This window comes from Lathyrus oleraceus, chromosome 5 (genome assembly GCF_024323335.1).
Source record: "Lathyrus oleraceus cultivar Zhongwan6 chromosome 5, CAAS_Psat_ZW6_1.0, whole genome shotgun sequence".
NCBI lineage: Eukaryota > Viridiplantae > Streptophyta > Magnoliopsida > Fabales > Fabaceae > Lathyrus > Lathyrus oleraceus.
In genome coordinates, this window is record NC_066583.1 from 67,459,131 (window position 1) to 67,531,219 (window position 72,089).

A 72,089-nucleotide genomic window follows, 5' to 3' on the forward strand; every position below is an offset into this window, starting at 1 on the left:
CGAGGACGCCAAGAGAGAAATCAAGATAGGGGCCGCTTTGGAAGACAATGTGAAGAAGGGGTTGATTGAATTGCTGCAAGAGTATGTTGACATCTTCGCTTGGTCTTATCAGGACATGCCAGGGCTTGACACAGACATCGTGGTACATCGCTTGCCGCTCAAAGAAGGTTGTCCTCCGATCAAGCAGAAACTCAGAAGAACAAGACCAGAGATGGCTGTCAAGATAAAGGAAGAAGTGCAAAAACAGTTGGATGCAGGGTTTCTAGCAGTCACAAATTATCCGCCATGGGTTGCAAATATCGTTCCGGTACCTAAGAAGGATGGAAAGGTACGGATGTGTGTTGACTATCGGGATCTGAACAGAGCTAGTCCTAAAGATGATTTCCCCTTACCTCACATTGACGTTTTGGTGGATAACACGACTCTGTTCTCGGTATTCTCCTTCATGGATGGCTTTTCTGGCTATAATCAAATTAAGATGGCACCAGAAGACATGGAGAAGACAACATTCATAACCCCATGGGGCACCTTCTGCTACAAGGTGATGCCGTTTGGTCTGAAAAATGCCGGAGCAACATATCAACGAGCTATGGTGACTCTTTTCCATGATATGATTCATCATGAAATCGAGGTTTATGTTGACGATATGATTGCCAAATCTCAGACAGAAGAAGAACATTTGTTGAATTTGCATAAACTGTTTGAGCGTTTGAGGAAATTCAAGCTGAGGCTTAATCTGAACAAGTGTACTTTCGGGGTGAGATCTGGAAAACTACTGGGTTTTGTTGTTAGCGGAAAAGGGATTGAGTTGGATTCGGCCAAAGTGAAAGCGATACAGGAAATGCCTGAGCCAAGAACAGAGAAACAAATCCGTGGTTTCTTAGGGAGGTTGAACTACATTGCAAGGTTCATCTCCCACCTAACAGCCACGTGTGAGCCGATATTCAAATTGTTGAGAAAAGATCAGGCTATCAGGTGGAATGATGATTGTCAAAGGGCGTTTGAGAAGATAAAAGAGTATTTGCAGAGTCCTCCTATCCTTGTGCCTCCGGTCCCAGGGAGACCGCTGATTATGTATTTGACAGTACTAGACAATTCCATGGGTTGTGTTCTCGATCAACACGACGAGATAAGTAGGAAAGAGCATGCCATCTACTACCTGAGTAAGAAATTCACAGATTGTGAGTCGAGATACTCAATGCTTGAAAAAACATGTTGTGCACTTGCATGGGCTGCTAAGCGATTGAGACAATACATGTTGTCTCACACAACCTTACTGATCTCCAAAATGGATCCAGTCAAGTATATATTTGAGAAGCCAGCTCTCACCGGAAGAGTTGCTCGTTGGCAAATGGTACTGACAGAGTACGACATCCAGTATACTTCCCAGAAAGCCATCAAGGGGAGTATTCTGTCAGACTATCTTGCTCAACAGCCGATTGAAGATTATGAGTCGATGAAGTTTGATTTTATAGATGAAGACATCATGTTCCTCAAGATGAAAGACTGTGAAGAGCCAGTTGTTGAGGAGGGACCTGATCCAGACGAAAAGTGGACTTTAATGTTTGATGGGGCCGTCAACGCCAGAGGAAGTGGAATTGGTGTTGTCATTACAACTCCGAAAGGTGCCCACATGCCTTTCACCGCTCGTCTGACTTTCGAGTGCACCAATAATGAAGCTGAGTATAAAGCCTGTATCTTGGGTATTGAGCAAGCCATTGATTTGAGAATAAAGACTTTGGACATCTTCGGAGATTTAGCTCTAGTGATCAATCAAGTGAAGGGTGATTGGAACACTCTCCAGCCTACTCTGGTCCCTTACAGAGATTACACGAGAAGACTATTGACTTTCTTCACAACAGTAAAGCTGTATCATATACCTCGGGATGAGAATCAGATGGCAGATGCTCTTACTACTCTATCCTCCATGATCAAGGTGATTCGGTGGAACCATGCTCCCAAGATCGACGTGATGCGCCTTGATAGGGCCGCGTATGTGTTTGCTGCTGAACTGGTAGTTGATGACAAGCCCTGGTATCACGACATCAAGTGCTTTCTGAAGAATCAAGAGTACCCTGCAGGGGCATCCAACAATGATAGAAAGACTTTGAGAAGATTGGCAGGCAGTTTCTTCTTGAACAAAGACGATGTTCTGTATAAGAGGAACTTCGACATGGTTTTGCTCAGATGCGTGGACAGACACGAAGCAGACATGTTAATGCAGGAAGTTCATGAAGGCTCCTTCGGTACTCATGCCGGCGGACATGCAATGGCTAAGAAATTGTTGAGAGCGGGTTATTACTGGATGACCATGGAATCTGATTGTTTCAAATATGCCTGGAAGTGTCATAAATGCCAGATTTATGCTGATAAGGTACATGTGCCGCCAAATCCTTTGAATGTGATGTCTTCACCGTGGCCTTTCGCTACGTGGTTATGCAATGGGAAGGTGTTAGGCACCCAAAACATCCTAGGTACTCCTAGGGAGCCCTTTTCACACTTGTTGCAAAGGTTGTTTGTTTTGTGATTTTTTTTTGTGCAAACATGATTGAAGAGATGAGAAGAGAATATACAAGTTATTTACATTTTGTGTTTGGATGGATGAACCCATTGCCTACGTACCATCTTATAAAGAAGATTAGGATCAAAACCTCGTAGTTCGGGGTAAAAATCTCAAAAACAAGTTGGTGAATTGATTGGTCCAAAAGCCTTAAGGTCTTTTGTTATCAAAGGGAGAAAACTCAACCAAACCACAAATCCACCATGTGAGAATAACTTCAACATGCTACTGAGGGGTTAACCCTATAATAAGCATGGAAGACTCATTGTTCATCACTAAGGATATAGGTGAGTATTACTTCTACCACAAGGATGACTCAAACCTAATAGCTAAAGGTTATGAAAGATTTTGATTAAGAAGTGGCCATTGGAACCACAAAAAGAAATTTGAATGGGTTATATTTACCAATTAGGAGTATGTACAAAATAGTCAAAGTTGACTTAAAGATTCAATTCAAAATAAGTATTGTGAAAAGAAAGTTTGAAAATCAAAAGCATAAGGCTTAGGTTTCTAATGTTTGAAAGCAAAGGTTAAATGTTTGCACAAAAGGTTTTGGCTTGGGTTCACTACAACAAACAAGACCTTAGACATCGCTTTTTTTAGCCTTAGACAGCGCTTTAAAGCGCTGTCTAAACCTCCGCTGCTAAAGGTTTAGACAGCGCTTTTTTAAATCTTAAAAGCGTTGTCTAAGCCCCCCCCCTTAGACAGCGCTTTGGCCAAAAGCGCTTTATAAGACCCTCTTATTTTAAATTTTTTAGGTATACCTTAGACAGCGCTTTTGAAAAGCGCTGTCTAAGCCCCACCCCCTTAGACAGCGCTTTGGCCAAAAGCGCTTTCTAAGACCCTCCTATTTTAATTTTTTTAGGTATACCTTAGACAGCGCTTTTTACAAAAGCGCTGTCTAAGGTATACGAAAATTTTTGAAGTTTTTGTTTTAAACCACATTTTTTCCAGGTTTATAAACCAGAATTTCTACCTGTTTTCAACCAGATTTTGACAGACAATTATCACATTTTATATATGCCATTTTGGCCTTTTTTTCTACCAATTTTTGGCTAACAAATATATATATATACCAATTCAAACCAATTTTGCCTTAAATGTATCAAAATATATACAAATTTATGTACACATTTACAAGTCATTACATATACTACAAATGTACACATTAATTACACAAATTTATGAACAAACATTGAGTTCTATCATGAATTGACACCACTCCTCTTTGATTTCGTCCACTTGATCCTTTGTATAAAATGCACACTTGAATTCCTCAAAGTACTACATAATAATATAACATATTTTGAATTAATTCCAACTATTTAATTATATGAGATATGTGTAAATATAAAAATAACTCATAAGTTAGAAATACATACATCGGTGGGAATCTTTAATCGGCCCAAAGCAAGAGTATCTCGCATAAACCTCAACATGAAATACCCGCAATCTATTTGATTACGTTGTTGAGGACACTACATATGAACAAAAAAATATGGATTATAAATCCTAAGTTTTATCAAGTGTCATCACTAATATAATAAAAAATGTGGTAATTAAAAATATACCGCCACTTTAATCCATGTAATGGAGTTGGCGCCCCTCCTTGAGGTTTGGATATCTCGTTGGGCCCGAAAAGCTTGTAGGACGCTAATAAAATAAAAATGAAGCAATTAGAACAATTCACATAAACTAAGAAAAATTTTGAACATTCTCACTTACGTGTCAATTAGGACCTTCATATCCGGGTATGTTGTCCAATCATTTCCTAACGAGTCAAGATAATACACAATTTCTTGGATAGGATTGATTACGAGCAACAACCAATGTCCACTGTAATGATTAGGCAAATGTTAGATGGTAACTTGGAAAATAATTATAATAGATGAATTTAGAATGAAATGCTAACCCGGTATTAAACGGTATAAAAAACAACTTCTCCGCATCTTTATTGTCCATGAGGATCCGAAGAACGTACTCCGTCACGGTATCCGGTCTACTTAAGATTAAACCTAAGTTGACGGTCGCGGGTGCTAAGAATCCGAATGACACGTCCAAACCATTGGGGCGCATCAATTTGTCATACAAAAACCTAATATAAAAACATCATTAACACCTCTTTTGAAACATAAAGTAAACCGGATTAACATAAAGTAAACATCATTAACATAAGTTGTTTAATTAATAAAACAAAGTAGACCGGATTTACCTAATATATGTATTGACAACGGTGACGCCGATTTCTTCATGACTAAAAACTTGCATGAAGTCTTCATTACCAATCATTTGGTCGTAATCAAAGCCGAAAATCCCTACCTCCATATGTACAGTCCGAACACCTCCGGTCGGTATATCGATCATCTCTAGAAATGTCCTGAGGCACGACCTATACTATATTTAGTAATGTACCGATAACACTTCCGGTATACCGAACACCTCTGGTCGGTTTTTTCCTAGCTACGGTCTTCATTACCAATCATTTGCCTTTTATATTGAGTAATGTACCGATAACACTTTCAAATACGTTTTTTTCAATATGCATAACATCGAGAAAATGTCTCACGTACAAAGACTTCCAATATGGCAATTCAAAAAATATCGACCTTTTCTTCCACCCACCTTTCACAATCTTATGTGCAAAAGGCTTGCCAAACTCAGTACGCACATCTTTCACCTTTTCAAAAACTTGTTCACCTGACAATGCGGGTGGAGCTCTACGATGTTCGGTGTCTCCATTGAATGCTTTTCTCCACCCACGGTAGTGATGTTTATAATGTAAGAATCTACGATGACCGAGAAACACATTCTTCTGGCAAAGTTCCAATCGAATTGTATCAGTTCCGTCTTCACAAACAGGACACGCACGTTGACCTTTAATGCTATACCCAGATAGATTCCCGTATGCTGGAAAATCATTAATTGTGCCAAACAACATCGCCCTCAAATTGAAACTTTCTTTCCTATATCCATGTGGATCATTTACATCTTTTGAAATACCAGTCCACCAACCAACCTGTAAGAGCCAATTAATACGTGAGTTTTAATGATTTTTATGGAACAGACATAACAATATTACAAATTATAAATATACATCAAAAAGAGATGTTACAAATGGTGCAAATCATTGGCTTAGCATAAAACACTAAAATGTCACACCACAACATTAATATATTTAATAGAAAATTAGGGATGCAATTAACCAACACATTTACAAGAATTAGAACCATATTTGAAATCAAAGTGAAAAAACAAATGCACCTTAAAATTTGAAATCATGATAATAAGCAAACTAAATGTTTTCAAAAATGGATTATTATTCGTTATCTGGCTCTCATAATATAACTGTCATTAGGTTCCACGGCTTATTAGCAAGATACAAAAATAAATTTAGTCTACAAAAACACCTTACAATTTAGTTATTGGTTTCATAAGTGAAGTGGTGAGGAAAGTGTTGTCTTGATGTCAAAAACAAATTATCAACCCGGGTAATAGCAATTTCAGCACCAATATGTATTACTGGGGCCGCCCTATGACATTGCATCTGACATTCTAATTCCACCACAATTCAAAGACATTCATGCAAGTTGCCATTAAATAAATTCCATAAGAACTCACAAGTCCAGCACCAGCTTTATCTCTTAAAAAAGCTGCATCATGGTACCGCTCTTCTTTTATGGCTCTCTGCAAGATTAGAAAATATACAGACATAATTAAATTATATACAATATAGTGAAAAAGTAACTCACAAAAATCAGTTAACAGCATAACACCCATTTGTCAAAATCCCTACTTTGAGAAGAGATATCACTTTTCCAACACTGTCATTGTTAGATGCAGCTGCAATCGCCACCTGAAGCCTAGAAGCTTCTTCATAATCCTCCATGTATACAGCATGCCGTAACTGAGACTGTTGAGCACAAAAAAGGCCAAGCAACTATTTAAATTATAAACAGGTTTGAAGAAATCCTACTGAAGTATTGCATGAGAATCCACATTGACATAAAACATCAAGAACTCAGCTCACCATTAAAAACTTGACAAAAACCCATTTCAAGGCTATGTCATTTACTAGTCACTTACTGTTTGTTCGTGTTAACTGAAAGCAAATTGTTTCTGATTTTGAATACTTTTAAGTCATTACAAAACCAAAGCGAACTGCTAACAAGTTATTTACAAAGCAATTAACTACTTGATTGATTTTAAGAACACATCTAACTTGGCAAACCGAAGACTTTGATATTGAAGAACGTGAAGTCAATTGATCAACAGAATTATCAAAACTTTGGATAAAGAACGAATGAGTATTTTAAAGAGTAGTACAGTGTCATAAACAAATGAATAAAAGAGGCTATAGTTGTGAGATACAACAACAGTAAGTTTGGGGTTTTGCTCAGGAGTTTCTACACATGATACTTCCTCATAAGTGAGAAAGAAATCAAATCTTCCAAGATAAACATTATTTCGCACCAAAATCAATAAATTCAAAATTCAACATTAATTAACATCTATTGATTCACGATAAGCACAAAAAACAGAACGAAATCGAGGGAAAACCTTGAGGATGATGACAATACGTTCCTGGTCATCAACCTCATCGAAATGCTGACGCCACTGATTCCAATCCCAATCTTCATCGTTAACATCACCGCGGTCTTCATCGGCAGTGCGGGCTTTCATGAGCGCGTTGAAGTAGGATTCGAATTGCTTCATAGCGCCGGTGACGAATTCGTGGAGCATCGAATCCCATCGGCGGTCGTTATTGTTTGTGTTGTTGTGGTTGCCGTCGGAGACGGAGTTGAGACAGAGGCATAAAGTTTGGGAAGGGAAGTGGAGAAGTGAGGGTCGTTTGAGAGGGAAGGTAACAAGGAGGTTTTGCTTCGGGAAAGTGAGGTTCGGAGAAGAGATACTCGAAATGGAAGCCATGTGGTTCGGGGTGTGAGAAGGAGAGAGAAAATAAAATTTGAGAAAATGTTAAGAAATGTGTTTATTAGTGATGTAGCTGAATGCAATGGTGCAACGAGACAGCGCTTTCCAAAAGCGCTTTCTAAACCCCCCCTTAGACAGCGCTTTTGGTTTTAATTTTTTTTTTAATTTCAAGACTTTAGACAGCGCTTTATCAAAAGCGCTGACTAAGGTCTATATTTAAAAGCGCTTTCTAAAAGCGTTGTCTAAGACCCCCCCTTAGACAGCGCTTTCATTATTTTTTTGGAACATTTTCCGTGTTTTATTTTAATTTTAACCTTAGACAGCGCTTTCTTTTAAAAGCGCTGTCTAAGATACGCTGTTAAAAGTCATTTTCAGCGTAGTGGTTAGAGTGGAGAGATGAAGAAGAAGGGCTAAGTCCTAAGTAAAACAAAAAGATGAGGGATGAAGAATCAAAACCACAATGGAGTCCCTCTCTTGAGATCATATTGATGATCCAAGTAGCTCCCATCCTTTGGAATAAGCAATCACATAAGCATAAGCAATCAAACAAGTCTCTTAAGAGATCCTCTATGTATCTTGTATCTTCCTACTTTGGATGGACATGGCAAAATTAAAGTGCATTAAATGAAATACAATGTACCAATCCTCATATGTTGACCAATAACATTGAAAGTCAAGGTCAAACAATCAAAAACAGAAGTGAGATGAAGATTGGGAGTCAAGAAATGAATAAAATATTTTTGGCATTTTTTTAATATTTAATTAAACTTGAATTAAAAATAAAATGGAAAGGTCAAACTTCAAAATCACTTCAAATCAACCTTGAAAGGTCCAAGTAATTTATCCCAAGTTCAACAAGGTCAAACAAAGTTTGACAAAAAATTTCAGCATTTTTAAAATTCAGAAACTATTTTTAATCAATTAAAAATGAATAAAAATAACCTAATTGAACTAAAATCTCAAATAAATCTCAAATCAATTCAAAAATTGATGAGAATATTTTTCATAGATCCATCAACATTCAAATAGGTTAGGAAAATATTTTTGCATTTTTTGAATATCAAAAACTATTTAAAATGAATTAAAAATAACCAGAAAAGAGAAAATTCACAAAAAAATATCAAATGACAAAATAAAAAATATTAAAAATCAGAAATAGAAACTATAAATTATTTGGGAAATAATGCAATTGGTCCCATAATTTTTAGATTAAAAATGAAAGAGATGTTGATTTTTGAAATAAAATGGATTTTAAGAAAATAAAAACAGAAATTAGAAAAATGCAAAAAACGAGAGCCCTTGGATCTGAGCTCATTAATTGAGCTGGCAGATCCAAGGATCCAGAGGCGCGCGCTCATGGAACACCAAAGTCAATGCAATCACATGGGAAAGAAATAAAGGTCATAACAAGCAATGGTCAGGATTCGATCTGGGAAAAAGATCACACGGCCAGGATTCAAACTGGAGAGAGGCAGCCACCGGAGCCACCTTCTTCTCCGGTGAGCTTGCAGATTCCGGCCAATTTTGCAGGTCTTCAAACCTTAATGAAAATGCACGATCCTTATACCAAAATGAAGCTGGGGTGATGTACATCACCCCTGTAACCTTGAATCACACTCAAGATTCCTATAAATGGAGAAATCTGAGGTGGAAGATTCAGGTATGCAAATTGCAGATCAAGGAAAAGCAAAATTGAAGCTACCACTAGCTTGCCTCTCAAGTGAGGACTTCAGAAAACATTAGATCCAAGCAAAAAGGTCCATGGATGATGAGAATCGAAGAAAATACCAATTGGAATGTAAGCTTGAATTCTGGTAGCTGGAGCTCGATTCCTTGCTTACTTTGCTAAAACAGAAGTTCAATGAGATGAATGATGAAGGTTTAGAAGCATTAGATCTAAGAATTCAACAAGATGAAGTTGAATTTTAGATCTGAAAAATTTGAGACAAATGCAATTGCTTCTTTAGTGATGACTATGGAAAGAATTCTGCAGCATTTCAGGTTGAATCAGGCGTGTGAAATGAATGGAATGAGGTCTCTATTTATAGAGAAAGTGGCAAGGAGAATGTGATCAATCCGTGTGCATGGCATGTGGAGCTTCATTGCATGGGCTTGCATGATCATGCACAAGGCCCAAAAACAATGCCAAATGAATTCTGAGCATCAGCCAAATGGAATTGGATGTGTGACTTGCAAGGCAATTGCTTATGTACCAAGATTTCAAGTGAATTTCTCATTTGTACCTAAACATTCATCTCTTCGAAAGTCCCAATGAAAAAATCCAAACATGATCATGTGAGTAATGGTTGGAAAGGTCTTGATGTAAGGAACAATTTTTATGTTGGGAAAAAATCCATTTGAAGTGTGGAAATTTATGAAATTTGAATTTAAAGTGCAAGGTGCATGACATGTCAAGGCAAGGTTTCTAAAATTGGCCACTTTTCAAGCCGCTCTGTTTGGATGATGCAAGCCTCAAATGGAAAAAACTCCAACATCAAAGTTGTATATCTTTTCAAGACAATAAAAATGGACTTAAATTTTGCATCATTTGGATTTTTGATGAAAGAGTTATGGGCACTTGAAGTTGGACTTTTTTGACTTTCAATGCATTTCGTCAAAAGGGACCTATAATGTCTTGCATTATCACATGTATTTCCTTTGAGATTTTGAAATTTTGTTCAACATAACATTTGAATTAGACATCTTAAGCTTTCCAATGCATTTGATCCCACCTCAAAATCATAAAAAATGAATGCGTTATGTCCTTGGGAAGTTGACCCACAATTAGGGTTTCAGTCAAAATGACCTATAATGTATTGGAATGGAAGATGACCTTCCAAGCTTCAAATCAATTTTTGATGAACATGAAAGTTGTTCATATTGTCCTTAAGAACATTTTTGCTTTTGTAACCATCTCCATATGACCAACACATAAAACGTTAGGTCTTAGTGCATTTCAAAATAGTTAGATGAATTGACTGATCAACTTCTCAAGTCCATGCCTCATATCTTGATGTATTGATGATTGAGGACACTCAAACAAGTTCAAATATGCATGAAATTATGAATTAAAGAACTTCCCTTGATTGTATTTGACCACGGGCTGAGGTTGCTTCAGGAGCAAGGCATTGTGGTGCACAAATGAATTAGGGTTTCTCTGAAGAACAAGACCTCAAACCCGTTGACTTGCTTTGATAAAAATGATGCATTGAGGTACTAGGGAGGCATATTTGATGGATGAGAGATTTGGGAACCATTGCCATGCTTGCTTTCATCTCCTCTTGACCATGTCTTTGTACCAATGATCTCCTAGAAGCTTTGGACCTTGTGATTGCTCAAGCTACAAACAAAAATGTTAGTGACATATTTTTGTGCTTTTGGTTAGTAAATAAAATGAGAAAAGCAATGATATACAATTCAAGCATGCTTGGTGATCTCAAACCAACTCACAGAAGGTCCCACCCAAAGGCAAAGGGAACCAAGATGCTAATGATCCTTGAGGCTATGCAAATGAAAAGTTATGATGCCATGAGGGATCTTAGGGACAAAATTGGGGTCTTACAGATGCCCCTATTTAAGGTCATTCTAGCCAGAGAAGTGAAGGTTAAAATCTTCGTTTCGACGAGGTAGAATGGGCTTAAATAATAACAAAGAGATGAATTTTGGTCCCTAAGAGACCTCATGATGCAAATGTATGCAGAATGGTAACACTCTGTGGGGATATCTGTCCACAAAGGTAAAGATCAGGAGGAAATTGAAATTCCATAGTAATATGCTCATAAAATGGGACAGAGACTCTGGGGACTCTAATGGGGATAAGAAGGAAATGCGTGAGCAGGGCACGACTCAAAGCTTGGGGAACAGAATTCCAAAGGGAGTAAATCCAATGGAAAGACATCGAACTGACTCGAAGGTGCATGTGTTGGGGAATATGCCAACACAGCACATTATCCGCAATGGATACTTCGGATAAAAATCTGGACTCAAGTGAGGACAGTCCACTGAGGGACCTCACTAGGGATATCCAAAAAGGAATCTCCTGGGGAAGCAACGGGATGAGGTATTACCGGTTACTGGGTAATAAGCTCAAAGAGACGTGTGATCTGAACACCGGTATAAGGGTGGGAGAACAACATGCTCGGGAAGAATGAATATCTAAGACTGGTATAAGGGTAAGAGATATCAATCAACCAAATCATCTGAGAAAGACCTAGAAAGGTATATTTCGACTCAGGAAAATCTGACTCCACAGGGGACAAAAAGTCATAATAGGGAGCAGAAGGAAGGAACACCTGGGATACCGGTTACTGGGCATATAATAGGTGACCGGCCAAAACGTGAATTGGGGAATATTCCCAAAACACTCATCATCCAAAAAGAGGGCAAAAAGAAAACTCGATTAAGGGATGGACATTCGATTCCAAAACAGGGATACGAATCTTACTCAACTGGGGAAGAACAAAAGCTTCAACCAAAGAGTGCATGAGATATATTATCTATTACCGTCAAAACGTAGATAATACACTCGCATGGAAGATTATCCACAACCGGTTACTGGGTTAATAAAGGATAAATCGACCGACAAAGAGAAAGGCATCGGGATACCAAAACTAGGTATATAATGATGACCAATCAAGGGGAGCAACAAACATTACCGACAACTGGTATGAAAGATGACTTGCTGGGGATAAATTGTCTAATCAGAGCAATTATCCAAAAGAAGGAGGGAATATCAATATCGAATATTGGATAATGATAACCATCAAGGAGGGGATTACATCTACCGGATACTAGGTAGAAAACCGCGGAAAAGTAACCGTCATCAACTTAGGATGAACGAAAAGGTTAACTCTGCAAAGGGGAGAAAATAGGGTTTGCAACTACCGGTATGAGGGTAGATAAACCACAGACTCCGCCGGGGATAAGATGAATGATTACCGATTACTGAGCAATTATTCATTTATACCACGGGGAAGTATAGGAAACAGTCACAAGAGGCCAATTTAGGATCAAACCAAAGATGCAAACTGAATCAAGACCCGTCCTAGTGAGGATATAACTCACTAGGGGAACCCATCCCAATATATGTGTTGGGAGGAAGCGAAAACAACCGTTGTCCACGAGGATATAACTCAGTGGGGAATGCGAAAGGAAAGATAAACACTTTCTGCTTAATGGGCTGACTCTCTATGTTGAGGGATCAGCCACCGACATCTGCTTGGAGAATGTATTATCAATTAGCAGAGGATAACAAACAAAAGATATATGGCAAGAAAATGCAATATGAATATCCAAATGTTCGAAAATTATATGCACACATGTGTGATGGTTAATGTATGTTAGATGCTGACAAACAGACATTTCCAACACAAACAGGCTTCACAGGAATACAAACATCCGGTACTACACCTCAAGAGAGAGCCAAATCACCGGAGAGTATCCAATCTGCCGTGAATCAGAGATACCAGGGAGCAAAGACCTCCGCAGGGGATGAATCCTCAGTCACAGCTGGGGAAAAGAGTTTATTACACAGGTAGAACCTGCCACATAAGCAACTCTACTGGGGAATCTATCCGAGGGATAAAGGGATTCTGGGGATCAACCACCAACTACCGTACCCACCAAGGGGATCACGTCTGCTGAGGAGAAAAGGTTGCTACTCCGCTGAAGGGGAGAGTGGTGAATATCTCAACAAGCATACCACTTAGGGTTTCGGAGGAAGAAAATACAATCATGTCAGGAATATGAACAAATGTCTTACCCTGTTGGAGATCATACCGTCCTTGGGAGAGCATTGAGGATCTCCTAAGTATCTTTTTGTCATGGTGAAAATTCACTTTGTTTAAAAACAAGTTATGAAAAATTCGTTTATTCAAAACAATGATATTTTCTCAATTAAAACATGCAAAACATTTGTTGAATAGAAACAAATAAGAGTGCAAATAATTGGATAAAAGGCTCAAATTTATTTGATGGAATGGTAATCTGCAAATGGCAAGACTCCATAGATCTTTACAAATTTGAAATTGGTGATATATATTGGAAAAGGGCTACATTGAACATAATGACCATTTCTCCACCAATTCTGAATCCAATGTATTCGAAGCTTCAGTTGATGACGAATGAGCAAGAATCTCTGACGGATGACAGTTGTAGAACAAAGTCTTGTCAGGATGCAGTTACTTGCCAAATCCCTAATTTTTGCCTAGATTGCCTCAGGATGAGGTACTCAATCTAGAGGGATACAAATATTCTTTTTTTTTATGTCTCTAACTTTTTCCTGGATCGCCCTTTCGGGTTTTCAATCCACCGAGACGCTCATTTTTGCCTAAGCCGCCCTTTCGGGTTTTCAACTTAGCGAGCTATTCTATTATTTTTAGGCGAAGTATTTCTTGACTGCATATGAGTTCATAGAACGAGTGAAATCCTCCCCATCCATAGTTGTAAGTATCAAAGCACCGCCTGAAAAGGCTCTCTTAACAACATATGGACCTTCATAGTTTGGAGTCCACTTGCCCCTGGAATCGGGCGCGAAAGACAAGACTTTCTTGGGCACAAGGTCACCTTCTCGGAACACACGAGGCTTGACCTTCTTATCAAAAGCTTTCTTCATTCTCTGCTGATATAACTGTCCATGGCACATGGCAGTCAATCTCTTTGCTTCTATCAAATTCAGTTGGTCATAACGACTCTGAACCCATTCAGCATCAGTCAACTTGGCTTCCATCAAGACTCTCATTGATGGGATCTCCACCTCTACTGGGAGTACGGCTTCCATGCCATAAACAAGAGAGAAAGGGGTTTCCCCTGTTGAAGTGCGGACAGATGTACGATATCCATGTAAAGCAAATGGCAACATCTCATGCCAATCCTTATACGTGACAACCATCTTCTGGATAATCTTCTTGTTATTTTTATTAGCAGCTTAAACAACCCCATTCATCTTGGGTCTATAAGGAGAAGAATTATGGTGTGCAATCTTGAACTCACTACATAGCTCTTTCATCATTTTGTTATTCAAGTTAGATCCATTATCAGTAATGATCTTATCTGGCACACCATAGCGACATATAAGCTGATTCTTGATAAACTTCACGACCACCTGCCTGGTCACGTTTGCGTACGATGCCGCTTCAACCCATTTGGTGAAGTAATCAATTGCTACGAGAATAAATCTGTGTCCGTTGGACGCTTTGGGCTCTATCATGCCAATCATGTCGATTCCCCACATGGACAAAGGCCATGGTGACGAAATCAAATTCAGAAGTGTCGGAGGAATATGAATCTTATCCGCGTAAATCTGACACTTATGGCATTTCTTTACGTATTTGCAGCAGTCAGACTCCATTGTCAGCCAATAGTAGCCTGATCTCAACATCTTTCTAGCCATGGCATGTCCATTGGAATGAGTACCAAATGAACCTTCATGGACCTCAGTCATTAACAAGTCTGATTCGTGTCTATCCACGCATCTGAGCAAAACCATGTCAAAATTTCTCTTATAAAGCACTTCGCCATTAAGGTAGAAACTGCCTGACAATCTCCTCAAAGTCTTCCTATCTTTCACAGATGCCCCAGGCGGGTAAACCTGGTTCTGAAGGAAACACTTGATGTCATAATACCATGGCTTATCATTTTTTGCTTCTTCTACTGCAAATACATGAGCTGGTCTGTCTAAGTGTGTTACTGCAAATATCATTTTTTGCTTATTCTACTTCAAAGTTTGACCACAATCATTGAAGCAAGTGTAGCAAGAGCATCTGCCATCCGATTCTCGTCTCGAGGAATATGATGGAAGTCAACCTCAGTAAAGAACGTTGAAATCCTCCTCGCATAATCTCTATATGGAATGAGACCAGGGTGATTCGTTTCCCATTCACCCTTAATCTGATTAACAACGAGGGTCGAATCACCATATATATCAAGATGCTTGATCCTGAGATCAATACATTCCTCCAATCCCATAATGCAGGCCTCATACTCAGCCATATTATTCGTGCATTTGAAAGTTAGCCTTGTTGTAAAAGGAATATGTGCGCCCTGAGGAGTAATAATCACTTCCCCAATACCATTTCCATACTGATTTATAGCGCCATCAAACACCATACTCCATCTGGAACCAGGCTCTGGCCCTTCATCGAGTGTAGGCTCATCGCAATCTTTCATCTTCAAATACAGAATCTCCTCATCCGGGAAGTCATACTGAACTGACTGATAATCTTCAATAGGCTGATATGCCAAATGGTCAGCCAAGATACTACCTTTAATAGCCTTTTGAGCTCGATACTCAATATCATACTCAGATAACAACATCTGCCAACGGGCAATTCTTCCTGTTAAAGCAGGCTTCTCGAAGATATACTTGATTGGATCCATTCTAGATATCAACCAAGTCGTATGATTTATCATATACTAGCATAAGCGCTTAGCAGCCCAAGCCAAAGCACAGTATGTCTTCTCAAGCATCGAGTATCGAGACTCACAATCAGTGAACTTCTTGCTCAGGTAGTAAATAGCATACTCCTTCTTCCCTAATTCGTCTTGCTGACCGAGGACACAACCCATTGACTCTTCAAGAACAGTTAGATACATGATCAAAGGTCTTCCTTCCACGGGCGGAGACAGGATCGGCGGTTCAGACAGGTACTCTTTAATACTGTCGAAAGCTTTCTGGCAATCCTCGGTCCAATCATGGGACTGATCTTTCCGGAGGAGCTTGAATATCGGCGCACATGTGGCAGTCATGTGGGATATGAATCTAGAAATATAATTCAGGCGGCCAAGAAAACCTCGGACTTGTTTCTTAGTTTTGGGCGCAGGCATCTCTTGTATTGCTTTGACCTTTGCAGGATCAACCTCAATACCTCTTTCACTAACAATGAAGCCCAATAACTTGCCGGAACGTACTCCAAATGTACACTTCAGACGAAGCTTATACTTCCTCAAACATTGGAAAAGCTTCAACAAATGCTCTACATGGTCAACTTCCGTTCTTGACTTAGCAATCATATCGTCAACATATACCTCAATCTCTTTGTGCATCATATCATGAAACAAGGTGGTCATAGCTCGTTGATACGTGGCTCCGGCGTTCTTCAAACCGAAGGGCATCACTCGATAACAGAATGTTCCCCAAGGTGTGATGAATGTTGTCTTCTCCATATCCTCGGGTGCCATCTTGATCTGGTTATATCCGGAAAATCCATCCATAAAAGAGAAGACATTGAATTTAGCTGTATTGTCTACAAACATATCAATATGTGGTAGAGGGAAATCATCTTTCGGACTAGCTTTATTTAAGTCTCTATAGTCCACACACATCCGGACTTTTCCATCTTTCTTAGGCACGGGCACAATATTGGCCACCCATTGAGGATATGTAGAAGTCACCAGAAACCCTGCATCAATTTGCTTCTGAACTTCTTCTTTGATCTTCACTGCCATATCGGGATGAGTTCTTCTAAGCTTCTGCTTCACAGGCACACACTCAAGCTTTAAAGGTAAGAAATGTTGCACAATATCAGTATCTAGACCTGGCATGTCTTCATACGACCAAGCGAAGACATCAACGTATTCTCTTAGCAATTCAATCAACCCTTTCTTAACAGATTCTTCAAGGAGTGCCCCAATCTTCACATCACGAACACAATCCTCAGACCCCAAGTTGACTGTTTCCAGATTCTCGAGATGCGGCTGAATGATCTTCTCTTCATGCTCAAGTAGACGGGTAATCTCGTCAGGAATCTCTTCAACATCATCTTCTTCCGCCTCAAATACAGGGAACTCAAAATTGGGAGATGGTGTTGGATCATTATGTTCAATGGGTTTGATCAACCTGCATAATGATTTTGGATATGAAAAGCTTTTAGAAATCAAACAAGGCAAATCATTATGCAGATGAAAAGATTGATTTTATTCTATTTTTTTAGGTTTTATGTGATCATCAATTTCATGCAAAAAGCGAAAAGGGAAAATAATTGGAAAAACAAACATTTAACATGAATTTATTGAATGAAAATATCATTGTATTTATGTTGCCAACAATGTCATCACTCCTCCTATTGGCATGGGAGAAGGGTTTTTAAACAAAGTGATCATTACGTTGACTTGTGAATAACTGAGGGAATATCCACAGCGACCCAATTGTTGCAGATTCCCCCAGGGATGACGAAGTTGCCAGAATCCTCTGTATCTTCTTCCAAGACAGCAACAACTTCTTCATCCTGACCGGCGTGGATGAAACCTCCACTCTTGAACAGCCCTTGCGCGTTGAACACCCTAGAAGAAAAGCCTATGCCAGCCTGAGACCTGTTGTCTTTTAGCTCAATCATTTTTCCTAAGCCAGCAGTTGCACCATACTCAATGGCCAACTTTGCATCTTTGTAGGAAGCAAATGAAGGAGTTCTCTTCTCAATAGGCTTAACTATAGATAAGGCTTGGAAAGGAGTTCCAACTTCATCCTCAGCATCTATATATGAGAAGGAAGACAAGTGGCTGACCAGGAGAGCCTTTTCTCTCCCTACCACCACCAGCTTCTTATTCTTCACAAATTTCAGTTTCTGGTGTAGGATGGATGTCACGGCGCCTGCCTCGTGAATCCATGGTCTGCCTAAGAGACAACTATACGATGGGTGAATATCCATAACCTGGAAGGTAATCTGGAAATCACTCGGTCCGATCTTGATCAGGAGATCAACTTCCCCAATCACAGTTTTACGTGACCCATCGAAGGCCTTCACAACTACTCCACTCTGCCTCATGGGAGACCCTTGATATGACAGCTTCGAGAGAGTGGATTTCGGCAATACATTCAGTGATGACCCAGTGTCCACCAACACATTGGACATGGCGTCGCCTTTGTAATTCATAGATATGTGTAAAGCCAAGTTATGGTCTCTTCCCTCCTCGGGGAGATCAGAGTCACAGAAACTCAGGTTGTTACAAGCGGTAATGTTTGCAACAATGCTATCGAATTGTTCTATTGTGACATCATGATCTACATATGCCACATCCAATACCTTCTGCAGAGCCTCTCGGTGTGGTTCTGAATTCAAAAGCAAAGATAATACCGATATTTTGGATGGCGTTTGTAGAAGCTGGTCTACAACATTGTACTCACTTCTCTTGATGAGCCTTAGCATCTCATCACAGTCTTCTTTCACATTGCCACTCGGGCCAACAGAAGTAGGAGTTATCAATGTAGAGGAGGGCTTAACAACAGGTGCCGGATTCGGGGTGCTCACAGCATTCCCAATCGGGCGTTCAACAAAATCAGCATTAGCCTGGGGCTTGGGAGGTGCTAAAAACACACGACCGCTGCGGGTCAAACCACTAACATCCGTGATATTAACAGTAGAGGAAGATGGTAAGGACACTTCCTTGCCATCTTCTACAGCAACAGCGTTGTAACAAAAGGGAATTGCTTTTTCAGACGAGTACGGTACCGGACTGGCAGGCTTAATGATAAGAACAGGAGAAACCTTCTGCTTGCTACCATCATACTTGATGATAATAGGCTCGGGCATCCGGAATACTGGGGAAATTACGTTGACCTCAAGCTCATCTTCGTCAACATTCCTATTTTGAAGAATCTCAATGACTCCTTCATCCAGCATTTCCTGTATATCCTTGCGCACCTGGCGACAACCCAATCGGTTAACAGAGCATACTCGGCATCTATCATGGTCGTGCTCATAATGATTGTATTCACATAGCAAACGATGCATCTCGACAAGAGACTGTCGAATATGACTGACATATTTGACTTTATACTTGCCAGGGCAGCCCTGGACCATGTTGACAAATTTCCCATGCTCGGGCAATGGGTTCTTCTTCACATTAGGACCTACGTCCTCAAAACACAGAATGCCACACCTCACAAGGTCTTGAACCTTGGTCTTCAAAGGGTAACAATTCTCCACGTCATGGCCGGGAGCACCAGAATGGTAGACACAGTGTAATTCAGGCTTATACCACTACTGGGGGTTAGCAGGTATAGCCGGTGGGTCTCTCGGAGTAATCAACTTCCTCTCTAACAAAGAGGGATATAATTCTGCGTACGTCATCGGAATAGGATCGAAAGTGACCCTTTTCCTCTCGTAACTTGTGCTGGTTTGATTACTATTTCGAGGCTGATAGGCCTGCTGCTGCGGACAGTGTTGTTGTTGCTGATATGGTGGATGTGGTTGCTGATTGTTGTTATGTTGCTGATACTGTTGATTGTCTCTGAAAATAGGTGCTATATGAGCTACCTGGTGCTGGTTACCGGCGGGACGCACGGTCTTCCTCCTCACTGAGGGTCTTCTTTGTTTTACATGGGAAGTCACGGCATGTGCCTCTCCATCTTTCTTCTTTGCAAACGCCTCATAACGTTTGGCAGAAGAGCCTTCTTCTCTGGTTAGACGCCCTTCTCTAACCCCTTCTTCTAGACGCATCCCCATATTCACCATCTCGGTGAAGTCAGAAGGAGCGCTAGCAATCATCCGCTCGTAATAGAATGAACTCAAGGTCTTCAGAAAGATCTTGGTCATTTCCTTCTCTTCCAGCGGAGGCACGATCTGTGCTGCCAACTCTCGCCACCTCTGACCGTATTCTTTAAATGTTTCTTTGTCCTTCTGGGACATGGCCCTCAATTGATCCCTATCGGGATCCATATCCACATTGTACTTGTACTGCTTGACGAAGGCCTCGCCAAGATCGTTGAAGGATTGGATGTTCGCGCTGTCTAAACCCATATACCAACGCAGAGCGGCACCGGACAAACTGTCCTGAAAGTAGTGGATGAGTAACTTGTCATTATCGGTTTGAGTTGACATCTTCCTGGCATACATGACCAGGTGGCTGAGAGGATAAGTATTTCCCTTTTATTTTTCAAAGTCAGGGACCTTGAATTTTACAGGGATCTTCACATTGGGGACCAAGCACAGTTCGGCAGCAGACTTGCCAAAAAGATCCTTTCCTCTGAGAGTTTTCAATTCCTTGCGAAGCTCGAGAAATTGATCGTTCATAGCATCCATCTTCTCATAGACATATGGGCCTTCAGATGGCTCAGAATGATAAATGGTATCGTCTACTCTGGGCAGAGTATGCACGAAAGGAGGAGGAACAGCAAGGACCGGGCTAGATGCCAGCATAGAAGCAAAAGTTGGAGCAGGACCCTCAGGCATAAAATTGGGAGGCATCCCCCACGGGAATCCGGCTGGCATGGCCATTGGAGTAAAATGTGCACTGGCTGCAGGCACAGTTGAGGAAACAATTTCAGAAATGACTGTCCTCTGGGGAGGAGTTGAAGGTGTCGGAGAAGACTGGCTCTGGGCAGCCAAGAATGATTCCATCAAGGCACTCAGTCTGGCCACTTCCTCTTTCAGCTCACGGTTTTCTTGTTCCAAATGATCCATCAGTCTTGAAATGTTGGCTCTAGTGTAGTACCGGTGAGTCAGCTTGTCTTCAAAATAAATGAAGAACACAGAGTTAGACCACAGGACAAGAAGCCGGGAACAAAACCTGCTTATGCACATGATACATGCAATGCTTGTGCATATGATTTGTTTTTATTTCAAAGGAACTCTAGGGTTTTATTTGCAAATTTTGGAAATATTAAATATTTATCACATATGGAAATATCTCATCAAATAATATCAGAGAAAAGAAGTACATCATTGTCAATCATATACAAGAGAAAAGGAAAATAATCATCCTACGGATCCCTAGAAACAATCATCTAAAGCTCGGGACATAGGAAGATAGGATGCGTGAAGCCTCTTCACCTCTCTCTTGTAGGCTGCCTCCATATCCGCCTTCTCTTTGGCGAGTCGATCGTACTTCCTTTTCCAGAACCGGGAAGACTGAGAAAGTAGAGAAGTCCATGCATCATCAGGATCATCAATAACCTGATGTTCGAGGAACTCTATCAAAGCATCCTGCTGAAGCAACTCTTCGCGTTCACGGATCCAAGCACGTGAACGGTCTTCGTCTCTCAACTCCTCTACTCCTTGGTCAGGGAGGGTTGAAGGCCTAGCCATAACCAAAGGTGTAGGTCTCGGATACTCGTAAGGCATGAGATACTCAGAAGCTCTCTTCCTAACCCAAGCAGTATAAGGCTCCAAAGCGACACAGTTCTTAGGACCCAACTCTTTCCTTTCTTTCCTATGAACCTTACGCCAAGCGCGGACCATTCTGCCCTTCAAGCCTTGGGGATCTTTACCCTCCTGAAAGAACACACCCTCTAACAGAATGTTATTAGTTCTATCCTTTAGGGGGAACCCAAGCTGACGACGTGCTAGAACAGGGTTGTAGTTAATCCCACCACATGTACCAAGAAGAGGTACATTGGAGAATTCACCACAAGAGTCAATAATCTGCACACCATCATACACACGGTTGTACCAAGAGATATCATCATTAGTGAGAGACATAAGTCTCGTGGACCACCGTAGACATCCTTTGTTCTCCTTGAAGGCGACCGTCTGCGGTAAGTGAGAAATAAACCGCTTATACAACAGAGGTAAACAGCACACAATGGCGCCACCACCCTTTGCATTCCTCATATGCAAAGAGAAATAGGTATCACCCAACAGAGTCGAAACGAGGTTAAGAGTAGAAAAGATCCTAATAGCGTTCACATCCACAAACTTATCGATGTTGGGGAACAATACCAATCCATAAATGAAAAGTACAAATATGGCTTCAAAGGCATCCTCACTCATGGCCTTCCCATAGATAGTAGCTTGAGCAATGAGGAACTCAGAAGGGAGACCTTGAATTCCACCTTTGGTAGTCATATGAGCACCAACCAGAGATTCATCTATGTGCAACATGTCTGCTATCTCTTGAGAAGTAGGAATACTCTTCAAGCCACTGAACGACAACTGGTCTAGAATAGGTATACCCACAAGATAGGCATACTCCTCAAGCGTAGGCAAAAGCTGGAAATCCGGAAATGTGAAGCAACAGTACAAGGGATCATAAAACTGCACCAATACACTCATCAACCTTTCATCCACCTGAGTAGTCAGAAGAGGAAGAAGCTTCCCAAAACGAGCTTTGAAGCCCAAAGGATCCAATACATAGGATGTCAGATTCCTTAACTCTTTCAAATCTGGTTGTCTGAAGCTGTACTTCTTGGTATTCCTTCTTTGTTTTTCCATGTCTGAAAATTTTGCAAATAAACCCCTTAAGTTCCTTGAAAATTTTCCTCATTATTGATGATATGGATGCAAATGAGTGCATGAATGCATGAATGCAACAATCACACTCAAGGATCAAGCAAAGCACACCAAACAAAGGTCATGGGATGAATCATGTTATCCTTAATATCAATCATCCATTTTGGTGGATTATGGTTTACACCTTATCAACACCCAAGTTCCATTGATATTAAGGATACATGAACGGATCAACCATGAATCAAGGGTTTGTTGTGAGTCACGAGCATGGAGTTTAGGTTAAGAACCACCCCAAAGGGTTTAAACCTGCCAAACATGTTCTACAAGAGGTTCCCATAGTCATCATCCCATCTTTCGGATATTATCGGAGAAACGACTACTCGTATTCCAAAAATATTCTCAAGAGAGACTCTTATGAGTGTAGTATCGCGTAACAATCGTATCAAATCTTACACTTGAACGACTTTCGCACTACATCCTAAAAATAGGCCAAGATGGGCTCGGTAAACTAAGGTCCTTGGCTTCTAAGGTCTATATTGGAAAGAGTAATGTCTAATCACAACTTACTTATGTGACATTATTGATCCCAACATGACCTCCACCAAGTGAATGGACTTGCAAGTCAACTTGCTAAGGAATAACTCCACACAAGTCAACAAGACTACGCCATTCTCCTATCCTAAGTGCACTCGAGTCCGGGTATAGAACTCATCTCACAAAGATCACCAAGCATACAAGGAATTAATATCAAGCAAATCAATCATTACATACAATACAGTAATCCCAAATTGCACAAAAATATGTCACAAGACAATACAATACAACAAGCATGAAAAGTTGGCAAAACCCACTAGGCAAATGCTCCCCAGCAGAGTCGCCACTTTTCTGTAGTGGGGTATTCGTTACCATTAGAGATATTGACTAAATCCAAGGTAAATCATACAAAGTCGAGTCGCCACCGCACTTCTATTTATCCAAAGGAATGGTTAGAAAGCGAACAAAAACCTAAAAGTTTTAACAAAAACTAGTAAAAGAAAACAGAGATCTGGGTAAGGGGGTTGGTTATGCAATGGGAAGGTGTTAGGCACCCAAAACATCCTAGGTACTCCTAGGGAGCCCTTTTCACACTTGTTGCAAAGGTTATTTGTTTTGTGAAAATTTGTTTGTGCAAACATGATTGAAGAGATGAGAAGAGAATATACAAGTTATTTACATTTTGTGTTTAGATGGATGAACCCATTGCCTACGTACCATCTTATAAAGAAGATTATGATCAAAACCTCGTAGTTCGGGGTAAAAATCTCAAAAACAAGTTGGTGAATTGATTGGTCCAAAATCCTTAAGGTCTTTTGTTATCAAAGGGAGAAAACTCAACCAAACCACAAATCCGCCATGTGAGAATAGCTTCAACATGCTACTGAGGGGTTAACCCTATAATAAGCATGGAAGACTCATTGTTCATCACTAAGGATATAGGTGAGTATTACTTCTACCACAAGGATAACTCAAACCTAATAGCTAAAGGTTATGAAAGATTTTGATTAAGAAGTGGCCATTGGAACCACAAAAAGAAATTTGAATGGGTTATGTTTACCAATTAGGAGTATGTACAAAATAGTCAAAGTTGACTTAAAGATTCAATTCAAAATAAGTATTGTGAAAAGAAAGTTTGAAAATCAAAAGCATAAGGCTTAGGTTTCTAATGTTTGAAAGCAAAGGTTAAATGTTTGCACAAAAGGTTTTGGCTTGGGTTAGAGTGGAGAGATGAAGAAGAAGGGCTAAGTCCTAAGTAAAACAAAAAGATGAGGGATGAAGAATCAAAACCACAATGGAGTCCCTCTTGAGATCATATTGATGATCCAAGTAGCTCCCATCCTTTGGAATAAGCAATCACATAAGCATAAGCAATCAAACAAGTCTCTTAAGAGATCCTCTATGTCTCTTGTATCTTCCTACTTTGGATGGACATGGCAAAATTAAAGTGCATTAAATGAAATACAATGTACCAATCCTCATATGTTGACCAATAACATTGAAAGTCAAGGTCAAACAATCAAAAACAGAAGTGAGATGAAGATTGGGAGTCAAGAAATGAATAAAATATTTTTGGCATTTTTTTAATATTTAATTAAACTTGAATTAAAAATAAAATGGAAAGGTCAAACATCATAATCACTTCAAATCAACCTTGAAAGGTCCAAGTAATTTATCCCAAGTTCAACAAGGTCAAACAAAGTTTGACAAAAAATTTCAGCATTTTTAAAAGTCAGAAACTATTTTTAATCAATTAAAAATGAATAAAAATAACCTAATTGAACTAAAATCTCAAATAAATCTCAAATCAATTCAAAAATTGATGAGAATATTTTTCATAGATCCATCATCATTCAAATAGGTTAGGAAAATATTTTTGCATTTTTTGAATATCAAAAACTATTTAAAATGAATTAAAAATAACCAGAAAAGAGAAAATTCACAAAAAAATATCAAATGACAAAATAAAAAATATTAAAAATCAGAAATAGAAACTATAAATTATTTGGGAAATAATGCAATTGGTCCCATAATTTTTGGATTAAAAATGAAAGAGATGTTGATTTTTGAAATAAAATGGATTTTAAGAAAATAAAAACAGAAATTAGAAAAATGCAAAAAACGAGAGCCCTTGGATCTGAGCTCATTAATTGAGCTGGCAGATCCAAGGATCCAGAGGCGCGCGCTCATGGAACACCAATGTCAATGCAATCACATGGGAAAGAAATAAAGGTCATAACAAGCAATGGTCAGGATTCGATCTGGGAAAAAGATCACACGGCCAGGATTCAAACTGGAGAGAGGCGGCCACCGGAGCCACCTTCTTCTCCGGTGAGCCTGCATATTCCGGCCAATTTTGCAGGTCTTCAAACCTTAATGAAAATGCACGATCCTTATACCAAAATGAAGCTGGGGTGATGTACATCACCCCTGTAACCTTGAATCACACTCAAGATTCCTATAAATAGAGAAATCTGAGGTGGAAGATTCAGGTATGCAAATTGCAGATCAAGGAAAAGCAAAATTGAAGCTACCACTAGCTTGCCTCTCAAGTGAGGACTTCAGAAAACATTAGATCCAAGCAAAAAGGTCCATGGATGATGAGAATCGAAGAAAATACCAGTTGGAATGTAAGCTTGAATTCTGGTAGCTGGAGCTCGATTCCTTGCTTACTTTGCTAAAACAGAAGTTCAATGAGATGAATGATGAAGGTTTAGAAGCATTAGATCTAAGAATTCAACCAGATGAAGTTGAATTTTAGATCTGAAAAATTTGAGACAAATGCAATTGCTTCTTTAGTGATGGCTATGGAAAGAATTATGCAGCATTTCAGGTTGAATCAGGCGTGTGAAATGAATGGAATGAGGTCTCTATTTATAGAGAAAGTGGCAAGGAGAATGTGATCAATCCGTGTGCATGGCATGTGGAGCTTCATTGCATGGGCTTGCATGATCATGCACAAGGCCCAAAAACAATGCCAAATGAATTCTGAGCATCAGCCAAATGGAATTGGACGTGTGACTTGCAAGGCAATTGCTTATGTACCAAGATTTCAAGTGAATTTCTCATTTGTACCTAAACATTCATCTCTTCGAAAGTCCCAATGAAAAAATCCAAACATGATCATGTGAGTAATGGTTGGAAAGGTCTTGATGTAAGGAACAATTGTTATGTTGGGCAAAAATCCATTTGAAGTGTGGAAATTTATGAAATTTGAGTTTAAAGTGCAAGGTGCATGACATGACAAGGCAAGGTTTCTAAAATTGGCCAATTTTCAAGCCCCTCTCTTTGGATGATGCAAGCCTCAAATGGAAAAACCTCCAACATCAAAGTTGTATATCTTTTCAAGACAATAAAAATGGACTTAAATTTTGCATCATTTGGATTTTTGATGAAAGAGTTATGGGCACTTGAAGTTGAACTTTTTTGACTTTCAATGCATTTCGTCAAAAGGGACCTATAATGTCTTGCATTATCACATGTATTTCCTTTGATATTTTGAAATTTTGTTCAACATAACATTTGAATTAGACATCTTAATCTTTCCAATTCATTTGATCCCACCTCAAAATCATAAAAAATGAATACGTTATGTCCTTGGGAAGTTGACCCACAATTAGGGTTTCAGTCAAAATGACCTATAATGTATTGGAATGGAAGATGACCTTCCAAGCTTCAAATCAATTTTTGATGAACATTAAAGTTGTTCATATTGTCCTTAAGAACATTTTTTCTTTTGGAACCATCTCCATTTGACCAACACATAAAACGTTAGGTCTTAGTGCATTTCAAAATAGTTAGATGAATTGACTGATCAACTTCTCAAGTCTATGCCTCATATCTTGATGTATTGATGATTGAGGACACTCAAATAAGTTCAAATATGCATGAAATGATGAATTAAAGAACTTCCCTTGATTGTATTTGACCATGGGCTGAGGTTGCTTCAGGAGCAAGGCATTGTGGTGCACAGATGAATTAGGGTTTCTCTGAAGAACAAGACCTCAAACCCTTTGACTTGCTTTGATCAAAATGATGCATTGAGGTACTAGGGAGGCATATTTTATGGATGAGAGCTTTGGGAACCATTGCCATGCTTGCTTTCATCTCCTCTTGACCATGTCTTTGTACCAATGATCTCCTAGAAGCTTTGGACCTTGTGATTGCTCAAGCTACAAACAAAAATGTTAGTGACATATTTTTGTGCTTTTGGTTAGTAAATAAAATGAGAAAAGAAATGATATACAATTCAAGCATACTTGGTGATCTCAAACCAACTCACAGAAGGTCCCACCCAAAGGCAAAGGGAACCAAGATGCTAATGATCCTTGAGTGTATGCAAATGAAATGTTATGATGCCATGAGGGATCTTAGGGACAAAATTGGGGTCTTACAATTCCTAGTGATTTCTCCTTTCTCATCAGACTTGTTCTTGTAAATCCACTTGGTACCAATGATGTTAGTCCCTTCAGGTCTTGGAACTAACTCACATACTTCATTCCTTTTAAACTGCTCCAGTTCATCTTGCATAGCATTGATCCAATATTCATCAGTCAGAGCTTCTTTCACATTTTTAGGTTCAACCTTGGATACAAAGCAGGAATTTGAGCTATTCTCCCTTGATCTGGTAATCACACCACTATTGGTATCTCCTATGATAAGATCCTTAGGGTGGTCTTTCTGAATCCTGATAGAAGGCACCTTGTTGGATGCTTCTAACTCAAGTCCAGAAGGAGTATCCTGTACATTTTCTATTGAAGTCTCAAGGAATGTTCCAACATCCTCTATGACATTGGATTCTTCATCTTTATCATCAACAATAACATTTATGGGTTCCATCAGGACATTAGTTCTGGAGTTGAAAACTCTGTATGCTCTACTGTTAGTAGAGTATCCCAGGAATATACCCTCATCACTTTTGGGGTCCATTTTTCTTCTCTGTTCACGATCTGTAAGAATGTAACATTTGCTTCCAAAGATATGAAAGTACTTCACAGTAGGTTTTCTGCCTTTCCATATTTCATACAGAGTGGAAGAGGTTCCCTTTATCAAGGTAACTCTGCTGTGAACATAACAAGTTGCATTCATAGCTTCAGCCCAAAAGTGCATAGGAAGCTTCTTTGAATGAATCATAGCTCTAGCAGATTCTTGAATAGTTCTGTTCTTCCTTTCAACTACTCCATTTTGCTAAGGAGTAATAGGTGAGGAAAACTCATGACTTATTCCTTCAGATGAGCAGAAATCATCAAACTTGGAATTTTTAAACTCATTTCCATGGTCACTTCTTATTTTGATAATACAACTATCCTTTTCTCTTTGGAGTCTTATGCATAGATCTTTGAAGACATCAAATGCATCTGATTTTTCTCTGATGAAGCTTATCCATGTGTATCTGGAATGGTCATCAACAACCACATAAGCATATCTCTTCCCACCAAGACTTTCAACCTGCATAGGTCCCATTAAGTCCATGTGCAAAAGTTCTAGAGTTTTGGATGTTGTAGGAAGTCCAAGCTTAGGATGTGACATCTTGGTTTGCTTGCCAACCTGACATTCTCCGCAGACTTTTCCTTCATCAATAAGCAGCTTTGGGATTCCTCTAACTGCTTCCTTGGATATGATCTTCTTCATTCCTCTTAAATGAAGATGTCCAAGTCTTCTATGCCACAGCTTCACTTCCTTTTCTTCCTTGACTAAGAAGCACATTGAGGAGTAGTTTGAGACTTTAGGTTCCCATAGATAGCAGTTATCTTTGGATCTGGATCCTCTCATAACTTCCTTATTTTCTCCATTTGTCACAACACATTCTTCCTTAGTGAACTATACATTGAAGCCTTGATCACATAGCTGGCTTATGCTGATGAGATTAGCAGTTCGTCCTTTTACTAACAACACATTATTCAGTTCTGGAACTCCAGGACTGTCCAGCTTACCAACACCTTTGATTTTTCCTTTAGCTCCATCACCAAAGGTCACACAACTGGTAGTATGAGGTTGTATATCTACCAATAAGTTATTCATCCCAGTCATATGTCTTGAGCAACCACTATCAAAATACCAGTCTTCTTTGGTAGATGCCCTTAGAGATGTGTGAGCTATTCTAGCAACCCATTGTTGTTTCTTGATAGGGGCATTATGCTTAGGTGCCTTCTGCTTAGGTCTGACTTGAGGGGTCTGGTTAGGATAACCATGCAACCTGTAACAGAAGGGTTTTATGTGACCAAATCTTCCACAGTAGTGGCATCTCCATCTTTGAAATTTCTTCTTTTGATGGTTAATCATCCTGTTTCCATGATGTTGTGACATTGGTTGTGACTTCTGCTTGATTTTATGAACTTCAGCCTTTGAGCTTTTGAATTCAGATGAGGATTCCTTAACAAATCCTAAACCAGACATGGTTCCTGATTTCTGTCCCACCTTTAGAATTTCTTCCAAAGTGTCAGTTCCTTTATTCAGCATTCTGATGGATTTTGTCATTTGATCTAGCTTAGAGGTCAGCAAGGTTATCTCACCATTTAGATCATCTATGATTGTCATATGCTTTTTCTTCTCAGCTTCCAGCTCCTTGATAAGTTTCTTCTGCTTTTCTCCTTGTAGACACACTTCTGCACTTTTGACACATAACTCTTTATATGAAGCAGCAAGTTCATCAAATGTAAGTTCATCTCCACTTGAGTCATCATCAGAGGCACAGACACTAGTTAGTGCAGTGACACGTTTTGCAGATTCTCCTTCTGATTCACTCTCAGAGTCTCCATCAGACCAGGTGACAGATAGTCCCTTCTTTTGCTTCTTGAGGAAGGTAGGACATTCAGCTCTAATGTGTCCAAAACCTTCACATCCATGACACTGGATTCCCTTGCCTTGGTTGGACTTTTCTTCAGATTTTGATCTTCTACTAATGTCAGATGAAGTGTTCTTGACATTTGGTCTACCTTTTTGATCAATCTTCTTTATGAACTTGTTGAACTGTCTTCCAAGCATGGCTATAGCTTCTGATATACTTTCATCACCTCCAATATTTCCTTCTTCTGAATCCTCTTCAGTATTTGATACAAAAGCTATGCTTTTGTTTTTCTTTTCAACATTCTCACACAAGCCCATTTCAAAAGTTTGGAGAGAACCAATAAGCTCATCAACCTTCATATTGCAGATATCTTGAGCCTCTTCTATAGCAGTAACCTTCATGGCAAATCTCTTGGGCAATGATCTGAGAATCTTTCTTACAAGTTTTTCTTCATACATTTTCTCTCCTAAGCCTCCAGAAGTGTTGGCAATTTCAAGAATATTCATGTGGAAGTCATGAATAGTCTTATCCTCTTTCATCCTCAGATTTTCAAACTTAGTAGTCAGCATCTGGAGTTTAGACATCCTTACCTTTGAGGTACCTTCATGAGTTGTTTTGAGAGTATCCCAAACTTCTTTAGCCAGTTCACAGTGATGCACCGGTCTGAAAATTTTCTTATTTATCCCATTGAACAGTGCATTCAAAGCCTTAGAGTTTCCAAGGGCTAATGCCTCTTGCTCTTTGTCCCACTCTTCTTCAGGAATTTGCATAATGATTCCATCTTTACCTGTCTTCGTTGGATGTTCCCATCCTTTGTTGACAGCTCTCCAGACCTTGCTATCCAGAGACCTCAATAAGGCTATTATACGAGGTTTCTAGTCATCATAGTTAGAACCATCCAGCATGGGTGGTCTATTTGAGAATCCTACATCCTTGTCCATGGTACTAGAAAGTAACGTCCCTAGATCTCACCCAGAAACTAACAGGCAGGGTGTCTACTCTGATACCAATTGAAATTCTAGTAACAGACTATCGATGTCACACTGGATGTTATGACATCCAATTCTGCGCAGACAGGTAATGTATGCAGAAAGTAAATGTAAAAAGCAGTAAATGACACAGAGAATTGTTTACCCAGTTCGGTGACAAACACACCTACTCTGGGGGATACCAAGCCAGGGAGGAAATCCACTATAAGAGGTATTAATTCAGGACTTAAACCACCAGTTTAATCCTATCACTTAAGACCTACCCAATGCAATTTCAATCTAAACTAAGACCTGAGTACCTACTCACTCCCCCTCAATCACAACAGTGATTACAACCATTAAGAATTTTAAAGTCAGTGGTGAAGATATACTTCAAACAACTCTTGATTGTGCTTAAAAGCTTTAATCAAGAAACACAGCACTCACGCTTAAAAGCTTAGAGTGACACAACAATTACAACTCAATAAACACCCTAGTCCAATGCAATCATCTAGGTGATAATTGCTTGGCTCACAAGTAAAACCTAATTCAAGACACAATGAAAGTACAACAATGATATATAATGATATATTGAATTCTTCACGCTTCAAATCACTGAATTGCTGAAAGTAGGATTGCCATCCTTTTATAATGCAGTACTTGGGCCTTGAACTTGAATTTCATAAAATTAGGGTTAAGCAAGTTAACCTAATTTCCACACATTAGGGTGCTAACAAATAGGCTATATGCTAGGTCTCTTAATTTTAGCACAGCTGTTAGTTTCCTGAAAATCAGCCTGAGATAAATACTGAAACATAACAGAAAAATTAGCCTATACTTTAGCATCTGCTGTTAGGGATGAATGTCATAACATTCAGTTTGACATCCAGAAAATGCTGTCATGAATGAATGTCATAACATTCAGTTTGACATCCAGTAAATCCTGTATTAGCTAATCCTACAGCATACTACTTAAGCATGTCATGACATCAGTCAAGACATCTAAGTACAGTAAGTGTTTTAACATAAAATGCAGCCAATCAAAAACATCTACATAAATGAAGAACATGGAGATCCATATATGATGTCTAGAACCATTATGAACCATTTCCTGATTGATCTCTTTGCACTGAGGGTCTAAAACCCTTGTTGTGAGCTTGATGAGGCATTGGTGGATGCATACACTACCTACAAAAGAAACAAAGATATACATTAACATATTTTTGGTATTTTGGTTAGTAAGAAAATAAAAATAAAGGTATGATACATTCAAATGTGCTTTGTGATCTCTCCCAATGTAAACCTAATGAATAAGGGGTAAGGAGGATGTGAAGGTGTGATCCCAAAGCCAATGCATATGATGAGATAGAATGAGGGATCTTAGGGTCAAAATAGGGGTCTTAGAAAAGACGAAAAAACTGGCGTCTTTCCACTAAGGTTTGAGATGAATCTCCTTAGGAAATTGATCTTGCCGAGCAGTGACTGCAATCCCTTCTTCGTTGATGGCGCTTTCGCCTCCATTATGGCCTTAGTCTTATTATGGTTTATTTAAATTCCCGTTTTGTGGACCACAAATCCTAAGAAATCCCCTGCCTGCACACAAAAAGCCCATTTGAGAGGGTTCATTTTTAGACGATGTATTCTCATCCTTTCGAAGGACAGTCGAAGATGGTCTATATGGCTCTTCCCTGAAATAGACTTAACGACAATATCATCTATGTAAATTTGCATAAAAGTCTCTATGAAATCATGGAAGATCGAATTCATTGCTTTCTGGTATGTTGCCCTAGCATTCTTCAAACCAAAAGGCATCACCACCCATTCATAGGTGCCTAAGGCTCTAGGACATTGAAATGCCGTTTTTGGGACATCCTCTTCCGCAATGAATATCTGATTATATCTAGAATATCCAATGAGCATGCTAAGATACTCATGTCCTGCGGCAGAATCGATTAGAATTTCCGCCATCGACATTGAATATTCATCCTTTGGGGTTGCAGTATTTAAGTCTCTAAAATCTATGCACACCCTCAAAGTACCGTTCTTCTTAATAACAAACACAATATTAGCTAACAATTCTACATACCTGGATGTATGGATGAAGTTACAGCAAATAAGCCTTTCGACCTCCTCTTTAATCTTCGAGAGAATTACAGGTGCAAATCGCCTTGGGTTCTACTTGATAGGATTTTTTCCAGGCTTGATTGGCAACTTCAATTCGACTAGATCTCTGCTCAAACCAGGCATCTCATCATAATCCCACGTGAAACAGTCCTTGAATTCCTTCAACAACTGGATCACTTAGACTTTGAGTTGGGGGATGATATTGGTGTCGCAACCTGAAAAATACAGTGCGCGAAAAAACAACCGGCGAAAGAAAATGACAGAAGAGTCGCCACCGTGCGTTATTCATCCCAAAGGAGGGAAAGGAAACGCTCGAAGTAAACCTGAAAAAGGAAAGGACAAGACGGGGTCTCGCAACCAAATCTTGGGTTCGGGAGTCGGTTATGCGAAGGGAAGGTATTAGCACCCCTACGCATCCGTAGTACTCTACGGGATCCACTTTTGTAGTTTTCGTCTAAAGAGTGTGGGTTTATCTTGTGCTGTTTGCCAAAAAAAAGGGTTAAATGAAAATGACTCGCGCGGATGTCGCATCCACTGCATACGTATCTCATCTGAATATGAGAATCAGAGTCTTCGTAGCTCGGCTACCTATGGGTTGGGGGGATGTGTGCTCGCTAAGACATCGCGTCTTATGCCTACGTATCTCATATGGAATGAGAATCAGAGCAAGCCGTAGTTCGGCTAACTATGGGGTTATGGATTGGGTTTTGGATGAACGACGTTACTACGCAATCTACCGGATGCTCGACCTTTGGAGACTTACTCACCTGTAGTAGAAGGAGTAAACGTGTGTTATGGAGAAGAAAAATCAATGAAGGGTTTGTTTGCATTGTAGGAACGCGCATGCAAAAGGGTAATGAGGATAAGACCTCATAGCTCTTAACCCTGGACAAAGGAACCTGCATAAAGTAAACACAAAAACATTGCCTCCTATCGAGGTCTTCCAGCTAGGAAAGCAGTAAAATGCGGGAAAAATGTAAAAGTACCACGCGGATAAAGATCCGAAGTAACAACAATTAGAGGAATGGGAAACCCTGAGATCCTTCCAAGCTAACATCATCAAAGAAAGTGGGTCAGTACAGGTAATCGGAATGAACCTCCAGGGGTTATCCCACAAATAAAGTGGGAAACCACGCAAGTTATCCCTGCAAAAGTCATGTGCCTTCACAAAAACTCAACAAAAGGGTTAGTGAAACAAGATAGGGTAACCAAGAGTTGCCCCCAAATCAAAATGTAACCACATGAATAATTCCATCAAAATTCACAAAAAGCTCACAAAAAGCAACCAAGGGTAGGAGGCCTAAACCTCTTGTCAAACACATGCATCAAAAGGGTATCAAATTCACCCATAATACCTCATACATTTAGAGAATTCAAATTAAAGGCATAAAGATGATGGATATAGGGCAAACCTGATTGGAGAGCTTGATTGAAATTGAGTTGCACCCGTGAGGTTTACAAAACAATCTTTAGGGTTTATGTGAGGCAGAGGTGATTCTGTGCAGTTGAGTTCCCTTCAGGGTTTGGAGGCTGCTCTGAACTCTGTTAGTTCTTCTCTCACTATCTTTTTCCTCAGGGTTTTGTTCCAAGGAAACCTCAGAGTATTTTGCTTCTCTTCCCTTTTTCTCAAGTGAAGCCTTGATATTTATAGACTGAATTTCATGGTTTTGTGGGCTCAAATGAGAGAGACCCAAGTCCAAAATTTTTTATTATATTTTATTTATTTTTTATTATTATTTTTATTTTATTTATTTTTTGTAAAAAATTATTTTATTTTTTTATTTTATTTTATTTTATTTTTTTCATTTTTTTTTCGGATCTAATTCTGATTGACATGATGAAATGCAATATGAAATGAATGCATGAATGAGGAGGGCAAATTTTGGGGTGTTACAGCTGCCCCTATTCAATCATCAGCTAAACCGAGTAGGATGAAAGCGAACAGCTTATCAGACAAACGGGGTGAGCTGTGATTGAATACCAAAGATAGACCGAAAATTTGCGCTCCGAGAACACCACAAAAACGCGGAAATACACCGTGCTGTTTATTTTTCTTCCGATCCTCTGGCTTAATCTGGAGTTTCGATCCTCTGGCTGGATATTAATTTTGATCCTCGGGCTGGATACGATTTTGATCTTCTGGCTAGATCTCCTTCGTTTCGATTCTCTGGCTGAATCTATTTCCTTTGATTCTCTGGCTGAATCTACTTCGATCTTCTGGCTAGATCTGAATTGTTTCGATTCTCTGGCTGAATCTATTTCCGGTCTTCGGGCTAGACCTGACTTCGATCTTCTGGCTAGATCTTCTTCGATCTTCTGGCTAGATCTCCTTTGTTTCGATTCTCTGGATGAATTTTCCTTTGATTCTCTGGCTGAATCTACTTCGATCTTCTGGCTAGATCTGAATTGTTTCGATTCTCTGGCTGAATCTATTTCGATCTTCTGGCTAGATCTGGATTGTTTTGATGATAAATTCCCATCATTAGGATCCCGCATCTGAGGCATGCGCTGGTTGACCCTCTTTTGAAATCTACACCCAACCTTCATATTAGATACGCAGCTTCGAGCATATTCCACTTTTGGGCTTCGTACATATTCTTCGGGCTAGAACATGTTGTAACGACTCCTCAATTAGACTTGCTGGGGAAATAAAGCTTGTAGGCGACTTCACTGGGGAATCTTCGAAATGACCCTCAGGCTGGATCACTGGAACACGATTCTCAGGCTGAATCTTCGAAATGACCCTCAGGCTGGATCACTCACGCTTGATCCTCTGGCTGGATCTCATGACCTTGGTTGTAAAGTAATTCTTCAGTCTGCTTGGAAGAACCTGTTTATCAGCTTATGTGTATGCTTGATATGATATGCATGCAAATGCAAATGTTATGCATGGTGTAAAAAGAAATCTGCTTGGGGAAGCAAACTCCGGTAGGGAACAGATCGATGTATCAATCCTTGAATGCTCTGTGGGGAATGATCCGTCTGCCGGGACCAATGAGCCACCAAAAATAAATTGGCTGCTTGAAAAGTTGACCTTGCGGGGGGAGTATCAACTATGGAAACTTTTCTCGGCGAGGCTCTGTGAGGAGAGTCTGTGGGGAAAACACTTCCTGGGGAAATGTCGTAGGAAACGACCTTTGTTGGGGATATGAACTTGCTAATCGTCCTCAAGCTGGGGATTAGAACAAATCTGTTAGAAATAATCTGCTGGGGATGAGATGAACACTGGGAACACCACCCTCTTGTCCGTTGGGTATGCAACCACTCCGCTGTTGCTAGGAAGATACAGTCTGACACTGTCAACTCCGCTGGGGGTATATAGTCTGGATACTGTCAACTCTACTGGGGATAGACAGTCTGGATACTGTCAACTCTGTTGGGGAACATGCTCTGCTGAGGAGAGACTTTGTCAACCGCTTGGGGATGAGGATTCATGACTTGGCATCCGGTTCCTGTGACCTGCAACCAAAAATACACGTATGCCTCGGGGGAATTACTCGGTTTGAATTCACCGTTCGGGATTAAGCACATTCAAAGCAATTTTAAATGTTTTCCTGTGCAAATCATCTGCAAAAGCCACCATTATGTTCATATGCAATATGTTTTATCAAAAATTCGGACATTTTTGCAAACAAACTGATAAATGAAAAATAAATAGGCTCTTTAACTGAATTATTCGACTCTTAATGGGGAGAAAATTTGTGCCAGGAATAGGCGAGGGTATCAGGAAGCTGATCCCTGAAAAGAGGTGATCGCTATAAAAAGAGAACTATTCTAATGGCAATGGGGATACGGGGTCCCACCGAGTTTCGACTCTGCTATGGCTCGTATGTCCTCAAGACGCTCTGCTCATCTTGCTTTCTGAAGTGGATGATTAGTCGATCTTTAACCTTCGAAGATTGCCGGATTGAATGAAACGGTGATATAACACTGATGAACTCAAATCACAGTCATTCGCTTATTCCCTAACTTTTGCCTGGATCGCCCCCTTTTCGGGTTTTCAATCCACCGGGATAACCATTTTTGCCTGAGCCGCCCTTTTGGGTTTTCGACTCACCGGGTGTACTCTTTTTTTATATCCCTAATTTTTGCCCGAACCTCTTTATTCTTTTTTTTTGGTTCGTCGGGATGCCCCTTTTTTGCCTGGACTATTCTTTTTACTGTCCAGCGGGTCTATTTTATGCGAAGTATTTTTTAACTGCGTCTGAGTTGACAGGGGACGGGAATCCTTCGCCCTCCATGGTTGTTAGCATCAAAGCTCCGCCATAGAAAATCCTTATAACCACGTGCGGACCCTCATAGTTCGGTGTCCATTTTCCCCTGTGATCTGTGTTGGGAGGAAGAAATCTTTTGAGTACCAATTCACCGACTTGATACCCCCGAGGGCGCACTTTCTGACCAAATGCTTTCTTCATTCGTCTCTGACCGAGATACGTCAATTCTGGGTATGTAGTTCCAGCATAGCACCATTTCCCGTTGGTTTGATTGATGACCAAAGCTGAATCCCTGTATACATCCAGGGTTTTAATCTGTATGTTGACGACTTCCTCAAGTCTTAGGATACAAGCTTCGTATTCGGCTTCATTGTTGGTGCAGGGAAAAGTTATTCTGGCACCAAATGGCATATGAACCCCCTTCCAGTGTGATCAACACTATACCAACTCCGCGACCATTGACGTGGACCGCCCCATCAAACATCATAACCCATTTGGATTCAGGGTCAGGCCCCTCCTCCGGGAGTGGTTCCTCTCAATCTTTCGATTTGAGAAACATGATGTCCTCATCAGGAAAGTCAATTCTCATAGGTTGGTAATCATCAATCGGTTGCTCTGCAAGATAGTCTGACAAGACACTTCCCTTGATGGCTTTTTGTGAAGTGTATTGGATGTCATACTCTGTCAGTATCATTTGTCACCTAGTAACCTTTCCGGTAAGTGATGGCTTTTCAAAAATATACTTGACTAGATCCATTTTTGATATCAATAGAGTCGTGTGAGTCAACATATACTGTCTTAGTCGGCGAGCAGCCCATGCCAAAGCGCGGAAAGTTTTCTCGAGCAATGAGTATCTTTGTTCACAGTCGGTAAACTTTTGCTAAGGTAGTATATTGCATGCTCTTTTCGACCTGACTCGTCATGCTGACCGAGCACACAACCCATTGACCTTTCTAACACAGTCAAGTACATGATCAACGGTTTTTTTCTCTCGGCCTGTAGACTGGCCTCGATCTTGATTTCTTTCTTGTCGTCTGCGGTACCGATGTTGACGGTCTCAATCACCTCCTGATAAGGTGTAATAGCTCGGTCCTCCTGTTTCAACAATCTGGCTAACCCTTCAGGCAATTCACAATCTTCCTCAGCCCCTTCTTCGGCTTGATAGATAGGATTGTCGAAGTCATACTTGGCCATAGCAGTGTCGTTAGCAGTGAGATCCGAGTGGTCGGCTCTGCATGATGGAGGATCATGCTTTACCTTAGAATGAGAGATTTTTTTTTTGAAAGAAAGGAAAAACGAAAAAAGAAACATTGCCATTTTTTTTGTAAAAAGTAAAAAAAAACTAAAAGAAAGAGAACATAAAATTGTTTGCAAAAGCCGTCCTTTATTGATGATAAAAATAATTGCGAAACGTAACTAAATGGATGGCCCTACAAATGAGCCGTTACACCTTGGGCAAAGTGTAAGACTTTATTATGCATGTAATAAAGGAAAACAATAAAAATCACTCTTTCAGTAGAGTAACCCGGACGGTTTTTTCAGACGACCAATTGTCGAGATTTTCTCCCGGGACACACGGGCGAATCCAGCTATCTAAGTCACAGTCGCTGTCAGCCTTGTCTTCATCTGCAGCATTGACGATGTGGGGGGAAACCAAACCCCCGCTGGAGAGAGTACCGGTTTCATTCTTCTGAGATCCCGGAGCATACCCCAATCCAAACTTGTCTTCTTTGATGACTGGCTCCACAAATTTGCCCCAGTCTTGGGCATTACCAGCTTTAACCACTTCGACAGCTTGCTTGTATGAAGAGATAGAAGTCCCGACCTTCTCAAACTCATGTGAAAAGACAACTTCGGACGCGACCTCATTGATGTTTGTAGTTTCGAAGCCCTGACACAGCATCTCATGCATCTCGCCGTCCATCTCTACATACTTAAATGTAGACAGGTGGCTAACAAAAATATCCTCTTCACCACATACAGTGACGATCTGACCTTCTAGTTCATATTTGAGCTTCTGGTGGAGGGTAGAAGTAACAGCACCGGCAGCATGAATCCAAGGCCGACCTAGCAGACAGCTGTAGGCAGGCTGGATATCCATCACATAAAAGGTGCTCTTGAACACCTGCGGTCCAATCTTAACTGGCAACTCAACTTCGCCAAAGACAGCTCTCTTAGAGCCATCAAAAGCCCTCACAACTAAGTTACTTGGCCTCAGGATGATGCCATCGCAATCCAACTTCATTAAGGCTTTCTTTGGAAGAACATTCAGAGAAGAGCCTGTATCAACCAAAACATGGGAAAGCATCACCCCTTTGCACTCCATTGTGATATGCAAGGCTTTGTTGTGATTCCTGCCCTCAGACGTCAGGTCATTATCGGTGAAACCTAGCCCCCGGCTAGCGTTTACATTGGAAACTACCGACTCCAGCTGGTTAACAGTTATATCCGGTGGAACATAGGCCATATTCAGTACTTTCAACAAGGCTGCTCTGTGCGCCTCAGAGCACAGCAATAGTGAGAGAATGGAGATCTTTGAGGGTGTCTGATTTAGCTGGTCGACTACCTTGTAGTCACTTTTCTTGATAATCCTCATAAACTCATCCACTTCCTTCTCGAATGCGGTCTTAGGAGGATCTTCCTCAGTAGTAACCTCTTCGGTGGATACCTGTTTCCCTTTAGCCTTGGCAGCTGCCTCGGCTTCAGTATTCGCGCGTAATGTTAATGGTGCAAATAGGCGTCCACTGCGAGTGAAGCCACCAACCCCTCCAACATTGTCTACAGCGGAGCTACCAATGTCAATGTCTTCTTCGTTAACTTTCTGCCCCTGGCAGTAGATATCAGCCCCATAGTGCCACGGGATAGCACTGTCTTTCTCATACGGAACAGGTCCTGGTACCGTGATGGTGATTGGACCAACCAAAGTCGGTTGAGGGCTGTCAGAGTAAATTGCGACTGGTGTTGAACTTTCGATGTTCACCGCTGCTGGTTCTGTACTTTCTGGGAAATATATTGTTGTCGGAGCGAGTCTCTCGGGAACATATATTTCTTCAGGAGTGAAATAAAACGTCACCGTCGATACATCATTCTTCACTGGACGGGCCTGATCGAACTGAAGACAACCTTCATCTATCAGTTGCTGAATACCCCTTCTCAAACTGTCACATCCATTTTCGGCAGCTTGACAATTTCTGCATTCTTCCCCACAGCCCGGGAAAATCTGTCCTTTCAGAAGTCGGTCTTTAACCACCGATAGCGAAGTCTTCACCTTAGTCACATCAGAAACCAAATTCAAAGTTTCCCCATTATCAACAGCATTAATCCTCTGCCGCCGTGAGCCGGCATCGGGTTCTGGATAACATTAGGCACCGGAGCAAAATTGATAGCCTGGGCATCTCTCAAATCTTGTACCTTTAACTGGAGAGCCTTGCAATTATCTGTAGTATGGCCAGGTGCGTTGGAGTGAAAAACACATCTGGCGTTGACATCATAACCTCTAGGCAAATTATTGGGATCGATTGGTGGGGCCAGAGTTCTCAACGTAACCAGATTCATGTCAATCAGCTTGGGAAGTAATACTGAATAAGGCATTGGGATTGGCTCGATGACCCGGTCCGTCTGCCTTGGACGTTGTTGATAGTGTCTCTGCTGACCCGGATTACCTCCTTGTTATTGATTGTTGTACCTGGGTTGTTGTTGCGGATGATATTGCGGTTGAGGAACAGGTGTTGGAATAGTGACCGCGGCCACTTGATCTTGATAATAATTAGGGCGTCCTCTACCCCTGCCTCTGCCGGCATACACAACGCTTGCCTCGCCTTCTTTTCTTCGCTGACCGTTACCAGCAAACGGTCTCTTGGGACCTGATGGATTGGAAACACTATTGTCTTGAATTCGGCCCATCTTCAACAGACTCTCGATTCTTTCTCCAGCAATTACTATCTCTGCAAAGCTGATTGACGGGCAAGCAGCCAATCTCTCAATATAATTGCCTTGAAGAGTGTTCATGAACATGTCCGCCATCTCCCTTTCAGACATAGGGGGTTGGACGGACGCAGCAATCTGTCTCCAACGCTAAGCATATTCTCTAAAGGTCTCCTTGGCAGTCTGGGACATACCTTGCAACAAGGTCCGATTCGGAGCCATGTCCAAGTTGTATTGATATTGCTTGACAAAAGCCTCTGCCAAGTCTTTCCAGCTCTTGATGGTAGTACGAGACAAATGAGAATACCATTCACGAGAAGCTCCAGTTAGACTGTCTTCAAAATAGTACATCCACAACTTTTCATCTTCCGTGTGAGCTCCCAACCTTCCCAAATAAGATTGGAGATGAGTGCGTGGGCAAGAAGCCCCGTTGTATTTCTCAAAAGTAGGGGGTTTGAACTTGTGAGGAATCCTTACTCCCTGAACCAGACCAAGATTTGTGACATCAAAGCCTAAGGAATTTTGAGACTCCAAAGATTTGAGCTTCTCAGCAAGCTCATCCATACGGCGAGTGGTCTCGAGGGCCTCGTCGTGCAAAGAAAATTGATCACACTGATAATCTTCAGTAACGGGGCGCCCGTTAATCCGAATTCCTTGATTCACATCGTACCTTCCGCCAATACCATTCCCAACATTCCCTGTGTTGCCAACATTACCCGAGTTTCCATCAGCATTTGCGTTACCCGCGTTACCAGTGTTCACAGGGTTATCAGCGTTCCCAGGGTTACCAGGGTTTCCCTCAGCATTTGGTATCTCCACCTCCAGATCGAGTCTCGGTTGCTCAACCAATTCCCTCAGCTTTGCTTGGCCTTCTGCCATACCAGTCATCAATGTCATGAACTGATCCATCCTTTCACGCATATCAGCCAGCTCTTTCTGTACTTGGTCCATCGCTAGCTGTGGACGATTTTCCTTTGTCGGGTACCTGTGGACTCGCTTGGGACCAATAACTGCCTGATACAGGGAACAAACATTAGACACTGCGGTGACACCTGCAAAACAGACAAGGGTTAATATGCATGGTATGCGATGCACTGCTTGTTCAGTTTTAAGGCACCCCCATTTTGAAAGGGAATACCCTGCAAATGAATAAGCATGAGATGTTGGATGCAAATATGCAGATGATGTTATGCAATGCAAAGGCATGTCAATCAGAATTGATGGATCCGCTTGAACATCTGTCAGGTTGCACTGCCTGGAGAGAAATTCATTGAGGAATATAATACAAGACCAAAACTCTGCTCCAGAAAACCGGGTTGGTTGGAGGTTAAGGTTTCCTGAATTTAGCCCACCCCTCACTGGTAGGTTCTAAGAACAGAAGTTCGTCAGCTTCAGCCCTTCAGTCGCGAATAATACGTTTACCACTGAAGGTTTGGCATTATTACGGGATAAAAGACCTCCACTGACTCCCCTCAACAGGACATCCTAAAGCAAGTTCCCAGTCTCGGGGTCCTCGGATTGATCAGCGAGAATGCGCCCACCAGAGCTAACATAATCACGTCTCGGAGGAGAGGCCTCGACTGAGTTCTCGGGAAATGGTCACCAGAGTCGACGATTTCTAAAGGAACACCATGTCGTTACGGAACATCCGTAGGACATAATATATCCAAAAGAAACCTCGTCTGGGTGTGGTTCTTCACGAACGACTTAACGTAGCAACATGCCACGCAAGCCTCATGATCATCCACTCTAAAACCTGTGTGTACACTCAAGCCTGGGTAATGGGCTTATCTCTCATAGAACATCCCATCCCAACAAACAAACAAACAGGTCCAATAGATACAACAGATGCATGCAAGCAGGTAAGCAAATAAATGTACAAAATCATGAACACCCAATAAACAAGAAATCACACAAGCTAGGAGGGACTCGCTTAGGGAAGATGGACCAGCAAGAGGTCAACTTCTTAGTCCCCAGTGGAGTCGCCAGCTGTCGCAACCTGAAAAATACAGTGCGTGAAAAAACAACCGGCGAAAGAAAATGACAGAAGAGTCGCCACCGTGCGTTATTCATCCCAAAGGAGGGAAAGGAAACGCTCGAAGTAAACCTGAAAAAGGAAAGGACAAGACGGGGTCTCGCAACCAAATCTTGGGTTCGGGAGTCGGTTATGCGAAGGGAAGGTATTAGCACCCCTACGCATCCGTAGTACTCTACGGGATCCACTTTTGTAGTTTTCGTCTAAAGGGTGTGGGTTTATCTTGTGCTGTTTGCCAAAAAAAAAGGGTTAAATGAAAATGACTCGCGCGGATGTCGCATCCACTGCATACGTATCTCATCTGAATATGAGAATCAGAGTCTTCGTAGCTCGGCTACCTATGGGTTGGGGGGATGTGTGCTCGCTAAGACATCGCGTCTTATGCCTACATATCTCATCTGGAATAAGAATCAGAGCAAGCCGTAGTTCGGCTAACTATGGGGTTATGGATTGGGTTTTGGATGAACGACGTTACTACGCAATCTACCGGATGCTCGACCTTTGGAGACTTACTCACCTGTAGTAGAAGGAGTAAACGTGTGTTATGGAGAAGAAAAATCAATGAAGGGTTTGTTTGCATTGTAGGAACGCGCATGCAAAAGGGTAATGAGGATAAGACCTCATAGCTCTTAACCCTGGACAAAGGAACCTGCATAAAGTAAACACAAAAACATTGCCTCCTATCGAGGTCTTCCAGCTAGGAAAGCAGTAAAATGCGGGAAAAATGTAAAAGTACCACGCGGATAAAGATCCGAAGTAACAACAATTAGAGGAATGGGAAACCCTGAGATCCTTCCAAGCTAACATCATCAAAGAAAGTGGGTCAGTACAGGTAATCGGAATGAACCTCCAGGGGTTATCCCACAAATAAAGTGGGAAACCACGCAAGTTATCCCTGCAAAAGTCATGTGCCTTCACAAAAACTCAACAAAAGGGTTAGTGAAACAAGATAGGGTAACCAAGAGTTGCCCCCAAATCAAAATGTAACCACATGAATAATTCCATCAAAATTCACAAAAAGCTCACAAAAAGCAACCAAGGGTAGGAGGCCTAAACCTCTTGTCAAACACATGCATCAAAAGGGTATAAAATTCACCCATAATACCTCATACATTTAGAGCATTCAAATTAAAGACATAAAGATGATGGATATAGGGCAAACCTGATTGGAGAGCTTGATTGAAATTGAGTTGCACCCGTGAGGTTTATAAAACAATCTTTAGGGTTTATGTGAGGCAGAGGTGATTCTGTGCAGTTGAGTTCCCTTCAGGGTTTGGAGGCTGCTCTGAACTCTGTTAGTTCTTCTCTCACTATCTTTTTCCTCAGGGTTTTGTTCCAAGGAAACCTCAGAGTATTTTGCTTCTCTTCCCTTTTTCTCAAGTGAAGCCTTGGTATTTATAGACTGAATTTCATGGTTTTGTGGGCTCAAATGAGAGAGACCCAAGTCCAAATTTTTTTATTATATATATATATATTTATTTATTTATTTATTTATTTTTTTTGTAAAAAATTATTTTATTTTATTATTTTATTTTATTTTATTTTTCATTTTTTTTTCGGATCTAATTCTGATTGACATGATGAAATGCATTATGAAATGAATGCATGAATGAGGAGGGCAAATTTTGGGGTGTTACAATTGGCGCTAATGTAAGTTGGCCTTTTTGTCAATCCTCCTCCCAAGTCTATTTCCTCAAGTGGATCCTGAGCCAGCATCTTAATATTTGTTGCTAGCAGATCCTTCTCGAAACCCAAAGGCTCATCATTATAGATGGCGTCGAGCCTCTGGCCTTAATCTTCATCCTGAACCTTATCAGGTGGCTCTGGATCGAAGTCCTTTCCAGGACCTATTTGAGGGAACTCCTTGCTGGCTTCGGCAACCATGTTTTTGACTTCAGCCTCCAAGGCCGATTGCTATTTGTTTTCAGCTATGTAAGTTGAAATCCTTTTTAGCGCTTCGAACTCAGCCATCAACACTGAATTCACTTCCTTAATTTGTAGGTTCAACTCCTGACGCTCCTAGATATCCGAAGTCGTCTTCACCTACCACTTCTCTGTCCCAGCGAAAGCCATTGTTAGGGTGCAAATAGAGGGAACGATAGGCATTGTCGTCTGGAGTAAATGCAAAATTGGCCGGATCACACGAAGCGATATTGGCCAAATGTTTGTCGAACTGGCGTCTGTTGATATGGTTGATAGGAGTCTTGAGGTAACCTTGGTCTGCTTCTATATTCTCCACGATACCATTTGGCCTCCATATGATGATTCGTTGGTGCATTGAGGATGGCACAACCCCAACCTCATGTATCCATTCTCTTCTAAGTAACAGGTTGTAGTTGGCCTTCGTCTCCACAATCATAAACATTGTAGATCTAGTGATAGTTCCTATAGTTAACTCGACCTAGATTACACCAAGAGTGGAATCCACCTTTCCCTCATAATTGGAAAGCGCCATATTGTGGGGTTTGGCATCTGTATCGTACTTGCCATTTTTTCTCAGTATATGATGCGGTATAAAATTCACTATTGCGCCGCAGTCCACTAAGATTTTATTAATGGGGACATCTTCGATCTTCCCAGTAATAAAGAGAGGCTTAAGATGACTCTTCATAACCTTATCGGGTCTCTCGAAGAAGGCATTTTTCTCCTCCACGCAACCATTATTCATCACATAGTAGCATACTGGCTTGTGAACAACCATTTCTCTTTCTGTATTGCTGTCGGTGTCTTCGACCTCTGTGATTTAGTCAAACTCCCTGGGCATCATAGATACCACACCGACTAAGATATCCAAAGAAGCTTTTGACCCGGAGTCGAAATGATCTGTCAACATTTCGTCTTCTGCAGCCATTCGATCATATTTCTCTCTGGTCGCCTCTGCTGGAGTACTAAACTTTCCTTTGTCAAGGCTTAAGTCCTCCTTTTTCCTTGCAGGCACATTGGTGTTGGACTCACCTTTTTACAACATCCCTCTGTGCTTTCCTCATTCTCTGTTCCCTTCTCCATTGAGACCTTGTCATGGGATTTTTTCCTTTGTAGTTTTCAGAAATGTAGGTGGTTTTTTTGTCAGCCTGAAACTCCTTACGGTATGTTAATGATGAACCTCTATCCACCTCGAAGTTCTACCATTTTCCCTGGGCGCGTTTCCTACCATCGGCTAGCTTCACCCATTTTCCATTTGAAGCCTCAACGTTGGGTTTGAAAGAGATGGATTTAGCAGCAGGACCCTTTCGTTTTGTTTCACCAAGCTTCACCATAAGCCTTCTTGGATCGTAGTACCTTCTTGGGTCGAAAGCCCTTATAGGCTGGACAGCCTGTTGATCTTGAAGGGATTTCTGGCACCCTTGGTGTTTTACCCTCCTTACTCCCTCGAGGTTTTGGGTCGCTTTATTGTCAAACACGGTGTTGCATCGGGGGTACATCATAACCTCTGATTACTTCTTATGGCACCTCTGGAGGAAATCAGTCAGAGTTTCGTCTTCTTTAGGGAAGGCTATTTTATTATACTCTTCTTGTTGACACTCATTGTCAACTTCCATGGAGGTTTCTTGGGATATTTAGACCATATTAACCTCCATGTTGACATCTTCAATGATGTCCAATTCTGGAATTTCAATTGAAGGCCCTCAGTAGCCTTATCTTTTGCACGAAATCATCAGCAGTTTCTTTGGTTACTATCATCAGGTTGGAATCTTCAGTGATTCCAGTGTCGAAAACATTAGCGTTTCCATTGGTGGCATTTCCCACAGCTTCCTGAACGAAGTCGTTGAAGAATCCATGATCAAGATACTCAGAAACCCTAATCATGACAGGTTCGTTGACGAAGTCCTCAGTAACTTTGGTCATGTCAAAATCATCAGTGACTTTGACCATGTTTACTTCCTCTGGTTCCGTGTAATGGGCATCATCCATTTGTAGAGGATTGGAGTCGATCTTCATCTGGAGCCTAAGTTTGTCTCCAAACTTGAGTCTCCCTTCTTGGATAACATTCTGAACAAGATCTCTGAAAAGAAAACATTGAGATGTTTTATGACCCAGAAAACTATGGTACTCGCAAAACCATATTTTCTTTCTTTGTTCTAAAGGAGGTACTTTAGCACCCCAAAGGCACTATCATTTGACTATCCTTAACTAACAAATCGAAGATTTCGTCACATTTTGTTACGTCGAAAGTGTAAGTTTTCTTAGGAAATTTATCATTCTTTTCTGGTTCAATAGGGTTTTTCCGTTCGACGGGGCCAAGACCTTACAAGCGTAAGGTGGCCCCTTGCTTCAACTTAGCAAGGTCGATTTCATTTTCGTCGAAGTCTAAAGGCCCATTATAGGATCCTTCGTCATCATTAATGAAATCGACGTAGGCTACTCTTTTATTCTTATTTGCTCTAGCCTTTTCTTCCTTCAAGCGTTCTAACTGTCGGACCCTATCGGCCAGTTGGGCCATATCTCTCAAATACTGGGTATCTAACTTCTTCCTGATAGAATAGTCAAGGCCCCCAGTGACCATTTCGACCAATTCATGCTCTGGTACTTATATGAAACACCTAACTTTGAGTAATCGAAATATATTTAAATAATCATCAATTAGCTCAGTAAATTTTTGTTTAATACTAACCAATTCCTTGAGACTTATCTTTGTTTGCCCCGTGTAAAACTGCTCATGGAACATTCTCTCTAACTGATTCCAAGTTTGAATCGAATTTTGTGGCAAGGTGGTGAACCACGCGAAGGCGTTATTTATGAGAGAACTTGGGAAATATTTTATCCTAAGGTTTTCGTTGTTCAAAATGTATCCTGCCTCTATTAAATATCTAGCCACATGTTCGATAGTGGATTCAGTAGTATCCCAAAAAAACTTAGTGAATTTGGGGATTTTTGTTCTAGGGGGTGTTTCTGCCTGTAGGATATATTCCGACAAAGGTGATGTATAATTTGGCCTTCGAAGGCCAAAGTTTACCCCATTTCGAACCATAATCCTTTCGACCATGGCTGCTAGATTATTATCTACCGCCATATCATCATGTCGAATCTGCCGTATGACATTATCAGCGTTTTGGTTTCTATTTATCATTACTATCCTTGGCTCTCTTTCCCTGGGGATTTGTGGTTCAGTCCTAGGGGGTTCGACTCCTACTCCCTAATTTACCATCTCTGGTTGCAGTTGATTTTGTGGAATTTGGTTAATAGTAGGGTCTTCTTCGAAGATTACCCCCTGGTTTTTACCTATCCAATCCCCCAGAGGGTGTCAATGAGGTTGTGGTACACCCAAGAAGTCATACATTCGCGACATCTGTGTTGTCATTTGTTGATTCGATTGTGCCGTATTTTGAATCAAAGGATTCAATACGATGGTCAATGTTTGGGTAAGCATTTGGACCATATCATGGTTGCTTTCATCCATATGTTGTCTCCATACTACTGCAGAGTTATTAGTAAGGCTGAGTATTTGTATCTGGTATCCCAAGCCTGAATATTGGTTATTTCGACCCGCGTTAACCCCAGATCCCGACCCTTGTAATGGGAAGGTTATGTTAACCAATGGTTCTGAAAATGTCGAAGCAGCGTTATGTAAACTTGCCATCACTGAAATTAGCATTCCATATGGTTGTTCTCGACCACCAAAGGGTATAGAGAAACCAGGGGTATTGAAAGCCTATTTAGAACATTTCCAAAGAAGAAGGGGGTAGAACATCGCTAGTTGATAGATTTCGATAATTTTGGTTATTTGGCGCATTTAAATTCGCCATTCTCCTAGTAGATCGTCTCCTTGATCTGTTTTCCTTTGTTGTGGCTACTTTACCACTCCTTAATAACATACAATGAATTCTTTCGACAAGGAGAAGATGATTGAATAACCAGAATTAAAAAAAAAGGAAAATTTCACTTTTCAAAATTGTTAGCACCGCCCCACTGGGCGTGCCAATTTGTTTACCGTGAAAATTGGCAAGCAACCACTGATCTTCCAAATTACTAAATTTAGTTACTTACATAATCGATCAGATTGATCCTAGGACATGTGCTAATTATTTGTTAAAGTGAATTCTAGTGAACATAAACACTTTGACAGTGTTTGCAACAATAGTGATTCGTGAAAATACTTAAAAAGTAAAAGACCAACACAAAATAAAGAGAAACGTTGTAAAAACGAAGATAAATGGCAACAAAGATGAATCCTTAAAATAAAGAAATATTTCTGGAAAATAAAGATGAATTAAATTACTTCAAAGTAAATGACAATGGTGTAAATCGAACGTACATTTCTCAATTTACTGTTACTATACACATGGATACTTGGTAAATTTTACAGATTTGGTACATACTTTGAACATCCCCCGATCCTAGCACTAAGACTTTATTTATACTAATCAAAATAACCGCTTCTAACGGCCTTTCTATCACATCGAGACAAATGACACTTTACATGAATGCAACTATCCACTATGCTCCACGTGTACCCTCAGCAATTCAGATAAGAACAAAAGTTCTCTCCTTTATTTGAATTTGAATCTCTCGTCGAAAACGTCTTCAAACACTAAAGAATATTTCTAAGTCCCTGATGCATCTTGATCCTCTCATCCGGGAACTTTCGACTAGAGCTCCCAATATCAGATCCATTCGAAACATCTTCACAGGGAATTCCACTTCTTAACTCTAAAATGAGCATCGAAATAAGGAGCCAACATATCCCAACACCAATAATTTTCTATTTATCGCGACATAATGGGATTGACCTTGTATATCACCATATTTTTTATAATCAACTGTGGTGTAAGTTGCAATCATTTCATCACAGTTCGTATTTTCAAACATGGTGAAAGGTGTTACTTATTTATATATAAGCGAAATTATCTCTCGGTTCAGTACATTACAACTGTCTCTCTCAAAACAAAACCCTAACATCTCTTTCGCTCGTCTCTCTCAAAATAAAATCCTAACATCTATGTCACCCATCTCTCTCAAAACAAAACCCTAACATCTCTGTCACTCATATCTCTCATATGGAAACACCAAAATTATGCAACTAACTTGTATTCTTCGAATGATACCTTTGTTGCATCAAATATTAGCAAATGACTACTTTACATGTTCGTCTTCACTATAGTTTATGTTTCAAAATCTGGGTATGTATTATTGTTTATGTTTTAATAGCTTTTTTCATAATGTTTGAACTTTCTGCTTGTTTTGACTTGTAGGTAGGGATGCTTGTTTCAATAACGAGGACGAAGCTAAAGTGAGCATTGCAAACTTGTGTGAAAGACTTAAAATGACATACATTCAAAATAGAGACAAGTTTGCAGCTCTAACTTCAACTTCATCCTTCTCTAATTGTGGATGCCATTATGGGACATGTACGTTTCTGAAATATTCTATGAGTTGATATGTTTGTTGTATCGTGTATGTTGTTTATGGTTTGTTGTTGATGAATATTGTTGTTAATGTTTGTTTAAAATATGAGTTTATTATTCTTATGTGGTTTAAGTATTTTTTCAATCCCTTACCGAATATATAACTTTTTAGACTGCATTAGAAAGTTATAATATGATAGATAAAGTTATATTAGAAAACAAGTACACGTTCAATTCTAGACAAGAATTCTTCAATCTGTTATCTGCATATTGTTCTTTAACTGTTAGAACTTTATTTAATGATTGTAATTCTTCAACTACCCCTCTTTCCACCTTTAATTTTGTTTGCAAAGTAAATGATATTTTGCAAAATGAATTAGACGTGAAGGAAGGGGCGGTTGAAAAACTAGGACCATTAAACAAAGTTCTAACTGTTAAAGAGAAAAATGCGGATAAGGAGTTGAAGAACTATTGTTTGACATTGAACGTGAACTTGTTCTTATAATATAACTTAATTTGTCATATTATAATGTTGTAGATCAAATTGAAATATTATATGTTTAGGGAGCATTGGGGAAATAAGCATTCCAAATAATTTATAATAAACTCAGTGTATATATCACAACGGTTGTTTACACTAACCGTTGTTAAATGTTATGCATTAAAGAATATCACTAACAGTTGATTAAAATAACTGTTGTGGTAGGTAGTGCGCTACATAGCTTATAATCACGGTTGCTCGAACGTGGTGGAAAACATCATACATACAATCACACATTACCTCACAACAGTTGATCCGGTGTGATGATATTTTTTTTCCAACCGTTGTGATAAGTGTTTTCTGTAATAGTGTGACTAGCCCACAAAAATTTGTAATGATGGACTTTTAAAGTTGCTTTGTGAAAGGCTTCAATTTGAGCATTAATAAGCTCATGACTGACTAACCAGGCATTTTAAGTATGAAGATATAACATTTCTTTTCTCTTTAACCCCTATAGACGAGTAAACAATATTCATTATCAGCCCTGTTTTCTATGAGTTCCTTCACTTCTATTTCTGATTTGGTCTTCACGATGCCTCTGGTTGATAACTGAGGCATCAAGGAGCACACAACTCTCAAATCATGGATAAAAATAAGTACCCGAGCCATGATATCCAAACCATGCGATTGACACTTTTTCAACAATAATTTGAACCTCTCCCATGAGTCATAGAGAAATTCAACGTCATCTTGTTCTAAATTCGTTACCACTTGACAAATCATGATGAAAATTTTTCATTTGTCCATTCAATATGAAAGTAAATAGTCTCAATTTTTTTTATATTCCATGACTTCAAATGAGTAATAAAACGAACAAATTTCATAAAATCCGTTCAAATGTTCTTTCAAGTCCAGAAGTGAACAAACTCTTCAACTTCAACTTTAAAACGAGAAACAACCCAGACTATCATTTTCGGTAAGTATCTTTAGTTGGGGATTTGAATCTGGCACTATTCATTCATTGTATAAGATGTATCGGATTTCCAACAAAATTGAGAATATTATCTGTGAATGAATTAAAAATAGTGCACGTGACATGAACAACAATTAGTGCCGGAAGAAAGACCAACAAAATGATTCAAAAATAAGTTAAAATATTTGTTGCCACAGCAACAAAACGCGGTTTCTGCCCATCCATGTCTTAAAAAATGGCTTATTCGATCTGCATCCTAAGCTATAAATTATTTCGTTTCTGACTTGCATCTTAAGGATTAGTTTTATGAATCAAAATATGTATTTACAATTACATCTAATCCTTACATAATACCACTTAACTCATTCAATTGATGTGCCAGCTGCCTTAGAAGTTGGAACTCTATAATGCCAATATAAAATTGCAAGATTCATTATTATCATTTTGGTACATGATTAATTATTTATGGCCTTATTAGTTGTTAATTGCACAATACATTGGCAATTGAGTAATTTTCAATTGAAACAAGGGCATAATACTAATTATCTTACTATAAAAGAGGTGTTACACTAGTATGAGCATTGAACCAAAATCTTGCAATATTGCTTCATATATATCACTGTTTTTGTTCTATTAAGAATTCAAATGGGTCTAACTGAAGCATGTTCCAAATTCATAGTTGAGTTTTTACAAGCATTCAAAAACTCACCCCCAAGCTCAATGCCTCATCATAATCACCATGATCAAGAGAATATTCTCAAGCTCGACGAAAGGATGGTTCGAGCTCTTGTTACCGTCTTTGGAATGGAAACAAATGGAAGAATCAAGAAGGAAAATGCTAGGCAAGTTGTGGAAAAGCTTGGTTTGATCTATGGTTGTGATCAGAAGGATAACAAGGTCTTTCAAGACGATGAAGACGACGATGAGGATGAAGAAGTGGTTGTGGAAGAAGTGCTTGGTGAATTGGAGGACATGTCAAAGAGAAGTGAGTTGTTGCTTGAAGCTTTCAAAATATTTGATGAGGATGGTGATGGATATATAGATGCAATGGAGTTGAAGAGAGTGCTTGATTGTTTGGGTTTGGATAAAGGTTGGGACATGAACACAATTGAAAGGATGGTTAAGGTTGTGGATTTGAACTTTGATGGAAAAGTTGATTTTGGTGAGTTTGAATTGATGATGGGATAGTATAGTACTATCTATCATTTTGTTCATTCATTGATTTTAGAATAATGTAATAATCATTATTGAGCTATAATTGTGTACTATTAAATAAATCAATAATTTGATTTTGATGAGTTTCTATAAGAAAAATGCACAAAGTAATCAACAAGTCCTTTTTATACAAAATGTAAACACACTATTTTGATAAGCATATAAAACATCAACTTAATCTACTAATCAAATACACAAAGACATGAGATAATATAAAGATGATCTAGTGATCAAGAAAAACCCTTAAGGCCAGGTAGTAGTTACACAGCTCATAGCATTGCTTAAGACTCCATTGTCAATGATGTCAATGATGTCGTTGTAGTTACTCATGTCCAAGTTTCCAAACCCGAGATTTGAATTATGTTCACCAACCGCGACACCGCTGTAAGGGACACCATTTCCCTGCTGCACATTGATGGTTGGTGAGACATGTGGCGCGCGGCGCAAGGATGTCACGTTGAGTTGTGGCGGTGTGGTTATTTGACATTGATTCTGGAAAAACTGATTGTTTAATGATGTGGTGAAAGAGCTTCTAGTGACCATATCTTCAGCTAACTTTACCTAGTAATAGAAAATTATATGTAAATTAAATTTTGTATGGTAAATTATAGAAAAAGCTAACTCCTTTACATACCTTTGCTCTTAAAGCTTCTACATCTGATTTTAGCACTCTGTTATTTGTATCAGCCTCATGAAATTGTTGGCTAGTATTCGTAAACTGTTTGTATAGGGTTCCATTTTCCAGTTTCAATTTTTCAACCTGAGAATTCAAAATTATGCATCTCACAAAAGATTATGCTTCAATTTGAAAAACTAAATTTAGATATGAAATGAATTAGTTACCTGAGACTCGAGTTCGGACAAATGAGCTTGTTTTCTTCGCCTCGATCTTCTGGCTGATTCGCGATTAGAAACCTTTCTGAAAAATATAATGATAATTGATTTGAAATGTATAAGATGTTTAATTTGAGAGAGAATGATGATATATTATTATTGTTACCTTCTAAGGCGTTTGATATCCAGTGGATTAGTGCTTTGTTCACAAGGACCTAATTCATCGTCTTCATCGGAAGGATCAGAGGAACCACTTGATGTTCCTTTGGCGTGATTCTCTCTGCTGTTTGGTTTATTGGCTGAAACTGGGCTTCCAACTGCACAATATGCAGATATTAATTAACTATGATACTACTTTTATGCTATGATACACAGATAATTACATAATTAGCATACCAGTGCCATAAAGGGATGACTGAGAATCAATAGTAGCAGTGATGGTGGAATGTTTGGGAGTGAGGTTTTGAGAATCTGAAACTCCACCACAAGTTGAAAAGGAAGTTACCACATCCTGCCATGCATTTATCAAAGGTGAAAAACACAGAATTTCTGACTAGGACATTTTAGTAATTTTCCAAAATAAGTACTTCTAGAAGACTCTATTAATAATAGTAGAGCTTAAAGCTCACTATAGTCTAAAATAGTCCTTACACATGCGACCAATCAAAATTCTTATATTTGCTATATCATATCAGTATTTAAAATATAAACGCGTGGTTTGATAGGATATAAATAATATTGCACCTATAACCTTTTATCCTGTAAAAGTATTTTGGAAAAGAAGGATGGTAGATTCCATGTATTCAATTTTAGGAGATTTGAAAGTTTTTTAAAAAACACAAAAAAGATTTTAGTATATTTAGTTTTTTTTTAATTAAAATTGATTTTACATCTAAAGTTATTTCTAAATTAAAATTAAGATTTCTAGGACTATGAATATAATTTATAAAAAAAAAATTCATTTAAAATGATAGTGGGTGATTCTTATTGTAGGCCTAGCTTTTATTTTCTTTTGTAAATAATATTATCGTTTTATATTTATAGTTTGCAAAAATAATTCTTACCCTCAAATTTCATATAAATATGTTCAAACATAAAGTTTTATTTTATATTTTTTAATTAGAATCAATTTTATGAAATTAATTTTTATTAATTGTAAAACCAAATTTATAGTAATTCATTTTTTTAATTAAAATCATCTTTATGAAATTAACTTTTCTTAATTGTAAAACCAAACATACTCTACTATCAACCATTTTGATTTTTTTTTAATTATTAAATTATAAATATCAATAATTTATTTAAATTTATATATAAAGATAAATAAATATTTTCGTTAATAATTGAACTCTAAAACAATTATTTAACTCGACTAACATATATCCTGTCGTATCTAATTATCATTTTGAGTTTTTTTTTTAAACAAATAATAACCTTTACTGAAAAGTTAAAATTTTGTAACCTAAGAGAATATGTAACTTTTTCTAACTCACTACCTAATCAATTTCAATTTGGACTTCCTAAAACAATTTGTTATTGAAGCTCATTAATCACTTCAACTGAATTACTTACCATTATTCAAAATTTACTAAACAAATTCAATTGTCATAGCTGACCTAAAAATTTCAAATTGAGTGAAATTTAAGGTAATGGGCGAACATCTTTATTACTTACTATTGAAGGATCCTGATGATCATTTCATACTATTAAAAAAAAAAAAAAAAAAAAAGGATAATATTTTTATTAAAGTATATTTATCATATATTAGGAATGATGAAATTAATATTAATTAGAAGATAATATTGCAAAATATACATTAAAAATTAAAATGAATCATTCCTTTTAGATACTATTTTATTCAAAATAATTTGGGACAGAGAGAATAATTTTGATACACCATAACTTTACTTATTTTGATACACCAGGACTTTACTTTTGTTTTTAAAAATTGTACCGGTAGAACTTAAGATAACAAAGATTAAACTTAGTAAATTACTCCTTTGATTAAAAACACAGTAAATTACTCCTGTTTTTTTAAATGTACAAATAATTAATAAAATTTAATACCCTAACTAAGTTTCTTAACTTTTATAATTTATTCTATTATGTTTAAGAGGTACTATTAATTATGAATTTTTTTAAATGAAGAATCTGGGTGGTGTAACTGTGTGAAGGTCAGACTCCAAAAGAGAACAAAAACAAAAAAGGCCCACACTCCAAACCCCTGCGTTCACACTAGTTACTCACACTCACAGTCCACGTCACCACGCACCCCCACTAATTTTAAACCTTTCATACATTTTTTCTTTAACCTTCAAAAATACTATCTCCACAAGCAATTTTCTTGCTCTCAAAAACATATAAATTATTTCCAAAATTAATCTTATTATTGGAAAAACCGTCACTTATTCATTTTAAGATGTAAAGTTTGTTCTTGTTATTTCCGATTAAAGAAGCTTGAGCGAACCGCACAAACTGCATGGCATGGTGCCACGTCAGCCAGTAACCTTGATGACGTGGCGAAATATTCCTTTCAGTTTCAGAATTGAGATAGAAAAACTGATCAGAGAAAGAGAGAGAGAGGAGTTACCGGTAAAAGAGTTTGGAAGGCGGCGGAGCAAACGCCGGTCATGAACGCTTCCGTATCGGCAAGACTTGGATACCGAAGTTCGTAATCGAGATTGAGAAACTCGTCTAGATTCGATTCTGTTGCAGCCATAACGTCGCCGGAGAAGAGAGAAAGCTTAACTGTAGTGAGAATAGAGAAAGTGGGAAAAGGGAGTGAGGTTAGGAGCTTCAGGGGTATAAATAGAATTTTAGAACGCGTGCGTGCACACGTGCGATTGTTTTTTATTTTAATTTTCTGAAAAATAAAATAAAAATGGGAAAGTGGGCGGCACATGAAGTTAAAAATGCCAGAAAATTTGTTGGTGATTTGAAATTACGAAAGTAGTCTAATCAAGGAGAATTAATTACGAGGTGGACCCTTGATGAGGTCACGGGATTCACCTGGACCGTCTATCATCGAATCTGTGAAATGTGAAGGGCTTCTCAACTGACACATCTTAAAGTTATAATTTCAAACCGTGAAAAATAAATACTACTAATTTAAATTCTATTTGTTTTTTTTATGAAAAATAAATTGAATATACTCTTCATGCAAAACTGTAAAAAAGAGAAAATAAATATCCAAAAGATTATGACTTTTTTTTACACTTAATCAATTTCCTCAATCCTTTAGACTATTTAAAATAAAAAAAATATTTTTAAATAAATTATTCATTTTAATTTTTAATATATTTTTTAATTTATTCTTTAATTAATAATATTATTTTCAATAGGTGATAAGAATATTTTAGTAAAAATATTATTTTCTTTTTTATTTATTTATTTTTTTAATCGATGTGAAATGACGAACTAAATCACTCATTATAGAATGATAATTCATAACTTTAAAGAAATTCCGCATTAATCTCCTACATTCCTACTAGAGTGGCCAATTAATTCAAAGATTCCCTTAAAAAGAAGGATCTAGATTTTTTTTAAAATATAATTAAAATAATTAAAAATTATATATATATAGATATATATTAAATTTTTATCATAGTATTTTTTTATTTTATTAATTTTTATTATAGTATTTTTTATGTTTATTAATATTAATAAAAAAATTGTATATTTTAAAATTTGGAACCTTCATTATTTTGAGATCATGTGTTATAGATTTCGTTACTCTTAGAGAGGATGACCCTAATTGCTACCAAACATTGATTGAGCAGTTAGTATTTGAATTTGTTTTTATCAATTGACACGAGGAAGTTGTTGATGTGCACATTGATACAAATCGGGATCAATGTGTTGACGGGAGTAGAAGAATATTCCGAGTATATGGTTTGAAACTCAAATATTTATTTCATATTAATAATAATGTTATCTTTAAAACTACAATTAATATATTTTTATATGTGGCATATTTATTAAAGGTCTAAGTTAGTTAGCTATTTCATACCGTTATAGTTATAAGGAAAAAGAGTTGAATTTTTAGATTTATTATATAATCAATGTATTTGATTTATTATACACTATACATACTAACTACTTAATTGAAAAGATACTATATAATTCATGTTAACCTTTCATAATGAAGTTTATAATTTATTTCTCAAATTCAGGTAACTATAATAGGGTGATTTCAGAAGAACTTTTTTAATTTTTTCTTATTTCCGTTTGCTGCATCATCATCATCATCAGATTCTTCTTCTTTTTCTTCTTCTTCTATTATTTATTTGATTCCTTCAATGGTGAATCATGATGATCCCTGTTACCTTCACTCTTCTGAATATCCATGTGTTATTTTGATTTCACAATCATTAACATGTGATAACTCCAATTTATGGTGTCATGTTATGTTAATGGCTCTTGATGGCAAGAACAAAATTGGCTTTATTGATGGATCGATTCCAAAACCATAAGAAAATAGTCTTCAATTTCGTTCTTGGATGCGTAATAAAAACACCGTTTCTTCGTGGTTACTCAACTCAGTCTCAAAAGAAATCTCTACAAGTGTCATATATGCTGCCAATGCTGCAAAAATTTGGAAAGAATTGTCGTTTTCAACAAAAAAAATGGCCCTTGTGTTTTTTAGTTTAAAAAGAATCTCCTCAGTTGCATATAATAAACATCCATTGTACGTGGTTATTTCACTCAATTCAAATCTATACAGGAAGAACTAAGAGAATTTCGTCTGTTTCATACTTGTCCTTGTGGGGGAGCTCAATTGATCATCTTTAAAGTGAACATATTCTCACTTTTTATGGGACTTAATGAATCCTTCAATCAAGTTCGGGGCCAAATTATATTGATGGATCCTTTGCCTTCAATAAACATTGTTTTAGCAATGGTCTATTATGATGAGAAACAAAGGTTTTCTTCTTAAGCTCCCATGTATTAGATGACATACTCCTTGAATGACTCAGAATAAGGCATTAGACACAGGTTTAAAGTAACATTTTCATCAAGACCATGTAGCAGAGGAACTCAAATGGATCTCAACACTTGCATCAAATGAAAGTTCAATTCATAAGCACTTGATTTCAGAAAAGTTGACATTGACCAAGTCCTTTTGCATAGGGAATGTTGCTTAATTCTAAGTCCAAGTCCCAGATCAAATCCAACAGTCCACACAAACAATTTTTAAGGGTTTTTGTTGTTATTATGTACATTAAGGTTCTAAGACCACAAACACAAACAAAATACACAAACAAGTATATACAATCACAATATATTCATGATATATGGCTCAAGTGAGCAAAGTGAAAATGACATTAAGATAAACAAGTTAAATGATAATGAATAATGGCAAATGGTAAAATGGTTTGAATTTAAAGTGCATAAGGTAAATGACTTGAATTTAAAAGTTAGTCCAAATGTTAGTTGATTAGATGTTAGTATTGCTTTAGCTTTTCAATTGTTTAAGTCATTCTTTGGAGAACACCCAACCCTCTATTCACAAGCATGGATCCTTGAACCAAGACATCTTTCAAAGGAATGGAAAAAGGCCAAGTTTTCACACAATACCATGAAAGGGGGCAGACTTACGATCTCACTTACTAGAATGCTATGCTTTTGGGTCAAAATTTAGAGATATGTTAAGCAATCGTAATTAGACTTATGTAGAAGTTAAAACTATCTGAGGTCGGGCAATAGAAATGTTAGTGTTAATTCATGTTAGAGATATGGTATAATGAATCGTACTCCTAAATCATACCACGTTTAAAAAGAAAATGGCAAAAGGGTGGACCTAATCTCATTCATACTTGTATTGGTTTATCAACCAATTAACCTTAGGACATAGAGATATCATAGGTCAATGGAATGGATGGGATAGAAAGGGATTGAAGATGAAGACGGAGGGGGAATGAGACAAACACAAATTGATCATGGGAGGACTTTTATCAAATTAAAATCATTCATTCATTTTGGGAGATGAAATGTACATTTCATCAATCCCCTAAATCTAATGATTTTAATCCAACAAAAGTCAAAACAACCTTGACCAAGGCCCAAACATAATAGTCAAACTTCACAAGTCAATAAAAATAGATCAACACAATTTATTCACAATTAAACAATTAAACATCAATTAAAAAAAAGCATTAAATCAAATTATGGTTGATCAAAAAACCTAAAATCTCTTCAAAACACCAAATAAATGGCCAAGAGATTTATCATAGGTCAAACAAGGTCAAGGGACCTTGGAGAAAAAATTTCATTATTTTTGGAGATTTAAAAGTATTTTTAATCAATTAAAAATATGCACAAAAACAATTAAATCATGAAAAATATTAATATTGATCCAAAAAATAATTTTAATTCAGAAAATAAAAGAGAAAAATATTTGAAATTTTTTGGTGAAGGTCCCATATTTTTTGGATCAATATTAAAATTAATATGAATTAATGAAAATAAATCAATTAAAATGAAAAATCAGAAAATCAAAAACACGTGGACCATCTGATCTCCCTCATTAATTGAGGTGGCAGATCAGATACTCCCAAGCGCGCGTTCCATGTGGTCTTGAGTCAACAGCGCAGCAGGCATGGTAATTACAATGGACGCATGAGATTAAAACAATTTAAATAGATCATGTGGTTCAGAAGCGTGCCAACACATCGCCGGAGCCAGAGCTCCGGTCTTCTTCTCCAGTGGACCTCACCGGACTGGTCCACCTTCAACCATCACAAAAATGAAAAAGCAAGACATGGATTTAAAGAAAAAATGCTCAGGAGCTCGAATTTGGCCTCAATTTTGTCTAACTCCAAGTATATAGGAAGATACAGGGAGTTGAATTTTGAGGATCATGATCTAAGTTGCTCCGATTTGACCTCTAAGCAAGTCAATCTTGTTGCCTACATTGGTAGGACGTCAGAAAACCAAAAATCAACAAGAATAGTGGAGAAATAAGAGAGAATCGAAGAGTGGAAAAATCTGGAAAATCACCTTCAATGTAGCTTCAGATTGGCACGATCTTGCTCTCAATTATGCTTGGCCTTGCTTCGGATGCTTGATGGAGTAGAAATGGATCAAGGAAAGGGATGGACTCTTGGAGTTTCAATCTCAAAAACAGTGGGAGATTTAAACTCGATTTTCAAAGAAAATTTTCAAGCTTATCCTTTAATGGTGAGGGTTTAGGGTTGCTAAATCAAAGATGGCGCATGAGTCCTTAATTCTGAGCATGAAGGGTCTCATTTATAGGCAATGCAATTGGTTTCACACCCTTCATTCAAAAATTCCAAAAATGGCAATTCACCCTTGCATGGATGCATGGGCATGTGATAGGCCCATGAAATGATGCATTTAGGTCCAAAATTTAGTGTAAGCAATGCAGAAATCATGTTGTCAAGTCATCCATTCGTGTATGAAAAGTGGAACATGAAATCTTCCATATGGTCCTTCAACTTTAAGCCATCCGCAAGTTATTCATACTTTGTCCAAATGAGATGGATTTAGACTTTTTGGAAAGGCTAGTTCAAGAGAAACAACTTTCATGTTGAACATGTTTTCATTTGAAGCTTGTATCATGATGAATTTTGAGGTGGAAGTTTGGAAAATCAAACATATAAAAAAAATTCTAAGTACAGAGCCATATGTTCACTCCTTCCACATTGAATAACTTTCTCTATGGACCTAAAATGAGAAAAGTTCCTTCATCAAAGTTGTAGATATTTCAAATCCCTTCAATTAGGTCACAAATATGACCTCGTTTGGATTTAGAATGAAGGAGTCATGCAATTTAGAAGTTGAGGAAAATCACTTGTTCAATGGTATTGGCCCAAAATGACCTATAATGTTTCCATTTGGCACATGCATTTGCAAGTTGAATTTGCACTTACTCCAAAAATCAAAGTTGAAGTAGACATCTTGAATATAATCATGCAATTTTAATGGATTTCATATCATAAAAAATGAGCAAGTTATGGTCTTGGGAAGTTGACCTCCAAACTAGGGGTTAGACAAAATGACCTATAATCTTTCACCATAAAAAATGACTTTCCAAGCAAAACTAGCTCTTGAACTCAACATGAAAGTTGTTTGGAATGTCATTTAGAGTAACGTTTCTCTTGGAATCATTTTAATATGACAAAATTGTAGGAGATAGGGTCTAGGGAACCCCGGTTTTGACTAGTTGAATTACTCTAGTCAACCACCATGAACCAACTTGCTAGCTTGATATTCTCTTGACTTTTGGGACTCGTGAAGGATAATATATGCATAATATGATGTATGGTGAAGTATCCCTTGAAATATTTTATAAATTGGTGAATAAACTTGTTGAAGAAGTCACACAAGATACCTAGATGAATTAGGGTTTCCAAGGCAAACAAACTCCAATCTCTTGATGATTTCTTGATCAAAATAACATGTGAAGATCATTGTGATCCATATCTGATACTTAGAGCCCATGTGAACCAATTATTGATTGAGCTTCTTACATCGAGGGTCTCAAACCCTAGATGTGAGCTTGATAGAGCATAGGTGAGCACACACGCTACCTACAAAAGAGTTAAACTATACATTGACATATTCTTGGTATTTTGGTTAGTGAATAATGAAAAACAAAGTATGATACAATCAAATTGTGCTTGGTGATCTCTCCCAATGCAAACCCAATGAAGGAATGGTAAGGAGGATGCCAAGGTGTGATCCCAATGCCAATGCATATGATGAGATAGAATGAGGGATCTTAGGGTCAAAATTGGGGTCTTACAGCTGCCCCTATTTAAGGACGTTCTAGCGGAGGAGGTGAAGGTTAAAATCTTTGCATCAACTCAGTAGAATGGACTTAAATAACAACATATAGAAACAAATTTTGGTCCCTAAGAGGTCTCATGATGCATATGATATGAATATTAAAATAATCTCTATGGGGAAAATGTGCTCACAAAGGAAAAGAAATCCGGAGAGACCGAAAGTCCGCAGGAGTATAATGCATTTCGTAAGGAAAACTCACTAGGGAATCAGAGACTCTGGGGGATAAAAAGGTTGTGCGTAGGCCAGGCTACGACTTTAAAACTGCTGGGGGACTCGAGGTATTCCACTAAAATAAATCAATGGAAAGACTCTGCCGAGGAATAAAAGGGACATCTGCAGGGGAAATGGGTAGATCAGAACAAAGCTAAAACACTCGAACCAAACAGGAAAGGGCGATCTCACTGAGGAATACACACTCAACTGGGGAAGAAATGATCTTCAACACAGGAGTAACAAAAGTATATTATCCATTACCGGTTACTGGGTAAGGAGATAACATAATCTGACAGGGAGGACATCCGTTACCGATTAGGGTAAACATATCAAGGATGACTCGCTGAGGAAAGAACCAAATCAAATAGGATTTACAACTACTGGCTACTGGGAAGAAGACCATAAAGATAGAGAATACCCGTTACCGGGTAAGGTGAACATATCAAGGATAGACTCAAAGGGAAGAATATTCGTCATCGGTTAAGATGAACATATCAAGGATAGACTCACCTGGGGAAATAGGAAGAATATTCGTTACCGGATAGGGTAAACATATCAAGGATAAACTACTTGAAAACGTAGGAATTATATCTATCCGTTACTTGATAGAATACCGGAAAGAGAATATTCGTCATCGATTAAGATGAACATATCAAGGATAAACTATGAGGGGAGAAATAGGAATTACATCTATCAGTTACAGGATAGAATACCGAAAAGAGAATATCCGTCATCGGTTAGGATGAACATGTCAAGGATAGGTCACTGATACATTTCCTATAACTAAGTCACCAGTAGCTTGTGTTGTTCAAGCCAGTTCAAAGAACTTCAAGAAAGATAGACCAACTTGTGCTCATTATGGTGTTCTTGTTCGTCTAAAATAGAAGTTCTTTAAGTTGTACGGTTTTCCTCCTGGATATAAGAAACCTCAGAGTTTTAGGACATCTAATCAAGCCACCAACCCAAATGACAGTGGTTCTTCCAACAACAATGTTGTGCTTGACATGTTTGTAATGCCCCAGACTGCTTTCAGGATTAGCGACTGATCCCATAAACCAACACATGTCTTTTTAGCATGCTTTATCCTCACTCAAATGTTTTTCGAGAAACTTCTCAGAAGGTCACCCATCCAAATACTACTTCAAGTCAATCACACTTAACTATGGAGTTTTTATCTGTTAGACTACCGAAAATAAGATGCATCTTGTTGGTATAGGTAATATCAATATCTCCTTATAAGATTTCCTTCGACCACGCAGCTCCATACATGCACAGCCTCAGGATTCTCTCATTCTGATGTAATATCGGGATACCATTTTCTACCCTCTTCGACCTTGGATGTTACAACCACCCCTCACCCGCATTGGCCTCGGGTGTTACATGCCCACCAGCTTCTGCTTGGTTCTTCCTCGAACCACATCATACTGGAAAAGGTCTTCTCTGATACCATTTGTGATGCCCCAGACTACTTCAGGATTACCGACTGACCCCACAAACTAACACAAGTCTTTTTAACATATTTTGTCCTCACTCATACGCTTTTTGGGAAACTTCCTAGAAGGTCACCCATCCAAAAACTACTCTAATTCAAGCATGCTTAACTATGAAGTTCTTATTTGTTAGGCTACCGAAAAAAAATGCATATTGTTGGTATATATAGTATCAATCAATCCTTATAAGTCTTCCTTCACCCATGCAATCCCATATCGACACAACCTATGGATCCTCTCATTCCGATGTGAATTTAGATAACCACCCATTGCCCTCTTCGACCTCATGTAACACCCAAATTCTTGATTTATTGAATTATTTGAATTATTATGATTTAATTTCATTATTACGTGTGATAATTGAATTAATATAGATATCAGGGGTGTGTGACCTTGAGGTGAGAGTGTGGAGAGTGATTAGAGATTGGTTGAGGTGGACTAGAATTATTAGAGTCTATTTTTAATAATTAAATGATGGTATTTTTATTTAGTTATTTAACTAAAATGATAAAATAGAATAATAGAAAATAAGGAGTATTAGTAGTATTTTTATTAAAATAAAATTAGAGATGATAAGGGCATTTTGGTGAATAGGGAGATAAGTGAGGGTAATGCTGGAAGTCTCTAATTGAGGGATTAAGTTACTAATAAAAAGTTTATTAAGGAGTTAGGAGAGTTTTCTACGCAAAAAATAGAATTTGGTGGGAAGAGACAAGGTCTAGGGCATGGGGAGAGCCTCCATTGAATGAGATTTGAAGAATTTTGTTGGAAAAATCTAAGATATGAGGGGAGAATGACCTTCAATAAGGGCTTATGCGTGAGGGGTAGGATAGAGGAGTCCTTAACCTACAATAGGGATGATCATTGTAATTAATTTTGTGTTTGTCGTTGAGGAGTTTATACTCTCCTGGTTTTCTTGATATAAAATTCGTGTGAATTGATGTTTGAAATTATGTTTGTGTATACATGTATGTTTTCCACCATCGTTGCCATGATGTATTGTTGATTTAGATGATAAAAAATGATAAAAATCCATATGTTTTTATGTACAATGATGTATGGTATGTTTTGGGATTGTTAGAGGTTAGAGCTTAGGGGTTGAGGTCTGATGAACGACTGAAAAACAAGAGCGATCGCACAAAATCACGAGAATTTTGGGGTTTTCTGGGCTCTGCCACGAGCCATAGCAACCCTCTAGTTTCTGTACCAAAGGTGTGTCCAAAAGGGGGTTTTTGGCTGGGGAGTGCTACGAGCCGTAGTACGTGTTACGAACGGTTGTAGCAGCTCCCTAGAATTTGTGCCAAGTGATACACTTTCGAGCATAACTTGAGTTTCGTGACTCCAAATGAGATGTTGTTAGAAGAGTTGAATGGCTAACATGTAAAGCTATCACACAGTGATGCTTGGTGAACTATTTGAGTTCTAATCATGTACCTATTATGGCAATGTTTATGCTAACTTGCGTGATTGGTTAGCAAATCATTATGGTTATACGATGATGTGTTGTTGTTTAGGTGGAGTAACATGAATAAATGCTTATGACTTTACATTTGTTGAGTTGATGTTGTTCGTTGTTATTTAGTGATGTCGTGACATGGATTGATTATTGAGTATGATGAATGATGTTTTTGTGTGAATTGGGAGTGTGACAATGTCCTTATGTTTGAGGTGTTATTTATGGCTATTGTGTTGTTGCATGTATGAATAATAATATAATTGAGAAGAATGATTGAATACTTGAGTTACACTGAATTATATGATGTTGTGCATTTTATGATTGTGATTGAGATGTAATCCAGAGAGGGGATTAATAGAGTTGTCAATGCATTACGTTGGGATCAGAATAGGGGTCTTAACACATTGATTTAATGATATGCTCAAGCATCATACGAGTTATGTCAAGAGGCATGTATGCTAGTTCAGAGACGACACTAGTGGCTTGTCCCAAGCTCAAAAGAGGGGGCTCATCGGTTCAGAAGAGGGGACCCGACTCCAGGGAGAACTAAAGGTTGAGTTGGTACCACATGCATATACATATAGTTGCATTATCGAGTTGCATTGCATAATGAGTTATGCATAATTGTTGAGTTGTGATTGATTGGTGAGTTTGGGTGTGAGATTGTGATGAGATATACTGTGAATGAAATTGTTTAGAGAATGTTGTGTTATTATCCTACCTTGAAGTATATGTTTGTTATTATTGTTTGTGATTTCTCACCCCTTTGTTGTTGATATGGTATGTGCTCCTCTTTGGAGTATAGATAAGCAGATAATTGAGTAGATATTTAGGGTGGGAGGACGACGAAGGTTGTTTCTTCCCTTTTCTTTATGCGTTTTAGTTTACGTGTTATAATATGTAACACTGGGAAGCGTTTTTTAGTTTTTGTCTAATCTTTCGTTAGAGAGTTGTTATATACTCTCATGTTTGATATTTTTATGTTTTGAGGAAATTTCATTTATGAGTTTTATTATGCCATAAAATGCATTTGAAGTTTAAATGATTTAGTTAATTCATGATTTATTCTGAGAATTTACACTACAATGCTACACTATTGATACCCTAAGTGAAGGTGAACATGCAATGACACCTTAAGTGAAGGTGTTGATTGTTGTTTTTATTTGATAAAATGTTACAGGGCATGTGTGTTTTGAAAAAAGAATGTGTGACATCCCATTTGATTGTATGAATAGTCTAATTATAATGTATATTTATGCGTGGGGAAAATAAGGTGTTACATAGTTAGTATTAGAGCAGGTCGGTTCGTCCGACCAGGTTTTTTCATGTTGTTGTTCCCTAGTACGCGACATCTGTGTGAAACACCATCGATACTCGTTAGTTTCTCTAACTGCTTTCTTGTAGGAGCGAGATTGAAATAAGTGAGGGAGAAGCTTCTAATTCTCTAAGATGTTTTAGGTGTGGAGAGGTTGTTGGTTGTGCTGCTGTTTGCAAGAGTTCAACTTGTCTGGTGAGTCAATGATGTTCTCAGAGTTTGTTGAAGATGAAGATATGTTGTATTGTCTAAGCAAGTAAGAGAGTCCGTAAGGGTGGTGCGTAAGTGTTGCTGATGTTATCCCTGTTAGAAGAAAAATACAAAGGATTAGTTTAAGATATGTCGGTTGTTTGTGATTTCCTAGAAGTGTTTCCTGAAGACATCAATGATTTACCACCAGAGTGTGAGGTTGAGTTTGCTATATACTTAGTAAGAGGTTCTAGTCAGGTGTCGATGGCTCCTTATAGGATGTCTGCTTAAAAGTTGGATGAGTTGAGGAAGCAATTGGAGGTGTTAATGGAGAAGAAGTTTATTCTTCCTAGTGTTTGTCATGGGGTGCGCTAGTGTTGTAAGTCAGGAAGAAGAATGGTAGTATAAGGTTATATGTCGACTACCGACAGTTGAACAAAGTAACTATTAAGAATAAGTATCCATTTTTGAGGATTGATGACTTGATGGATCAGTTAGTAGGTGTTTGTGTTTTCAGCATGATTGATTAAGAAATGGGTAGGATAGAGGAGTCCTTAACCTATAATAGGGATGGTTATTGTGATGAATTTTGTGTTTGTCATTAAGGAGTTTATATTCTCCTGGTTTTGTTGATATAAAATTTGTGCAAGTTGATGTTTGAAATTATGTTTGTGTATACATGTATGTTTTTCACCATTGTTGCCATGATGTATTGTTGATTTAGATGATAAAAGATGATAAAAATCCATATGTTTTCATGTACAATGATGTATGGTGTGTTTTGGGACTATTAGAGGTTAAAACTTGGGGGTTGAGGTCTGATGAATGGCTGAAAAACAAGAGCGTTTGCACAAAATCTCGAGAAATTTGGGGTTTTCTGGCTCTGCTACTGGCCGTAGCAACCCTATAGTTTATGTATCAGAGGTGTGTCCAAAAAGGGTTTTTTTGGTTGAGGTGTGCTACGGGCGATTGTAGCAGCTCCCTGGAATTTGTGCCAAGTGATAAATTTTTGAGCATAACTTGAGTTTCGTGACTCCAAACGAGATGCAGTTAGAAGAGTTGAATGGCTAACGTGCAAAGCTATCACACGGTGATGCTTGTGAAGATAGCGGAAATATACCTGAACGTATCGCACGCTCGAACATACAACAGAGTCGCCATCAAACTTTATTTATCCCCAAAGGGAAGGGAAAACATCGATAAAACCCGGGGGAAAGGAGATATGTTAGGTAAGGAAGTCGGTTATGCAAGGGGAATGTATTAGCACCCCAAACATCCATGGTACTCCATGGGAACCGTTTGGATTGTCCTTGCTCGAATAGGTGTTAACTAAAGATTACTCGCAAAAAAGAATAAAGGGAAAGGAAGAGAAATAGATAAAGTGCTCGGTGAGGATTAGGGCCCTCATGCCTACGTATCCTCATAGTGCAATGAGGAATTCAGAGCTCCGTAGTTCAAAGAACTAATGGGGGGAGATGAGAAGAATGGTGATCAAAATATGGTTTGAACCGAAGGATAATGTGATTTGAACTCCAACGAGGGGTGAAAGTGTGAACCCAAGAGTAAAACTGGTATGAACAAACAAGTGAGGGGTCTAAGACATGGTATCACTATATTGGAATAACCGAAAAGAAAAGGTTGCCTAAATACGACTGCAAAGTACGTAAGGAGATGTTTGTCTAAGCTATAAGGTCTGACAAGACAAACAAATCAGCTCTTGATTCACAAAAAGGGGTACAAGGTGGAGCACAAAGGTATAGTGTATTTGACTCAAAGAATAGGTATATCACATGAATTGAATGAAGGTAGGGTATGAAGGTATCATGGACATGAATGGAGTGAAGTGACCAAAGTCACAGAATTTGATATTTGGTGACAAGTGACTGAAAAGGTATTGTTTGAAATCAAAAGGTGAAAGTGTATTGGAATCCATAGGAGAAATGAAATTCGTACCATAGAGGGAAAGGTGGCATGAACCATAAGTGAGGGGTCTAAGACATGGTATCATTATATGGTTGGCCGAAAAAGAAGGAATTAAATGTCTGGAAATAAGCCAAACAACTCTTGGTGCAAAGACGGACTTTTCATTAGGCGTCCTAAAAGGGTATATATGGAATTCCAAAGAAAGTGTATCTCAATGTCAACGGTATAATATGTCACTGTATGAACAGTTTATGATTGAAGGCAGATAATGGATAGTGAAAGATATGGATGGTGCCCTAAGGCGAGGGAGGAATAATTAGAAGTATGCTCGCCAAGGATTCGCATCCTCGTGCCTACGTATTCGCATAGTGCAATGAGAAAATCAGAGCAATCGTAGTTCAACTCACTAGGACTGAAAAGAAATAGAGATTGGAGGCAAGAGGAAATGGATGATTGAGATTGAAATGATTTGAATGGAAGGATTAAGAATTGAGTCGAATGAGGAATGGATGGACTTGATAGTTACTGGATGATGAGAATCACACTAACTTTCAAGTGGAGAGAGAAGAATCTTTGTAGTTGTTTCTTGCATGGAAGATGAAGACTTCATCAACCGTTAGATTCGAATTGCACTAAAGTCTATGAACGGAGGTGAATACGATGAGCGCTGGGTCATACGTCCCATACCCAAAGATACTCAGAATGGGGGTAGGAATACTCCGGTCCCACTCCTTCTCCATTAATTAAGGCTCGTATCATACAACTTGATTCATGATTGATAAGTTGTTGACGTTGTCCTTGCTTTTGTTGTATTTTGCTTTTGTAGATAGACTTGTCAATCATATGATTAGAACTGTGCTAAAGTCTATGAATAGAGGTGAATACGATGAGCGCTGGGTCATACGTCCCATACCCAAAGATACTCAGAATGGGGGTAGGAATACTCCAGTCCCACTCCTTCTCTATTGCTTAAGGCTCGTGTCACACTCTTCTAATTTTGATTTAACAAGTGTTGAAGACGCCATCTTTGATGTGCTTGAAAGTTGAAGACGCCACCTTTGATGTGCTTGAATAATCCGCTGCTTGATATAACTGAGGATGCCTTGATTGAAGATCTTGACTTGAGGCCTCGAGCTCCACATCTTTTGGAAGAAAAGTCTTATTAAGTGACCAAGGGTCTTTTGCTCACTCAACTTAGATTGTGGGATTATACAAGTTCAAAGGATTTAATTAATCAAAATTGCTTTTGATCAACTTAATCATGGGTTTTGATTTAGTTTTGAGGGGAACTAATTTTGGATCTAGTTAAAGTTAGTAATTGTTAGAAGTTATCCTAAGGGATCATACATTAGAAATTGATTGAATATTCTAAGTTAGAAGTCCTAAGGGAGAATTTCAAAATATTGATCAAAATCATGATTAATATTCTATATTAGGTCCTACAATTATTAGGAAATGATTGAATTCTAATCCTAAGGGGAACGTGCAATTTTAACACAAAATTACCAAAATAAGCCCATAAGGGGGCAAAATGGTCAATTATGAAAATATGTCTAATTTTAATCATGGCCCTCAAGTTGAGAAATTAACATAATGTTGAGAAAATGATGTAATTCTAAATTTAATCAAACCTAAATGTCCCTAATCAAAATCTCATTAAAAGTCCTAATTAAAATTCTAATAAAAAGTCCTAATTAAAGTCCTAATTAAATTCTAAAATGTGAATTAATCCTAATTATATCCTAATTATATTCTAAAATATGAATTGATCCTTATTATATCCTAATTATATTCTAAAATATGCATTAATCCTAATTATATCCTAATTATATTGCAAGAAAAACAATTAAGAAAACAAAATAAAAGGAGGTATGGAATTGGAAATGGAGGGGCATATAGGATTCTGACTAATGGGCTGCAAGAGAGCCCAATACAGTTTTTGTTCAGCAGCATAATCAAAACAAAGGTGGGGTGTGAAATGAAAATAGAAGTGGGTTGCGTCTGAGCATGTTACCATTTCAACCGTTCAAGGGGGGTGCATGTTGGAAGAGTGAGGTGAATTAGAACAATAGGTTAATGGGCTCGACTGAGCCCAAGGTTCATTTCCTTCACTATTCAGGGGGGCATATTAGTGAAATAATGGTGTGAAGGAGAAATTCCTATGGGCCTCACTAACTGAGCCCACTACCTCATCTCTGTTGACTTGTCCGAGTCAACAGAGTTTGAAACTCCATTCATCGCGTGCTTTCTCACCCTCCACCTCACTATACCTCCACCGTGAAACACCGAGCCGACGTCCGTCGCCGGTGCCGGTAATGGCCTAACACTAAGATATTACCACCAATGAATGCACCAAGATAAGATAAGCACGAATATGGGACTAGATTTGGGAGATGGTTCTCGGATTGGTCGAATTGAGCCTAAATAGTGGAAGAACCCTAGGTCTCTGATCTTAAATTAAATGAAGTGCATCACGAATTAATCTCTAATACCAAAGGGATTTCACTCCCTAGCCTCAAAGCTACACTCCAGTATGCTCAATGTAAGAAAACATTACTGAAGGTAGATGGACTTACCGGAGAAGACGATCAGAAACTTCAACAGGTG

The 72,089-nt window shown here is 38.6% G+C and overlaps 3 protein-coding genes across 3 annotated transcripts in view; 1 reads left to right on the plus strand and 2 right to left on the minus strand.

Annotated features, from left to right (window-relative positions):
- Positions 1 to 7,572, minus strand: part of LOC127078753 (protein EXECUTER 1, chloroplastic-like) — a 14,383-nt gene extending 6,811 nt beyond the window's left edge. The window contains exons 1-4 of the mRNA XM_051019184.1: positions 7,118 to 7,572; positions 6,354 to 6,470; positions 6,179 to 6,244; positions 5,516 to 5,576 (exon numbers count right to left, since the gene is read on the minus strand). Of these exons, the coding sequence (XP_050875141.1) occupies positions 5,516 to 5,576; positions 6,179 to 6,244; positions 6,354 to 6,470; positions 7,118 to 7,486 (613 nt within the window). The 5' untranslated portion in view covers positions 7,487 to 7,572. The remainder of the gene's footprint in view (positions 1 to 5,515; positions 5,577 to 6,178; positions 6,245 to 6,353; positions 6,471 to 7,117) is intronic.
- Positions 7,573 to 52,625: 45,053 nt separating this feature from the next.
- On the plus strand, positions 52,626 to 53,350 carry LOC127085116 (calmodulin-like protein 7). Its single transcript, XM_051025695.1, has one exon. The coding sequence runs from the start codon at positions 52,682 to 52,684 to the stop codon at positions 53,222 to 53,224; it is 543 nt and encodes a 180-aa protein (XP_050881652.1). The 5' UTR covers positions 52,626 to 52,681; the 3' UTR covers positions 53,225 to 53,350.
- A 9-nt stretch (positions 53,351 to 53,359) lies between these two features.
- On the minus strand, positions 53,360 to 56,880 carry LOC127085115 (basic leucine zipper 9). The gene is made up of 6 exons (XM_051025694.1): positions 56,676 to 56,880; positions 54,482 to 54,596; positions 54,252 to 54,402; positions 54,095 to 54,170; positions 53,886 to 54,011; positions 53,360 to 53,812 (listed from the first exon to the last, which is right to left on the minus strand). The coding sequence occupies exons 1-6, from the start codon at positions 56,802 to 56,804 to the stop codon at positions 53,495 to 53,497; spliced, it is 915 nt and encodes a 304-aa protein (XP_050881651.1). The 5' UTR covers positions 56,805 to 56,880; the 3' UTR covers positions 53,360 to 53,494.
- Positions 56,881 to 72,089: the final 15,209 nt, after the last annotated feature.

What these genes read in the sequence shown, in the direction of transcription:
- LOC127085116 (XM_051025695.1), top strand. Translation starts at nt 52,682, where the DNA reads ATGGGTCTAACTGAAGCATGTTCCAAATTCATAGTTGAGTTTTTACAA.
- LOC127085115 (XM_051025694.1), bottom strand. Translation starts at nt 56,804, where the DNA reads ATGGCTGCAACAGAATCGAATCTAGACGAGTTTCTCAATCTCGATTAC. An exon ending in CCTTCCAAACTCTTTTACCG is followed by an intron (nt 54,597 to 56,675) that starts GTAACTCCTCTC and finishes AATGCATGGCAG; the next exon opens with GATGTGGTAACTTCCTTTTC. An exon ending in GTCATCCCTTTATGGCACTG is followed by an intron (nt 54,403 to 54,481) that starts GTATGCTAATTA and finishes CATATTGTGCAG; the next exon opens with TTGGAAGCCCAGTTTCAGCC.